Consider the following 72,089-nt stretch of genomic DNA (forward strand, 5'->3'; position numbering starts at 1 on the left):
AAGTCAATTTATCAATGCTAATTGAATTAGGAATGAAAAGAACCTTCTAGAAGAATCTAGAAGACTAAAACCATTCCTAATTGCATTAGGAATGATAAATCATATTAGGCCCTCCCCAAAATCATTGGGCCGTACATAAAGCTCAAACCGGGCCCAATTTGGTAAATTGGTCATAACTTCCTCAATATTCATCGGAATTAGACTTATAATATATCGTTGGAAAGGTCTTTGCAAGCCCCATCCAATTACACTATTATTGGACCCATATCATGGACCAACCAAACTGGATTGGCTGTTTTCTTAAAATAAGTTTTCAAAAACAGGGAGAAGAGAAAAGAAATAAAACTTTCCGCAACACTAGACCTTTCCACACTTTTGTTTCATTCGATTATGATTCGACGTGAAAGGTACTCATCACTGGGTTTGGTTTTGGGGAGACACAAATGGGTGTCTACAGAAGCCCCCACTTTGACTGAGTTTGGAGAAACGCAAGTTTCGAAAACAAAAGTCAAAGTAACGATAGGGACGGAGAATGATTTAGAACGTTCTGCGATCCTAAATCAATCTTGCAACGCCGATACCTGCAAAACTAGCGTTAGTTAAACATATAAAAGAGTTAAGAAACGCGTATCTTGCACCGTCGAGCACACGTCTCTGAAAGTAACCAATTGTCTTGATGACCTCTACAAGCTAGAGAGTGACATCCCGCTTGAAAACTGCTACGCCTGTAACTGCTTCCAAATTTGGAAGATTGCTTCGCCTTAAACGATCCTCCTCCGCTATGATAATATTCCACATCCTAGGGAATACCATCGAAGATTATTTCTCTCGAAACAATCCTCATCCGCATTGATAATATTCCACGTCCAAGGGAATACCATCGAAGATTATTTCTCTTGAAACAATCTCCTTCCGCATTGATAATATTCCACATCCTAGGGAATACCATCGAAGATTATTTCTCTTGAAACAATCTTCATCCGTATTGATCATCTTCCATGCCTAAGGGAATATGATCGGAGACAACTTCGCCCGAAATTACCTCCAGTTGTTTGTGACAACTCTCCGCAAGCTAGGGAACGTTGTCGAAGATATCTTCTCTTGAAGTCACCTTCGTTTGATGCGATAATTTTCCAAAGGAAATTACCGAAGATCCACGCCTGTCGATCTTTAAAAGTTCGCCTGAACTTTGCTTCCGCTATGCCTGTACGTCGGCGCTTCCGTTGCTTTGAACTTGTATGTCGGTTCTCTTTTGCTTTTGAACCTATATGTCGGTGCTTTTTGCTAATGAGCCAATGCTTAGGCGCTTTAAGCTAAGTGAGACGGTCTCTTATCAGGTCGATCACTTTATGTAATCAAGCCGATTATTAAATCATGTCAAATTTCTTAGAGGGGCTAACTGGCGTACCAAGGAACCCAAAAATATGTTGTAGAAGGCTAGCTCAACCTCATCAGGTGGCTGGGTGCTTTGGCGTCACTGAAAAACCATCAGCGCCACACAGCTGGCCTTAGCGTCAGGCGCTGATATTGGCGCCAGGCGCCATGCAAAATTTGTGACGCCAATGCATGGGGCCTGGCACCAACACGGGGATTTCCTTAAATACCCCCTTCCTTCTTCATTTTGCTGGCTGCTCGTCGCGAAACTGCTCGAAAGAAATTCGAAACTTCAATTGCTCATTGCTTGCTCGTTTCTCAACCGAATTCGCTCAAATTTGTTGCGAATCAAAGCTCTTTTTATCTATTTTCCTGATCTATGTAAGTTTTCTTCAAACTCACATTAGTTTTTATGAATTCTTGGCATGTTTATTCGCAAATTTCATGAAAATTCAAAATTTATAATGCTCAATTTGCTTTGTTTGTCAAGTTTTATGCCATGAAATTGCTTGATTATGTTTATATATTGCCTTGGGAGTAATTTGAGACTTGTTTGACTCAATTTGGTGAAGAAATGAGCAATTTGCCATTGTTGGACCTCTTAAGGTCGTGAAGAACAATGTGACTCGTTCTTGACACTTTTGCTAGCAATTCTTGTTCAATTTGTCACAATAATCACTATAGTGTTGCAAGAAATTGTTTGATTGCTTGAAAAATGTTGTCATGCTCAATTTGAATTTGTGCTCTGTTTTAGTACTACGTACTCTATTTATTGCGAACATAGTATCATGTGGCTAGGCGAACCTTAGATGCTATAGAACTTTAATTTATGATAATTCTGCATAATGTAGCATGGCTAGACAACGAGGCTCGGGTTCACGGTCCTGAAACACTAGACGGGAGCATGAGCCCGTAGAGGATGACGTTACGCCTTCCACTTCGCTTGGTCGGCTTCCGGAGTGGGATGAGCGGACCTTGTTCTTCGCCCCTGTCCACCACATTTTTTGAGAGGGTGAGACAGGGCATCGCGCCCGGGTGAACACGGCATCACGGCTCTGGCTGTGAAGGTTTAGGCGATTTGTACAGGATGTACATCGCCAGGGATCTTGAGACGAGACTCCTATGGGAGTCTTGCGGGCTAGTTACTCTGTTCGAGACCTCTGAGGCTATGGTTGCCTCCAGCGGGGGTCATCATGTAGTGCGTGCTTTGGTGGAGTTCTTCTGGGACACCACCAACACCTTCCATTTCCCTTGGGGCGAGATGATGGTCACCCCTACGGACTTCAGTCTCATCACAGGACTGGAGTTCACTTCTGTGCCACTGCCGTTTGACAGTGGAATCGACGTCTTTTCTTCGGAGGTCGAGGAGTTGTTGGGACCGATCGCTATTCGGGCCTGAGCTGAGGTCGAGACGACTCAGTTCAGTGCTAGAGGAATTCGCCGCTCGACGCTGGCAGCGGCTCTTGATGACGATGCGACCACCCGAGAGCAGCGGGTGCGCATCTTTGTGCTGATGTTGTTGTCAGGGACATTCTCCCCTGATAAGGGTAGTAGGGAATTGCTTTACTATCTTCCTGCTGTCTGTGATCTTCACCGGATCGGGACTTATGACTGGGCCAGCTTGGCCTATGCTGACTTCGTTCGTGCACTGAGGGACTCGTGTCGCCATCGGTCCTTTGGGACGAACGTTGCTTTGTCTGCTTTTTGGAAGGTCGTAGAGGTAAACATTTATTCCCTATAAAGTTTAGCTCTGCATATTAGTTAGCATTTGCTCACACTTTTAGCTCTTTGTAGATCTGGTTCTACGAGTACTTTCCTTCCATTGCGCCGGCGAGACCATCGCCGCGGGGATTTCCAGTGAGCACCTCTTGGGGCGGCCACCATGTGGACATGTCCACTACACATGTCCGGCACCGGATCATCTCGGTATGAATTTTATTGTTCATCTTGCTTTTCCACGGTGCTTTAGATATATCCTTGCCTGATTGATGCTTTATAGGGACCTGAGGTGGTATACCGGCCGTGGGGCGGTTGGACAGTCCCTGGATTAGCCGCATAGTACTTTGCTGAGCGTCGCTATTTTCTGGGGACTTATGGAGCGGTCGCGTACTTAGGAGAGAGGGTCGCTAGACAGCATTCTTCTGATGTCTTCGTCGTTCCCGCTGCTCCACCACGTCATATGTTCGACGAGGCGCGATTGTCAAGCATGTCTGAGGGAGCTGATACCTCTTGGCGGTCCCATGTGATCCTCGGGCGGTGTTATGCTGAGGAGATACTACCTTTGTTAGCTCCAGCGCCCGTACCGGCTGAGGATGTGAGGGTAAGATTTTCTTAGCTTTACTTTCCACTAAGTAGCCCCCAAGTAATGCTTTACTGATTTTTTCCATTTTATCAAGATGGTGCTGCTGAGTTCGTGCCACCCCGTATGTCCATCCACTACCAGGGGATGTACGGGCCGATCGAGGAGATGATTTCTCCCGGCTCCCGAGGGCGAGCGCTTCGTAGAGCGGTCTATTCCTCGCCACCAGACTAGAGTAAGCCTAGTTTTTTTCAGAATCTTTGTGTTCATATATCATGCATTTTTACTAACTTATTTTTCAGACAGTTTTCACGCGAGGTGGTTTCGGCGATTGCACGATGCATAGATGCCTTCCGGAGCCAGCTCGTCCGGATGAGGAACGCGACCACTTGTCGTCGGGATGACGTCATCCGAGAGGTAGCCTTTCTTTACTCATTATTTTTGCATTGCTGCTTCAATTTTACTTTGTTTCTGATTTAACTCTTTTTGCAGGGTCAGCCTATCGCTTCTCACACCCGCACGAGACCTGAGGGACGGAGGGACCCAGCGAGGTCTAGCTCGAGACGTCGTCGCACTTCTTCAAGGGGTAGAGGCGGTCGCTCTGAGGCTGCTCGAGCTGATGTTGCAGAGGGCTCGGGACCCTCTTTTGAGGGTGGTCATGCTGCACCGGTAGGAGAGGCTACCTCGACTTTCAGAGGTGGTGGGATGTACCAGGTAGGCTCGTCATCGCAGTAGCCTCCGCGGCCTCAGCCTCAGGTTAATCCTGGCTGGAGTGGTCCTATATTGAGTCTTCCTCCTCCTACGAAGACTGGAGCTGGTGCTGGAGCTGGAGCTGGTGGAGAGGTGACTCCTCGTACGGCGCAATTTTATGACATGATGGGCCTATGTCCTCCGGCGCTGTAGTTTGTTCCTGTGTATATTTTCTTTTGACTTTTTTATAGAACTTTGCCTTAGACTCATTATTTATAGACACATTTTGTATATTTATGCCATTATGAGTTTATTCGATTGTTATTATTATGTGTATGTTAGTGTGTGCAAGAAAGGTGTGACAAACAATTTTGCACAAAAATTCCGTCATTTTTATTATTGATGGAGGATATCCGACTCTCTCCCCCAAAAAGAAAAAATAAAAAAGGAAAAAATCAAATGAAATGTCGGGTGTTTGGAAATTAAAATAAAGTCCAAAAAGAATAATATAAATTAAAAATAATAGCTATATTTAATTAATTAAGAAAAAAGGATAGAAAAGATGTTTAGGAAAATTAAACGGAGCCATAAAGTCATTAACCGACTCGAGTCTAATATTAAAAACACAGGTTGAGCACGCGCGGTTGGTCTGGCAACTTGGCGCTAGCTGGCGCCAGCTGGCGCCACACTATGGCGCATGGCGCCAGACGCTACACTTAGCGTGTGGCGCCAAGCGCTGGCGGTTGGCGCCAATCACGGGGTTTTGACGCCAATTGATGCTAACTCCGTGTTTCATTCTGATTAAAATTCTTCGCAATTTGTGTATAAATAGCCCCCTGCCCAGCCGATTCTTCTCATAATTCCAGCGAATAAAACAATTCTCTTCTTTAGAAAAAATAATAATCATGTCTTTAGTCACCAAAAACTTCACCCAATACACTCATGAATGGTGTCGATCTCTTAACGCTAGAGACAAAAAAGAATTAGATTTATTTCACTTTGGGGGAATTTATGGCATCAAAGGGGTAGATCTAGACCTAGACTTCATACATACCACTTTAGAATTTTGGAATGTTGATACTCATTGTTTCAAAATAGGGTATGATGAGATTAGCCCTTTGCCGGAGGAATTTGGTGCTATCTTAGGCTTCCCTGCGATAGACCTTATAGCAATCCCTAGAATAGATGCATACTATTATAAGGATTTTGAGTGCTTCTTTAATTTAAAGGAAAGGGATTTATCAAAAATAGTAGATGGCAATATAGTTAACTTGAAAGAATTTGCACGCCATTATTTTGATAAACCTCTTTCTGAATCTTTTAATATATATAGAAGAAGGGTGTTCCTATTTTGCATACTTAACCAATTTTTTCTTAGTAGTGGTAAAAATAATGAGGGTCAATCAATTATAACCACTGTACTAGAACAAATTGAATCAGGAAGAAATCTAATGCCATTAATAGTTGGAGAGACTATGATTAGTCTAGATGAATTGAAAAGGGACCCAAAAGCGCCTCTTCGCGGCTCTCCAATTTTATTACAGGTAGAAAAATAATACTTTTAATTACATAAATCAAAAAATATATTTTTGTATTGTAATAATAATTTATTTGCATTGCAATTTTTTACAGATGTGGCTAATGGAGAGGCTTAGATTAATTAGCCCTCCGGACGACATTGAAAAATATACTCCTTATTTCTTCGTGAGAAGGAAGAAGCGCATCCCTAAAATTGGGCGCCATGGGTGGAGAAAAGTCTTTGAATCACGTGATTTTACTATCAAGTGGATCATCCCATGGTGGAAAATAAAAAGGATGGTTGGTGTTAACAAGCAACCTTTCTGCCGTCTTCCAAGCTTGTCTCGTGTAACATATTATTATCCCTGCAGGGTAAAAAGACAATACGGCTTGCTTCAGAATATTCCTTCCGGATATCTTCGTCCTCCCTTTGAGTACCCTATATCTCAAGAAGTAGATATATTCGATGCTTACTGGAGCGCTAGACCTTTATGGGAAGTGATTACCCAAAAGGTTCCTCCTTCTTTGCCCAATGATGTAAAGAAGTGGTTGCTGAAGAAATCTTCGATTGATCAGGGTAGAACCGATGTGAAGAATCGTCTAGGTGACAGAGTGACTCCTGCCAAGGAACTCTTAGGTGCAAGAATTGAATTCAAAACACCTGCAATGCCTAGGAAGAAAAATACTACCAAAGACAAAGGAAAAAGGAAAGCTAACACCACAGACAAAAAAGCTTGGGTGGAGAAGAAGCATGGAGTGTTAGCTGAAGGGGAGACCATCTACTCCAAAATTGAATGTAAGTCCTCTAAAGGATGCCTACTAGCTAAAGTCATGGATGAAGAGGAGGAAGCAAACAAGAATTGGAAAAGAGCTAGAAAGGAAAAGAAAGATTAAGAGCATTGCTTAGCTTTAGATTTATTAGACTTAGATTGTTATTTTTATTTAAAGTTAATTTATTTCAGCTTTTATTTAAAATCCATCAATAATGTAATTTTATTTTATTAATGAAATTTCAGCTTTCAATTAAATTATTTACTTTAAATTTATTTTATTAAAGCAATGAAAATCGAAAAATTAATTTTCCAGATTTTCTTCGAGTACGGAAGTCGAAAATTTTCCGAAAAACACTGAAATTTGCCCAGATTCTATTCCCGAATTGGCGCCAGTCATTGGTATTTGGCGCCAGTTATTGAAGTCTGGCGCCAGGCGCCAATTCAATCGGCTAGCCCTGATGACTTCTGGCTGGCGCCAGGCTCTGTTCTGCGACGCCAACAATTCGCCGATTTTCTGTTGAATTTTTAATTAATTCTGGAACGCGGAGATGTCGAAAAATAAAGTGGCCGCACCCGTAAAGGGTTGCCTACGTATCCTTTCTTAAGGAATCAGGTCAAACGTAGCTCTCTTGAGTATCCTACTCAAGTAATTATGGGTAGTATTTTTTAAGTTGGTCAAGATTGGTCATGTTTGAGAATTCATTGCCATCCATGTCAGTTAGTTTTGCTGCACCTCCTGACAGGATTGTTTTGACAATGTAGGGGCCAGACCAGTTAGGTCTAAATTTTCCCCTTGGGTCTAAAACATTTTTCCTTAGCGCTTTTAATATCAAATCTCCTACTTTGATATTTCTTGTCTTGACCTTCTTATTAAAATGCCTAGCCATACGAGTTTGGTAACACTAAGTATGATGTAGAGCTTCTAGTCGTTTCTCGTCGAGTAGAATCAATTCTTCATATCTTGCCCTAGTCCATTCAACTTCATCGAGTTTACTCTCTAACGCAATGCGTAGAGATGGTATTTCTAATTCGACAGGTTGTACGACATCCATTCCATATACCAAGGAAAATGGTGTATTTCCTGTTGATGTACGGATTGACGTGCGATAACCCCACAATGCGAAGTGAAGCTTGTCAGGCCAATCCTTATAATTTTTAGTCATTTTCTCGATGATAGTCTTTAAATTTTTATTAGCTGCCTCGTCTGCTCCGTTTGCTTGAGGTCTATAAGGGGAAGAATGATGATGTTGAATGCCGTATTTTTGTAGCAATTCTTCACATTCGGCTTGAAAGTGAGTTCCATTGTCACTTATCATCTCATGTGGGACTCCATATCGACAGATAATATTTCTTTCGATAAAGAGTGCTACATGTTTTGCAGTGAGTTTAGCGTACGATTGCGCTTCGACCCACTTTGTAAAGTAATCGATTGCTACTAGAATAAATTCGTGGCCTCCTGTTCCTGGGGGAGTGATTTTGCCAATTATGTCAATTCCCCATGTAGAGAATGGCCATGGCGATGTGTAGGTGTAGAGCAAAGATGGAGGGACATGTTGTAAGTTGGCGTAAATTTGGCACTTAGGGCATCTTTTTACGTATTGATGACAATCTCTATTCATTGTAGTCCAATAATATCCTTCTCGCATTATTTTCTGGACTAACATTTTGCCGTTTACATGAGTGCCACAGATTCCTTCGTGAACTATCACTAGTGGGAAAAATCTCATTCGTAACAGGCTATTTGTAACGGGCAAAGCTATGCCCGTTACATTAAATATATTCGTAACGGGCAAAATAGTGTCCATTACGAATAACTAATTAGTGTCCGTTACATTAAATATATTCGTAACGGGCAAAATTAGTGTCCGTTACGAATACTTAGTTATTCGTAACGGGCAAAATAGTGTCCGTTACGAATACTTAGTTATTCGTAACGGGCAAATTAGTGTCCGTTACGAATACTTAGTTATTCGTAACGGGCAAAATAGTGTCCGTTACGAATACTTAGTTATTCGTAACGGGAAAAATAGTGCCCATTACGAATACTTATTTAGTTGTAACCGTCATCATTTGCCCGTTACGGATATTATATTACATGTAACGGGCATATTGAGCCCGATACAACTGCTTGAGCGTGGCCCAAATGATGAGAGGAGCCCATTACTTGGCTTTGGCTTTTTATTAGGGTTTACCTAGCCGTCATTCACCTCTTTTCTCTCATTTCACACTCAGTCACTCTCTCTCTCTCTCTCTCTCATAGATCTGCTTCTTCAATGGCGAATTTTCTTTTACTTCACTCTCCTTACCTCCATCTTCTCTCTCCTACAACCATTGTTGAAGCTCCCTTCATTTTCACCTCCAATTTCTGCTAACCCCTAAGTTTTTTGAAGTCGAATTGCCGCTCTCTTGTGTACAGTTCTACTCCGAACTCCACGAAATTTTCATTAGAGAGCTTCGCTAATGGTGCGTGGCCGTATTTGGTAATTTCCCCTTTTTCGATTTTTGATTTGATTTAGTTCTTTTTTATTTTTTGAGCTTTTGCGATTTCATTTTAATTTTTTTTTAAATTTTTTTTTTTTTATTGTTTGGAGTTGATTAAATCTTGTTGTGAGTATGAAATTTTTCCAACATCTGGCAAATTGATACCAAAAATTCAAAGAAGTGCTGTAAATTATTTTCTGGGTTTTTGCCAAATGATGTGTTTTTATGGGTTTTAATTAATTTTTCTGGGTTCATAATTTTGAGTACCTTTGAAAATAAAAATTCATTTTTTAGCAAATTTTGAGGTTATTATTTTCTGGATCTGGGTTATTTATTGTTGAAGATTATTAATTAAAGTCGAGTAAAGTAGGTATTGGTAGTTGGGATTTTTGTGAGTAATTTAACTTTTATTTTTTTTTAATTTTTTGAATTAGAAGTCACAGAATTTAATTGTATTTTGATTGGATTAATTTCTTTTGTGTTGTTGATTTTGATAGAATGAAATTTCATTTGTGCCATTTTTTTTTTGTTTTATTGATGGAATTCATTTTTGTAATCTTGGTTGATGGTGATGTTTTTAGTACAAAAAATCTTGTTCGGTATTATTTTATAATATTGATTATTACATTCACAAGTTTAAACTAATTTTAAAATTAAATCAAGAGTTGTTGTAGCTTTAAGGAAAATCTTAGTTTTTGTTTGTTCTATTGAAAACGATTCATCTTTTTCTTTATCTCCATTTTTTTAAAAAAATTAAAAATAAAATGGGGTTATTGATTTGTATGCTTTTCAATTTTACAGATTAGTTTGCACGGGGGACAAGTTATGTCATGGAAAAATGAACATGGGGAATAACTATTATTTACCAGCAGTAAGGTAAATGTATAAAATTTGAATTATTTGATGCTTTGTTCTTCAGTATGATTTCTGTAAGTGTTTATTGCTGAGGGTTTTGGTGCAAACAATTCGATTTAAATCGTATAGTTATATAATCAATGACATTAATTTATGCATCTAATGTGTGTAATGGACATCCTGATGTTTTTTATGATGAAATGTGTCCGAAAGTGAATATCTAAGCGAAGTTTTTGGGTATTATGTACTCCGTAATTCTTATCTTATTTGCTGGTTGGGCCTTTCTTTTATACTTGTATATAAGTGTCTCGTAGTAGTGTGTTTATACTTTTTAGTGGAACCACACTCCTATAGTTAGTCTAAAGTTCCAGTCCGTGGTAAACTATAATTTTTGGAAAACAATTCATGTGTAGGTTAGTCTTGATTTTGTAGTTTGAGTTGTGATTTTTATGTAATAGAAGATTTGGCTAAGTTTCAATTATCGGAACGACGATAATAGTTTTAGTGAATTTTCTTAGTAATTTTCTGTTTTACTTTTACAACCATTATTAGCTTCTGCTAGATTTGTCTTCATTTTCTTTTTGGAAGTCATATGTTCTTAAGGAGATCTCGAATTGCAGGTGTTATATCAGGGGCACTTTTGTACATCAAAGATGATTTCGAAGAAGTCAAAAACAGCAGTTTCTTGCAGGTATGAGCTAATGTACTGTATCCTAAACTCATTGAACAGGCTTGACTTTAGGTGTTCATTTCTCTTTTTTGAGCTCTTCTCAGTCTACAGTAAGCTATAAACCTATTATATGTTGGACTGAGAATCAAAACAGAAGCTCCTTTTTCCTTCCTATCTATTGTGTTGGGCAACTTATTATTCTGTAGTTTTCTTCATGTAATGCAAATGAAGGGAGAGGACAAAAATAAAGGGGGTGGGGGGGAGGGGTTGTTTATCAATCCTTATCATTTCAGTCCCACAAAAGAGGTTGGATTTCTCAGTAGAAAGTGTTGGAACATTTTCCAGTGTCACGCTCAATAGATGAACAGATTTTGGACAGAAACATGTCACAATAGATTAATTTTTGGGGGGATTTATTATAAATTAACTCTTGAAAGTAGTAGCTATATGAATTAGGGCACCTATTTAATTAATTTCAAAGGGGGTTAGGTTGTTTATCACTTTATCTGGACCCTATCTTGCCATAGGTAAGAGCCTCATCAGAGACTGTGGTTAGGAATGGCATGGTTGCAGTAAGAGATTCCTAGAAGACCTTACTGGTTGATTGTGTTACTTGTCTACTGTATGAACTGGTTTTAGTTTTGGTTTCAATCCCAAAGCAATTGATATAGGTGTGGTCCGTGTGGATTAAATTGGTTGGGAAAATTGGTTTGCCATGTGTTGGGCATGCAAAGTAATCCTTGCAATATGTGGGGGTTTGTAATGATGTATTAGATAAGCTTTGACAATTGTAACTGTATTGATGCATCCACGCTAAACCCGGCTCCAAATTCTCCTCCATCACCGGTATTTTCATTGTCACTCTCTCTACTTCTAAATTTTTCCTCAATTTTATCAAAAGTACTAATTTTGTATCGTATCTTGATAATTAAGGGCACCAAAATTACTAATGCAGTATGATTCCACTAGCTTGTTATCTTGTACCCTTATCTCGTAATTAAGTCTGCCAATTTTAACTTTGTATCATGGACTCTATGGAATATTGTTTGGAAGTCAAATTTTATACATCTTATTCTAATTTGGCTTTTTGCTAGCTTGTAAAATCATTTTACCGCTTAATACCTTTGGAGTTGATACTTATTACTTGCTAGAACGTTATGTGCATTTTATGTTGATATTCTTAAACGAGAAGGAATTTATGTGATATTTTGAGCCTAATTTGTTGATTGAGTCAAATCTGGTTTCTAATGTGTCACATTTTTAAGTCGAATTGAGCACATGAGCCGAGGTGAATGCTTGTTGTCTCGCTGAAATGCTCAAATAATTAAGAAATATGGTGTGGCAGGTTAGGAGTGTGGTGTTACTTAGGAATATTGTAGGCTTCTTGAATCATTAAATTTTTGTGCAATTGATAACAAGAGTTAAATTGAAAGAACTTGAACACTTCTTATTGTTTGTCAATTTGCTAAAATGGTTGTTGTTGATTATGGTCCTGTGGCAGCTTTGGGTTCGTATGGTTGCTGTTGGTTCAAAAGCTTTTCCTCTTAGAAGGACGAAGAATCATACTGTTGTTGAGACTTGTCGATTATTTGGAGAAGAAGTAGGCGTTGTTAGGCAGGGAAGAAGTAGAAGTATGCGGAGAAATGCAGATGGGAAACGAGGAAATTCTGATGGGAGTTAGCAGTTTAAAGGTTCCCATGGAACTGAATCTGATGGTGCTTTTAATAAAGATAAGAAATATCAAAAGAATCAAGATTAATAAAAGGAAATGATTAAAAGGAGGCTGCTGAAATTAAGAGGGAGTTAAAAGAACGCCTCTGTGATTAGAAGGGGCTGCTGAAATTATTTGTAATTCTAATCTTTTTTTTTTTTTTAAGTGGTGTCATAATATATTTTTTTTAACTTCTTTTGAAACATATAGTTAGCTTTTGTATGTATAATGTTTTGATATTTTCATCAGGGATGATAACCAATTTATAGTTAAAAATAAAAGGAAATAAGAAAAGAATTGGGGCATTTGTAACTAGTACCAAAGAGTGCCAGTTACAAATACCCCTAATTTTAGCATGTTTTGAACATTATTCGTAACGGGCAACTTAAGTGTCTGTTACGAATAGCCTATTATTCGTAACGGGCAACTTAAAAGTCCGTTACGAATAACAGGTTATTCGTAACGGGCAACTTAAATGTCCGTTACGAATAACCTATTATTCGTAACGGGCAATTTAAATGTCCGTTACGAATAACAAAGGCCATCCGTAACGGCCGCTGCCCGTTACGCATATGCAGTTTTTGCCCGTTACGGATGGCCTTTTTTCCACTAGTGTATTCTCATCACTCTTTGTGCATCCATCTTTCCTACACATAAGAGAGCTCGACCTTTAGGTACCCTTTTATGTAGCTCGTTGTCTATGAGTACATATTGAGAAGCCAAAAGTCTCAACGCTCGCTTTGCTCTTTTGTCAGCATGAGGAGGGTATTCTCTATTGGTGACATAATTGAGTATTTTCGTGTACCACGGTTCTTCTTCTTCTTCTTCTTGGACTAAGTCGTCGTCTTCTATAGCCTGGATGTATGCTGGTTTGTGCCTTTTTTCGATAGTTAGAGGCATTTGCTCGATTTCTGTAGGAATCCTAACCATTGAGGCTAATCTTGCCAAGGTATCAGCAAATTGGTTTTCTTCTCTAGGTAGATATGTATATTCTACCTTCTCTAACTGATTGGTAAGAGTTTCCAGATAGGTTTGGTAAGGGGCTAGGCTTTTGCTCCTTACTTTCCATCTTTTAGATATCTGATTGATGATCAAAGAAGAGTCTCCGAATATCCTTAACTTCTTTACTCCCAATGCCAAAGCTGTTTTAAGGCCTACCACGCATGCTTCATATTCAGCAGCATTGTTGGTAACGTCGAAATCAAGCTTTATTGAGATTGGAACGTGCTCTTCTTTAGGTGATACTAGTAGCACTCCGACGCCACATCCCTTTTGGTTTGAGGCTCCGTCGAAATACAAGGTCCAAATATCATCTTCAGTGACCATTAGGTCTTCATCTGGAAAGTCATTGTCTTGTATTGGCGTCGAGTCTTCTATTGAAAAATCTGCTAGAAAGTCTGACACCACGGATCCTTTAATAACTTTTTGTGGCATAAACCTTACATCGAACTGGGCTAGATTGACTATCCATCTTGATATGCGTCCATTGAGTGTAGATTTCTCGAACAAATACTTGAGTGGATCTAATCGGGAGACTACGAAAACGGTATGCACCAACATGTAATGTCTTAACTTAGTTGTGGCCCACACCAAGGCGAGGCACAATTTTTCGAGCGGTGTATAGCGTGTTTCGTATTCGAGCATCTTTTTACTTAGGTAATAGATTGCGTTCTCTTTGCCTTCTACTTCTTGTGCTAGCATGACTCCCATTGTCTCTTTGGTAACCGTCAAATATAACCTAAGAGGTATTCCGGGAAGTGCTGGTGCTAATACGGGAGGATTTGTGAGATAGGCTTTGATCTTTTCCAAGGCTTTTTGACACTCGTCATCCCATATTATTGGTACATTCTTCTTGAGCTTCTTGAAGATTGTTTCACATATCGTCGTCAGTTTTGATATGAACCTACTTATGTATTGCAACCGGCCAATAAATCCTCGAATCTGTTTCTCAGTCTTGGGCGGTGGCATTGACATGATTGCTTTAATATTGGTTGTGTCTACCTCTATTCCTCTAGAGCTTATGACATATCCCAAGAGCTTGCCTGAGGTGACTCCAAAAGCACATTTTGATGGATTCAACCTCATGTTATACTTTCTTAGCCTTTCGAAAAATTTCCTTAAGGCTACTTGATGGCCTGGACGGTCTTTTGATTTTACAATCATGTCGTCGACATATACCTCAACTTCTCTGTGCATCATGTCATGGAGTAAGGCAGTTGCTGCACGTTGGTAAGTAGCACCCGCGTTTTTCAACCCGAATGGCATTACCGTGTAGCAGTAAGTGCCCCATGGTGTTATAAAGGTTGTTTTCTCCATGTCTTCTTCTGCCATGAGAATCTGATTGTACCCTGCGTACCCATCCATGAATGAGAGAAGCGCGTGATTTGCCGTGTTATCTACCAGAATATCGATGTGTGGCAAAGGGAAGTCGTCCTTTGGACTTGCCTTGTTTAGATCTCGATAGTCGACACACATCCTTACCCTTCCGTCTTTATTTGGAATTGGGACGACGTTGGCGACCCATTCGGGGTATTTGGATACCTTGATGAAACCTGCAGTTATTTGTTTTTGAACTTCTTCTTTTATTTTAAGTGCTACGTCGGGTTTCATTCGACGCAACTTTTGTTTTACAGGTTTCATTCCTGGAATTAGTGGTATAGTGTGTTGAGTTATTTCTCTATTAATGCCTGGCATATCTTCATATGACCAAGCAAATACATCGATAAATTCTTTAAGTAAGTTAATTAAATCGGTTCTTTCTTGTTTATTCAATGTTAATCCGATTTTAACTTCTCTTTTATGGGTTGAATCATTCGAGATATCAACCGTTTCAGTTTCTTCAATTACCGGTGTTTTCTTTTCGAGTGTTTCCATTGCTTTAATAATTTCTTTTTCTTTTTCATCGTTAGCTAAGCAATGCTCGTCATCTTGGGTTAGGGAAGAACACAAGAAGTAAGGAGAATGAGAAATATTATTATACTCTGAGATCATTACATCAAATAGTGATATGTCCTCAGGGACTGGATCACTAACTATCCTAGGAGAAGAAATAGGAGAGGGAGGTGTTACTACTAAAGACTTAGAAGACTCTAAAGGGAAAGACTTTAACTCGGACTCTGACTCAGACGACTCTTCAAACATCGGTCCCTGTCCTGTCGTGATTGATATCTTCCTTCCGCTTGAAGTAGTCACTTTGATAGTCTTGCGCCATCCATGTAGTGATCCTTCAGCTGGAGTAATTAGCTTCGAGGGGTCGAAGCTTTCACTTTGTAGGACCGTTTGAATGAATGAGGAGTTATCTTCTTCATAAGCTGGCTCATTCTTTTCTCGCCCAAACAGTAATCCCATGACGTTAAAGTCAAAGCATGAGGGTGCTTTCTCCTTATGGACGGGAGTTGGGGTTTCATCAGTGAAGTAGTAAACCAAGAAAATCTCGAATCCCGGTTGTCTTATGCCGTTTATAACAAATGGCTCGCAAAATTAATGGCATGGATAGTCCTCTCCTTCTTTTATGAACTGACCATTAAGCGTAAAAGGGTACTGATCCATTGGAATTGCTTTCTTCTGAATGCGAGCGTCCCTACGCACCTTCAACTTTTCCTGGGCTCGCTTGAGATCTTTCCGAGTCGATTCAAAACCAAGTCCGAAAGTATCTAACTTAGGGAGGCCAGGTGACTCTAGCGGTTTTGCTATTCCTTTCTTCTTTCCTAAAGTCATTCCAGGAAAGTGTCCTTGTTTCTTCAGCATGGCGTTGACGGTCATGTTGGAATGGGGGTCATGGAAAAGAGATGTCCTTTCATCCTCCTGGGTTAAGGAGACTTCTTCGTTAAAGTCCCATAGGTCTTCATCATCCTCGTCGTGCTCCACATTAATGATTGGATTCTCTATGGATTTGATTCTCATAGGCGAAGCATCGATGGTGATTGGAATTCCTCCAACTATAACTTTCACTTGTTGGTGGAGAGATGAAGGGACGGCCTTTAGATCATGAAGCCAAGGGCGTCCCAATAATAAGTTGAATGAGGCTTTGATGTCCACTACTTGAAAAGTAGTAGCATGTTCTATTGCTCCTGCCATTACATTTAGGGTGATCTTGCCAAGAGCTTGACGACGAGTATTATCGTAGGCTCTTATTCCTTGTGTGGACGGAGTTAAGTCCTCACCCCTTATGCCGAGCATCCTCGCAGTCCTAAGTGGACAGACATTGATAGCCGATCCATTGTCTACAAGAGTCATGGGAACATTCATCCTTTTGCAGACTACCGTGAGGTTTAATGCCTTGTAATGTTTGTCACCTTCTGGAGGTAAATCTTTGTCAGAAAAGGTGATCAAATTAATAGGACTAGGAAGGTCACTTGTGAGGAATTTGGCTAATCCCTCAGGAGTAGTGTCAAAATCTATCCCGATTTTATCCAAGGCATTCATTACAGCCAACCTATGCTCTCGAGATGTTGCCAGAAGTTTCCACACATTCATCTCAACTTTTGTCTTCTTAAACTGTTTAACAATGTCATTGTCTTCGATGATAGGTATGGGAACTTGATGTATGGTAGGCATAGGTTGTTTTGAAACGGGAGGTTGCATTCTCCCAGATCTTGTGAGGACGTCTATTGATGAATCTTCTTCAGCCCAAATGTCATCTGTGGTGTATGACACAGAGAGTGAAGGTCCTACTATGTCCTTTAGATAGACATCTTCTTCATCATTGTCCCAAACTCCATTAATGGTTGTATCCTCTTCTTGTTGAACTTGGACTAGTTTCTTTTCATCAATCATTTTCTGTACCAAATCCTTGAATTTGAAACAGTTTTCTATAGTGTGACCCCCTGATTGATGATACTGACAGTAATATCTATCTGTCCTTTTCAATGACTCGAATGGTCTCGGTTCGAGAGGTTTGATCTCGCCACTCTCGGAGAGCATTTTGAACATTTCCGCATATGGGATCCCAATTGGAGTGTAAACTCTATTGCTCTTCTTGGGTTTTTCAGGGACTTGTAAGGGAAAGTTCTTTGCCTCATAAGTCGTCCTTACTGGTGTGAATTCTCTTTTAGGTTCTTCTTTTGGAAGTGGAAGCTCATCATATTTCCTGTGGAGTTCGTTCATAACTTTGAGAGCTTCACGTAGTAATTACGATGCCTCCTTCATAGACAGTGTGAGCAATTGTATATCTTCCTTATTTGCCGGTTCTGGAAGACTATCCTTGACATCGAAAAAGATCTCCTCTTCTTTTTCTATGGCACAGATTTCTTTGACAGGTTTAATGAGAGAGGAAGGGTCAACCTCGTTTTCTTCATCGGAGATAGCTAGAGTATGAGCTAGAGGTGCATTGTCGATACTTGGCTTCTTACTGGCAGGGGGCAACGACAGTTTGTTGTTGTCGATTAGGTCTTGGATAGCTTCCTTAAGCTTCCAACAGCTTTCAGTGGAATGGCCCCTACCTTGGTGATACTTGCAGTGTGCATTGGGGTTCCAGTTAACTGACCTCTTCTCGACTGGTGGGTCCCCAAATGGTCCAATAGGAGTTATAAGACCTTTTGCATTTAATCGATCAAATGCGGTGTCATAACTCATGCCAATAGGAGTGAAGTTCCTCCTAAATGGTTTCTTCTGTCCTTGGTTGTTCATGGCAAGAACTTCTCCTAAATTAAAGGTGCTAACATTATTTGAGTGGGCGGTTTTGGAAGAAGAAAGATTGTCGTTCTTCTTCCCTTTCCAGCCACTGTTGGAGTTATTGTTGGCAGCTTTTGACTTAGCCAAGTCATCTTCAATATTGATCCCAATGTCATAAACAGCCTTAAAGGTATGGAGATTATTTTGATATTTAAGATGCTTGGAATATTTTTCTTGGAGATTCTTGATAAACAGTCTCACAGACTTTTTTTCGCTTGGCACCTCAATCATCTTAGCTGAGGTTTCTCTCCACTTATTAAAGAAAGAGGTGAAGCCTTCATTCTCTTTCTGTTTGAGGATTTCAAGTTCTCTATGGTCAGTCTCGACTTGAATGTTTCACTTGTACCTATCAACGAAAGCGTTTGCTATAGACTCCCAAGTAGAGGTCTTTTCTTTCTCGAGAGAAAAGAAACATTGTTGGCAAACGGTCTCGAGAGATAGTGAGAAAAGAGAAGGGAAGACCTTCTTATCAATACCCTTAATACTCATTATTGTTTCAAACGCTCTTAAATGAAAGTAAGGGTTGTCAATTGCTCTGAATTTTGGGATGTCGTTGGCGTTGAACTTCTGCGGAAGAAGATCCTTGTCCACCGAGACCCCTTGTGATGTAAGCTCTTGAAACTTGTAGTCGCTGGACAACTTGCTTAAACTCTCTTGCATGAGGTCCATTTGTTGTTGCTTCACGGGATCATCGATCCTAAGTGCAAGAAGCTTCAGTGTCTCGGTCACAATAGCCAGTTGGTTCTTAAGATCATTGACTTCTTCTTGAGTTGCCATTATAACTCTAGCTTTTCTCTTGCGAGCTATAGGTTTATCGAAAAGTTGGACTTGTACGAAGAGGTTATCTTTGATTAATCATCCTTCCTTTCTTGACCACGCGCTGTAAATTAAACCATTTTGCGTTTTAATTACTTGACTCAAATCATCTCGACTTTATGGTTTATTTTAAGGGAAAAAAGAAAAAGAAAAGGGTGCATATTTTTGGCAAAAATAATGTACATATTTTTAGGGAATTAAGTATTATTATTTTTATTGGAGGATTAATATCCGACTTACCCCCCTTAAAAAATGACGGAAAAACGCGCGCACAAGACTCTCTTAATCATGGTCAAAGTATGTGTATTGGTGTGTGCGTTGAGTGTAAGTGACATGCTTGGACTCTTGTGTAAAACCATGGGACTTAGTGCCTAAACTCGACCATTGATTCAATTAAGCATTATTGACAGCAAAATTAACTGAATTAAACAGAAAACTGATTAATTAGACCCTAGGTGATGACTCGGCCAATAATCCGAACAGTCGGCCAAGCGACAGGTCTGGCGTCACACTGTGGAGCTTGGCGCCAGACAACATAGCTGTCGTCAGGCGCTACACACCATAGTGTGGCGCTACAGCTCAGACCTTGGCGCCAATGGTGGAGCTTCGGTCTGGGACTGTTTTCGGTGTTATTAGTCAACTGGGGTATGCCTAAAGTCGTACTAGGTCAATTCCGATTAAAATATTAGACTTTATTGACTCAAATTAATTAAATAAATAATTAATTAATTAGGCAAAGTTCTTTAAGTCATTAATTTATTTAGTCTCAACACAAGTCAACAAACGGTTAAGAGAAACATATATATGCACAACAAATGATGCACAATTAGTCAAGTAGGCACAATATGATGCAATGCGTTCGCAACCTAACCATGGCTCTAGTTCTCTAAAGTTCGGGATATGGTTTAGTCAAAGAGGGTCCATGGTTAATTGTCCGGATGCACCGCGCGGAAGCCTAACCGTGAAGGGTTGGCGCGAGTGGATGGGACACCGCTTCCATGGTTTGGTGAATTCAACATCTCAAATGTACCCTTTGTTGCACGGAGCGTTCAATCGGGTAGATGGAGCATGAATTCCCAGAGGGTTATGTCCATATGTAGAACACATATGGGTTTCAGAAAAGTGGGAAAAAATTCAATCAGGAAGTAGGATCGAGCAAACAATACGAAAAATCGGTCGATTTAGAACGCATATTTCTGGCTCGGTATTGGGGGAAATTGGCGCCAGTTTTTAACTGTAGTGCCTGGCGCCAAAGCTGGCGTCTGGCGCTACAACTAAAAGTCTGGCGCCAAGCTCTGGCCCCTGATGCTACTTCCCACATGCCTCAGCAGCTTTCTGTGCTAGATAAAATTTTCCAGTTACGCGCGGTGTTATTTCGGTCCTATTTGTGAAAGACGTTCCTCAAATTTCCTACGTGTAAAATCCTATGTTTTTAACTCATTACGGATGGTCTTTCCAATGAGATCTTTTTTATGCATATGACAATAATGTTAATCAAAATTACGCACATGAAATACTTAGAACTTTTCGAGTCTCATCCACTCATTCTAAATTATTGCCGAAACAAATTCAGGAATTAAAATAAAAATCCTCCCCAGTGGAGTCGCCAAAAACTGTAGGGAATAATTTCAAGCCTTTAAATCCCACTAGCTTGAACCCCACTGTGATCATACAATAAAGTACGGTGGCGTCCAAAAGGGAAGAAGATAGAGCAAAAGAGTCGCCAACAAGTTTTTTAGGAACTTGTAAACCATTCACAAGGTGAAGGTTACACCCCTTAACGATCCAAGAGATCGTCAACTCCATAAGGTCATGAACCAAATAAGGGTTCGGGGATGAAGGTACAAATCTAACCTAAAAGAGATTGAACCTGCCCTAATAATAGGCCTCTACTTTATTCTGATCGTATTTATGTGCGCTTTTTAATTAACATGCAATCAATTGGATTAACCCTAAACCTGTTTATCTATGTTGGTTGAATTTAAATGCACAAATAAACTATTATTGGCGATCACTTGAAATATAATCACATTAACCCTAACAAGATTATTAATATCTTATTAAGCGTGATTATAAGTACCAATTCCCTTTAATCATGCATAAAGGTGATCAATCAATAACTATAAAACATATATCAAGCAACATAATAATAATAATGAAAATAATTATAATCATCATAACAATAATCATCATAATAATAATCATAACAACAATTATAATCATAATCATGTTCATGTTAATATTAAAGCATAATAATAGCAAGATCCTAGGCATGATACTAACAAGATTAATAACAAATCCTAGCATGTCACTAAGCAATAAAAATCAAATCTTTAGCCCTAACATGATACTAACAACCATAAATATTAGGAAGAGCATAGGAAGCATCATAACAATCATATTTAATATTAAAATTACCCTAGACATGATACTAGGAATATCATAATAACAATATAAACATGATTTCTACATTATAATATCAATAAATCATTAAAGTACTTACTTTGATGCCTCGTACCTCTTTCTAATAACAAAATACACACGTTAGTAACTTCAAGGAAAATAATAATCACATAATTAAATTAAATAATGGAAAGAGAGATTTGGGACCAAACCCTCAGAAATTAAAACCTTTCACGTCTAGGGCGAAGGCAACTTCGAATATGGCTAGGTGTTTCTAGATCTTGTGAATGCGGAATTTTGTATAAAAAACAAAGTAAGAAAGAATTGAATGTTTAAGAGAGATGAATGCTAAAGAATTAATGATTGTTGATGAAAACTTGCGAATGAGGAGAATTGGTGAAAATTGGTCTAGATGATGAATGAAAACAGAGTTTTAAAACGATATTTATAGAGAAAATCAGCCAAAAAGATAAATTAACAAAACAGAGTCTGACGATCAGAAAACAGGGCTGGCGCCAACCCTGGCTAGCTGACGCCAGGCACCAGCACTAGCGCCAGGCCTGGTTCCAGGCGCCAAGGCCTGGGGTTAGACGCCAAGCTCAAATTTAACGCGTTTTCGAAAATCCGATAAGTTTACCGTACTGGAGGATAAAATAATATAATTTCTTCGAAAATGCTATTTGATTTTGATTAAAACTCTAAAAAGTCAACAAAAGTCAATTTATCAATGCTAATTGAATTAGGAATGAAAAGAACCTTCTAGAAGAATCTAGAAGACTAAAACCATTCCTAATTTCATTAGGAATGATAAATCATATTAGGCCCTCCCCAAGATCATTGGGCCGTACATAAAGCTCAAACCGGGCCCAGTTTGGTAAATTGGCCATAACTTCCTCAATATTCATCGGAATTGGACTTATAATATATCGTTGGAAAGGTTTTTGCAAGCCCCATCCAATTACACTATTATTGGACCCATATCATGGATCAACCAAGCTGGATTAGCTGTTTTCTTAAAATAAGTTTTCAAAAACAAGGAGAAGAGAAAAGAAATAAAACTTTCCGCAACACTAGACCTTTCCACATTTTTGTTTTATTCGATTATGATTCGACGTGAAAGGTACTCATCACTGGGTTTGGTTTTGGGGAGACACAAATGGGTGTCTACAGTTGTGCATATATATTCTATGTTTCTCTTAACCGTTTGTTGACTTGTGTTGAGACTAAATAAATTAATGACTTAAAGAACTTTGTCTAATTAATTAATATGAGTCAATAAAGTCTAATATTTTAATCGGAATTGACCTAGTACGACTTTAGGCATACCCCAATTGACTAATAACACCGAAAACAGTCCCAGACCAAAGCTCCAATATTGACGCCAAGGTCTGAGCTGTAGCGCCACACTATGAAGTGTAGCGCCTGACGACAGCTGGCGCCAAGCTCCACAGTGTAACGCCAGTCCTATCGCTTGGCCGACAGTTCGGATTATTGGTCGAGTCATCACCTAGGGTCTAATTAATCAGTTTTCTGTTTAATTCGGTTAACTTCGCTGTCAATAACACCTTGTCAAGTCATTAATCGAGTCTTAGTCACATAGTCTAGCCACATGGTCATGACACGAGTCTTAACATACCATCTACACTCACTAGTCTTATCACACACTTTGAGTACATCACCATGGCCATGTCTTAGGTCCATGCATGAGTCGGTCTTTCCTTCATTTGAGTTGGGGGTACATTCTACTCCTAATTCTTCACATCCCTCCATCTAAATCTTCTTCACATTCTATTCCAATCTTTCTTCACTTCCTTTATCCATTGCATGTTGAATAAAGTTTGAGTCAAATAATTAACAATAAGTATCCCCAAATTCCTTTTCCACAGTACTTGGTCGAGGAGAGAAGGGCGATTAATCAAGGACAACCTCTTTATTCAAGTCTCACTTTTTGATAAACCGATTCGTCAAAAGAGGAAGGATAAGAAGATAATGGCAACTTAAGAAGAAGTCTATGATCTTAAGAACCAACTGGCTACTGGGACTGAGACACTGAAACTTCTCGCACTCAAGATCGATGACCCCGTGAAGCAACAACAGATGGACCTCATGCAAGAGAGCCTAAGCAAGTTGTCTAGCGACTACAAGTTTCAAGAGCTTACATCACAAGGGGTCTCGATGGACAAAGATCTTCTTCCGCAGAAGTTCAACGCCAACGACATCCCAAAATTCAGACCAATTGACAACCCTTACTTCCATTTAAGAGCATTTGAAACAATAATGAGTATCAAGGGTATCGATAAGAAGGTCTTCCCCTCTCTGTTCCCACTATCTCTTGAAACCGTTTGCCAACAATGGTACTTCTCCCTTGACAAGGAGAAAACCACTACCTGGGAATCGATAGTAAACGCTTTCGTTGATAGGTACAAGTGCAATATCCAAGTTGAAACCGACCATAGACAACTTGAGATGCTAAGACAAAAGGAGAATGAAGGTTTTACTTCTTTCTTTAATAAATGGAGGGAAACTTCCGCCAAGATGATTGAGGTCCCCACCGAAAAGGAGTCTATGAGGATGTTTATCAAGAATCTTCAAGAGAAGTATTCGAAGCATTTGAAATATCAACACAATTTGAATACTTTCAAGGCCGTTTATGACATCGGAATTGAAATCGAAGACGACCTCGCAAAGCAAAAAGCTACTAACAATAGTAACCACGATGGCTGGAAAGGAAAGAAGAGCGACAATCCTTCTTCTTCCGAAAACGCCCACTCTAGTAATAATGTTAGTACCTTTGACCATAATGGTGTCTTAGCCATGGACAATCAAGGATCTAAAAGGAAACCCAGGCGAGAGTTCACACCCATTGGAATGACCTACGATGCTGCTTTCGATCGTCTTTACGATCAAGGATTAATCAAACCTATTGGCCCTACCGAGGATCCAACACCAGAAAATCGATCTTCGAGATGGAATCCAAACTCCTATTGCAAGTACCATCGAGGAAACGGTCATACTACTGATGAATGCTACAGGTTTCAAAATCTCATTCAAGATCTCATAGAGGCAAATAAGATCCCATTGCCTCTAGCTAGCGAGAGGACTGGGTGATGATGAAGCGAATGACACAAGACAAGAGGCGAGCTTCAACGACAAGATTTCGTGACCTCTTCTTTCTATTTCTTTTTTATTTTACCCTTTCCCCAATAAGTCTAGCATAGGCACCCTTTTAATCTCCTTAGATTTATTTTGTAGGATCACTATATATTTTCTTTTAATAAAATGAGCATTTATTTCCTTGAATATGATCATTTCATTATATTGCATTTAAAAAAAAAAAAAAAAAAAAAAAAATCCATGTCGAATTAAGCACAAGGTATACTAATGATTTAAGGCACCCCTTGCAGCCACATCATATCTCCTTTCACCTTTCAAATTTACATCCTTTCTTCATAAACCACTTTGAGCCTCGTCTAACGATAAACCTTTCTTTTTTCAACCTACATCTACCTAACCTTGGGATGGGATGGTGTGTAACTTATGAAATTCTAAAAAAAGAGCTTGAGTAATTCAGAGGATTAAAATAGAAAAAAAATAAGCAAAAATAGCAAAAAATAAATAAAAGTGTACAAAAGGGTAAGTGTTCCAACGTCTTTGATATGAAAATATCTTCGATAAGAACACGTCTCAGATTGCGTCTCTTATCGAGTGCTCGGTACCGTGCCTGAGAAACATGAATGCTAAGTGAGTGATAGACCGCATGATCGGGATTGCCCACACTTATAAAAATAAAATAGAAAAAGAGCTAAAAAAGAGTAGGAACTCAAGCATAAAATACGAAGATTCAAAAGCAAGGTTGCACACCTTGGGGGCTTATCTTGGGTCTTGAGCCTTTATCCCCTTCTTCTATAACCTTTAGCCTAACCACGTTACAACCCTTAAAAAGACCTTTTTGAGGTATACACACTTGTGCGAGGTTCGGCTAGAGCTACGTTCGGCCTGATTCCTAACGGATACGTAGGCAACCTCACATCAAGGTGCAGCCGTAATAAACATGCATTCATATTCACATTCACACACTTACACCATGATCATATCAAGGGATCTCCTATGCTCATCCCTATTCACTTAGAGCTAGACTTGGGGGGCTTGATCCCTATATCATTAGCTTACCTAGCCTAAGAGTCACCATTATTTGACTCTTCTAATAATAATATTCTTTCCACACACTTAGCTCTTGCGGCCTAACTTTAGTGTCACTTTCACACACTACACATGACCAAATATATTTCCCTTAGGAACCCTTTGTCATGAAATCTTAACACAACGCCGAAGCATGCCTTGTCATATCAACATCACTCATCAATCATAATCATCATTGCATCACGAGGTATGAAGTGCTTAGCCTCCGTGCCTAAGTTACCCAAATACTTTCATCATTGAGTCAACCATTGAAATAGCCTAGGATGAATTAATCCTTGCACCTTGAGAGATAGTATTAAACAACATTTGACTAAGCTCATTCAACATGCATCTTCAAACTTTCGATTCTTTTTCGCGTCTTTCTTTTTCGGGAGAAAGTCGGTACCCTCCACAAAAATGGCGGAAATTTTTGTTTTTTTGCATTTCGAGTCATATACATATCGAGTTTCATGAGTCAACACTATGCACACATAGGTCACGAGTCACACGTGTTATTTCACTTCGAGTCGAGTCAACCTCGAGTCAATCACAGCGAGTCAAGTTTATACCTTGAGTCATGTCAAGTCAATGAGTCAAGCAACGCTAAACCTTAGGTCAACCCTAAGATAATTAAAGGGATTGGCAAAGTTCTATAGTCAAAATAAATACAGGTATAGCAGAACAGGGAAGACTCTATCACAGCGTTCGGCGACAGAGTCAATTCTTGGCGCCAGAGATATTTCAGCAGCGACAGAGCTCGAAGCCTCTCAGAAAGGTGATTTCGACTTCATACAGCAATTTCGGGTTCCTTGGTACGCCAGTTAGCCCCTATAAGCAATTTGACATGATTGAGTAGTCGATTTGATTACAGTCTAAGCGATCGGCCAGACAAAAGATCGTCTCACTTAGCTTAAGAGCCTAAGTATTGGCTCATCACAAGCGCCAAAGCATCAGTTCAAAAGCAAGCACTTAAACGACAATGTTTCCAGATATGGATTGTCGCGCATTCTTGTTAAACGACAAAGTTTTTCCAAAAATTGGATTGTCATCCCTCACTGACAATATTTCCAAAAATGGATTGTCGTGCATCTTCTTCAACGACAATTTTTCCAAGATTGGATTGTCATCTCTGGAAAAGTTTCCAAGTATGGATTGTCGTGCTCCTTCTTTATTGGCAAGTTTTTCCAAGTTCGGATTGTCATACATTCATAGATCGCTGGCAAGTTTTCCGAGATTGGATTGTCACACACCTAGTTCCCTATGGCAAAATTTCCCAAAGGATTGTCGTAGGTCTCTACTCATCATAAATTTCGGCAAAAGTTCCTCAACGTGGATTGTCTTCAGCAAATGGCAAATTTTCCTGAAGTGGATTGTCGGTTGACTCTGTTTTGCAAATGTTCCAAGACGCGGATTGTCAATTGTGGCAATATTTTCCCAAAAGGATTGTCGCATAGCGTTGGTAAGTTTCCAAGGTGGATTGCTTTCAAGAGTTATATTCCAAGATGAGGATTGTCGATCGTAGCAAAATTCTTATGACAGATTGTTACGAAGCATTGGCAACTTTTCCAAAGATTGGATTTTGACAAATTTTCCGAGATACGGATTGTCGCTTCATCGTGGCAACATTTCCAAGGATGAATTGTTACGTGGCATTGACAACTTTCCCTAAATCGGATTGTCATACATCATACAGGAGTTGTGTTGGCAACTATTCCCAAAGAAAAGAGGATTGTCATCACAGCAAAAGCACCGACATACTGGTTCACAAGCAGTAAAGCGCCGACGTACTGGCATAGCAACATTAAGAAGCAGTGATCTTTTCGAAGACTATCACAGCGAAAATTGGAGTCATATAAAAAAGAAGCTCTTTGTTCAGAACATCGAAACAGCAAGGTGGCGTTCCCTAGATTGTGGAGAGTTGTCACAAACAACTGAGGATTGTTTCAAGAGAAGCAATCTTCGATAGTATTCCCTTGGACGTGGAATATTATCAATGCGGAGGAGGATCGTTTCAGGCGAAACAATCTTCTAATTTGGAAGCAGTTACAGGCGTAGTGGTTTTCAAGCGGGATGGCATTCTCTAGCTTGCAGGAGGTCATCAAACAGTTGGTTACTTGCAGAGACGTGTGCTCGACGGTGCAAGATACACGTTTCTTAACTCTTTTATCTGTTTAACTAATGCTAGTTTTGCAGGTATCGGCGTTGCAAGATTGATTTAGGATCGCAGAACGTTCTGAATCATTCTCCGTCCCTATCGATACTTTGACTTTTGTTTTTGAAACTTGCGTTTCTCCAAACTCAGTCAAAGTGGGGGCTTCTGAATGCACCCATTTGTGTCTCCCCAAAACCAAACCCAGTGATGAGTACCTTTCACGTCGAATCATAATCGAATGAAGCGAAAGTGTGGAAAGTCTAGTGTTGCGGAAAGTTTTAATTTCTTTTCTCTTCTTTCTGTTTTTGAAAACTTTATTTTAAGAAAACAGCCAATCCAGTTTGGTTGGTCCATGATATGGGTCCAATAGTAGTGTAGTTGGATGGGGCTTGCAAAGACCTTTCCAACGATATATTATAAGCCCAATTCCGATGAATATTGAGGAAGTTATGGCCAATTTACTAAACTGGGCCCGGTTTGAGCTTTATGTACGGCCCAATGATCTAGGGGAGGGCCTAATATGATTTATCATTCCTAATGCAATTAGGAATGGTTTTAGTCTTCTAGATTCTTCTAGAAGGTTCTTTTCATTCCTAATTCAATTAGCATTGATAAATTGACTTTTGTTGACTTTTCAGAGTTTTAATCAAAATCAAATAGCATTTTTGAGGAAATTGTATTATTTTATCCTCCAGTACGGCAAACTTATTGGATTTTTGAAAAACGCGTTGGAATCAGGCTTGGCGCCTAACCCCAGGCCTTGGCGCCTGGAAACAGGCCTGACGCCTGGCACTAGCCATTGGTGCCTGGCGCTGGTGTTGGTGCCTGGCGCCAGCTAGCCAGGGTTGGCGCCAGCTCTGTTTTCTGAGCGTCAGACTCTGTTTTGTCTAACTTATCTTTTTGGCTGATTTTCTCTATAAATATCGTATTAAAAACTCCGTTTTGAGGAATCATCTACATTCATTCATTCACCGATTATCTTCATTCATCTATTCTCTCTAATCATTCACCAACTCTCATCATTCACAAGTTCTCATCTACAATCATTAATTCCTTAGCATTCTCTAAATCATTCATCTCTTTCTTCTTTCTTACTTTGCTTTTCATATAAAATTCCGCATTCACAAGATCTAGATACACCTAGCCATATTCGAAGTTGCCTTCGCCCTAGACGTGAAAGGTTTAATTTCTGAGGGTTTGGTCCCAAATCTCTATTTCAATTATTTAATTTAATTGTTTGATTATTATTTTCCTTGAAGTTACTAACGTGTGTATTTTGTAATTAGAAAGAGGTACGAGGCATCAAAGTAAGTACTTTATTGGTTTTGATTGATATTATGATGTAGAAATCATGTTTACATTGTTATTATGATATTCCTAGTATCATGTCTAGGGTATTTTTAATATTAAGTATGATTCTTGCGATGCTTCCTATGTTCTTCCTAATATTTATGATTGTTAGTATCATGTTAGGGCTAAAGATTTGACTTTTAATGCTTAGTGACATGCTAGGGTTTGTTATTAATCTTGTTAGTATCATGCCTAGGATCTTGCTTTTATTATGCTTTAATATTAACATGAACATGATTATGATTATAATTGTTATAATTTATGATGATTATGAATATTATTATTATTATTTTGATGATGATTATTTTATTTATGATGATATTATTATTATTGTGATTATTATAATTATTATCATCGTTATTATTTATGTTTCTTATATTATTTATTGCTTGATCACGCCTTTTATTGCATGTTTAAAGGGAATTTTGTACTTGTAATCACGCTTAATAAGATATTTAATAATCTTGTTAGGTTTAATTTGATTATAATTCAATTGATCGCCAATAATAGTTTATTTGTGCATTAAATTCAACCAACATAGATAAACAGGTTTAGGGTTAAACCTATTGATTGCATGTTAGTCAGAAAGCGCACATGAATACGATTAGAATAAAGTAGAGGCCTATTATTAGGGCAGGTTCAATCTCTTTTAGGTTGGATTTGTACCATCATCCCCGAACCCTTATTTGGTTCATGACCTTATGGAGTTGAAGATCTCTTGGATCGTTAAGGGGTGTAACCTTCACCTCGTGAATGGTTTACAAGTTCCTTAAAAAAACTTGTTGGCGACTCTTTTGCTCTATCTTCTTCCCTTTTGGACGCCACCGTACTTTAGTGTATGATCACAGTGGGGTTCAAGCTAGTGGGATTTTAAAGGCTTGAAATTATTCCCTACAAGGAGCATAGAAGCATGCAACAGCAGCCCCCTTGTGAGGCAGTGGCTGCAGCAGCAGCAGCCTTGCATAAGCCTTGCGAGGCAGCGGAGCCAGCAGCAGCCTTGCATAATGTTAAAGCCTTGCGAGGCAGCAGTTGCAGCAGTAGGTTTAAACCTCTAGGCCTTGGGATTTAAAGGTCACATGATCAGCAGGTTTACATATCACCATAAGCTATTTTACAAATCCAAAGCAAACTTCAAAAAGAAAAAAAAAAGAAAAAAAAAAAAAACAAACTAGCAAATGATTGTAGACAACATACACCATGAGCTCTTAGCTGTGTATAAGCAGCAGGCTTTGCAACAACAGCAACTGGAAGAGTTACAAGAGCAGGCGCAACAGCTCTATTTGGAGGAGTGCACGTATGATCAGTGAACAACGTCTTGATATCAGGGTTTAGTCTGGGATTCTTACAAAGCTGATGCTGCCAATTCAAGCTGCACAAATCAGAGAGTTAAAAAATCTGTAAACATATATACCCAATCTTACTTGATACAACAAATGCAGTCATACATAACAATCAGATACCAAATAGATCAAGTCTTTTTAAGAATATGCATGACAATCAATTAGGTGCGCATCAGGTGCGCCTATTAAATACTTCTAGCCTAGAGAAAAAAAACACGCTTTGCCCTAATTCCTTAGTGCCTAGACGCGCCTTAGGTGTGCTTTTCAAAACACTGATCCTTCTTATTTTAAATTTTCTTCTACGATTATGTGGTTCAAGATGATTGACGTGTCAAGTAAGGAAGACTAAATTAAAAATCAAAGTAACATTGTTTATTACTATAATATGCTTTTCCAGTTCACGGTTCATGGGGGGTGACTGGGTAAGTGAGAGCAACTTAGATAACACTATTCCGCACCCTAATCTTTTCCATTTATTTTACGTGCTTTTCATAGTTTTCAGCAAATCAAACAAACACACTACCTCACTCATTTATTAGACATTGGCCTTAACTGAAGTTTGAAGAAACTGAGACATAATAAGTCACTCTTGTCCTGTATGACAGAATTTATGAACATAAATATCACCATGAACATAAAACCATTCAACCAACAAACAAACTGACAGCATGGCCTTTTACCTTTGATTAATTAGTGTACGCAGTCTTGACGATCTCCGAGTCGGGAACACCAACTTGTCACGGAAAAGCGGGTTTGCTTCTATCAGCTTTTTAAGCTCTACCAACATTATGTTACGAGTAGTTTTGGTGTCACCATACTTTGAAAGCAGCTTGTTTTCCCTGAGGTATCCAAAAAAGTTCTAAGTACTGTAACAATTTTATAAAAGGCAATCAAAGGAAGACTGCATATCACATCGCACACTAGAAATGTTTTTCAGGGAAATCTCCCCATTAGATAAAACATTTGAAATCGAGAGCAAACAAGATTTCCTGTCCCCAACTGACATGCCAAGAACTAAATTATTACCACATCAGCTAGAAACACTAATTTTCCAAATTATTACTATAGCTCTTATGACCACTCCACTTTGGGAGTTGAGGTCTTGCACGATAGATCTCCCCGGGTGCATGCAATATTTTCTATTCCCAACTGGCATGGTACAACTGTACAAATTAAAAGGATACAAGGATCCATCCTTAAATTATTACCATCACCAGGGAGCAATAGCTCGATAAACTACCGGAGAATACCCCAGTGTTCACTAACTAATTTTCCAAAATCCAAAAGACACAAGTCAAGGGCACAAAACAGTCTATCAGTTGTCCACATGTGCTATATCCTATAAAGCATTAAATGAACCATTGTGGGGTTTGTAAAGTATACCTGAAGTTAGTTAGAGCTAAAAGCTGTGTGATTTCCTTGTAGAGCTCTTCGTTGAATGTCGAAAATACTTTCAAATCACCAACAAGTATCTCAACCGCCTTGGACTTGTCTTGCCTAACAAATTCAAACAAACACCAAAATTTTAATACCAATTTCACTCCCCCCATATAATGACAGCAAATCAATCAAACTCGATGAAAACAAAACCGAAATCAAACATACCGGTCAAGAGCTTCGAGATACTTTTGCTTCCTAATCTCAAAGAATATCTTCATTGAATATCTGTTGTCATCCACTTTGGTAAACCCAGACAAATATTTTTCAACCTCATCCCACTCCTCTGCTTGCACTTTCTCCTCAAAGTATTTCATATTGAAGAAAAACCCTGACTCTTGCTCAAGCCTACCCCCAATCACCAAATTAAATTAAATTAACTTAATTAATTCATAAATTAAATAATACAATATACAATCAGCAAATAAAATTAACAACCGAAATGACTCACCTTCTTCACTCTTCAGTGTAACTTTCATCTGATTGCTCAGCTACAATCTCTTCCTTATTCTCAGCCAACTAACAATATCAAACAAAACTCAAATTTCACAATCACAAACTAATCCAAAAATTGAAGAACACCTAAACTTAAACTAATACTTCGTACTAATTAGGTAAATACCTCAGGAGAAACATGCAATGAAGTTAAATACACAACATTTCCATCCAAATCAACTTCATCACAATTGCAATGAAATCCGAATACCTAAAAAATTCAACCAAATTAAAGCAAAATCAACACATTTTTAACTAGATAACATTAGAATTAACTCATTAAGTGATGATTTTTTGACGATGATACCTTTGTTTGAGTATGCCGCGAAAACTCAAAATCAAAAAGAGGGACAAAATCAAACACCATATACAAATTCAAACTAAAAAACAACAACCAAATCACAAAATCCAAAATCAAAATCCAAAAACTCAACGAAATTGAAACCCTAACCCAAATTTTACAAAATTAACAAAAAAAAAGGAGGGACAAACCTTGTGAGGAGCAGCGTCGCCAGTAGAGATCTAGGCATCGTTCTCCTAGTTTTTTAAGGGCTTGCTTTAACATCTCCATTAGTGACGACTGTGGTGGTGGTGGCTGGTGGTGGGAAGCTAGGATGGAGAGAGAGGAGGGTTGCGCTGGTGGTGGCTGCGGTGGGAAGCTATGATGGAGAAAGAGGAGAGAGAGGATGGTTGCGCTGGTGGTGGCTGCGTTGGCGCGAGAAGAGAGAGGAGACAGAGAGTTTGAGAGGAGAGAGGAGAGAGAAAACAGGAGAGTGAAGAGTGAGGAGAGAGAGCGAGAGAGTTCGAGAGTAGAGAGGTGAGGAGAGAGAGCGTGAGTGCTCTAATTTTAGGGGTTATTTATTTATTTGGGAAAAGGGCACCGGTTATTAAACTTGTTTTATTTTTTTTGTCTAGTCTTGCATTTTTACCACCGGTTTTCAATAACCCGTGGGTATTTGTCGGTGCCTATTTATCTTTTTCTACTAGTGACATGACCTTTATTATTCTAAGAATAAAAAGAACCTTTACTCTTGATTTCAACCAGCTCTAAGTCATGGATAAAATCTTGAAAATCTCTGATCTCAAAATCAATAACCGGATTCCCATTAAAAATGTCTTGAGCAGATAAAACAGAATTATCACCAATACAAAGCCATGGAAGCTGAATGTTGCGTAAAGCCTTTATACCAGTCCACATAGACAATCTATGTTGAAATGAACGAAGGCCATAAACAAAAGTATAAGCAATATGATGCTGCAAGTCTTTAGGAGTGATGATGGCATGAATGAATTGTTCAGTAACAACAATGACCTCAGAAGAAATAGCATCATGTTTCCACCCTACCCAAATTCTACCCTTAAGAGAGAAAGAGTAATTACAAACCCATTCCCAAGCTCTACCAAATTTCTTTTGGACAGAAGCTTGATTATGCACCTTAACCTTGGTTTCAAGGATAGCTAAAACATCAACTGATTGATCTCTAAGTACCTGCTTTACATTAGTTACTTTATTAGGGTCATTGAGACCCCTAATGTTCCAAGATGTAATAATCATGGAACCAGAGGGGGATTACCTTCACCCTTGATAGGAATAGCAGCCACCTCATCAGCCATTAGAGAATTGTAAGCATTCACACTTGTAAGTACCTGTTGAGTCTGTCTAGTGTTATGAGTTTTAGTCTTCTTCCCAACCATTCTACAGCCATTATCAGAGTTCACATTACTATGATCTGGGGCAGGAGTAGAGATAGGTGGATCAGCAGGTCTACTAGCCTCTTGAGAAACAGTAGGCTAGGTCCGGTTTGGGCTTGGCTTAGTGATTTGGCCATAACTTCTTCGTTATAAGTCGGATTTGGGCTTATAATATATCATTAGAAAGCTCTTTTTAAGCCTCATCCAACTGAACAATAATTGGACCGAGATTATGGACCAAAATAATCAGGTTTGGACATTTTTATGATTTGACATGAAATGAATGATTTCAAGGGACACGAAATGAATGATTTTGGGTTTAAAGACACGAAATGAATGATTTTAGGATAAAACATTTTAAGAAATGTTATAAATAGTTAAGGCTAAAGGGAAACTCACGAGACTCTTTAACTCTTCACCTGACTCGATAATCAAAGACGTGAAAGGTACTCGTCACCGAGTTTTGTTTTTGGGAAGACATAATCAGGTGTCTACAATTTCCTATTCCTATCTCTTTTTTTAACTCACCTCTGATCTCATGAATAAATTATCAATGTTTCAATATGGAATAAAATTGTATCATTAAAGTTTAATACTTCCAGGGTTGAATATCTCATATTGCCTAATCTGATCATGATCATAAATGCCTCAACTCAGCTTCATTCATTTTCACTAGCACTCAAAAGGATAAATTTTTTTTTTTATAGAAAATCAAATTTTTTGAAATCTTTGATACTCTTACTACTATTTAAGAATCATATACATTTTAGATAGTAGTAAAATTATTTCACTAGTTCTTAGAAGAGCAATATCTTAAGATTTTTTTTACTCTAAACACTATTTTAAAATCTCCTCTTTCATAAGGTGGTACAATTATTTGACCATTTCTCATCTTTTTAGACAATGATACAATTATTTCACTAGTTCCCAGAAGAGAAAAAATACAAGTTAAAGCTTGAAATCTTTTAGGTCAATTGACCAAATAGGTAAATAAAAAAGACCCCTGGCGACAATTTGGTAAAAAAACTTAATCCGACGACAATTTGGTAAAAAAACCTAACCATATGCGACAATTTGGTAAAAACAATAAACTCCGGCGACATTTAGACCAAAAATTCTATTTTTTCCGACAAACTCTTTAAAAACCATAATTTAATTTGTTTTTGTGATTTTAAATTTATTTTTCCTTTTATAAATTTTGAATACCTATGCCATTTCTTTTTCATTTTGCAAAATCTTGATACCAAATTTATTTCCTACCCCTTTTTAAAAACATTTCGTTAATAGGAAGTATGAAACTTAAGTGAAAATTGATACTAAACATGTAATTTCTTGAAATTGTTATTTCTATAAAAAAAAAAAGGATTGATAAATAACCACGAAAAAGAACTAAATTAAGTGTTCACGAGTAATTTGTTGGAAATTTTTGTATTTTTTGGGTAAAATGTCGCCTGAGATAATTTTATTTACCAAATTGTCGCTTAGGGTTAATTTTTTTACCAAATTGTCGCCGGAATTATTTTTTTTACCAAATTGTCGCTAAGGGTCTTTTTTATTTACCAATTTGGTCAATTGGCCAAATCTTTTATACACTTTACTTTAAAATTTCCTTTTCAGACAGCGATTTAACTATTTCACTGGTTATCTTAGCAGTAATTATACATTTTATTTTCAAACAGATGTACAACTACATTAGTGGTTTCTGAAAGAGAGATAATCTAAAGCTTGAATATTTGGTACTCTTTATACCGCTTTAGAATTTCATTTTTCAGACAACAGTGTAACTATTTCACTGGTTCACGAAACAGTAGGGAAAAAAATCAAAATCAAAAGCATAAAATAGTTGCTGTATCTAATTTTCAGACAATAGTAATCCATTTCAATGGTCTACAAAAGAAACACTGCCAAAAGGTTAAACTCTTCTGAACTGTTAACACCATTTTAGAATCTTACTCACACAACGATACAGCTATTTCACATATTCTCAAAAAGCAAAAGCAATAATGATAATATCAAAAGCTTGAAATCTTTTAAACTCCTCCCTTATATCACTACTTTAGAATCTTTAGTACAACTCTTAAAATCTTTTAGTTAGTGTTACCAACTTACTATGACTATGAGTAGGTGATCTTCAAACTCAATAGAAAATCTTGCGTGGACCTGGTCCACAATAATATTATTGTGGACCTAAGATTTATACACACGTAACTGACATTATATTCGACATAGTGACTTAATTTTAATATAGTAATCTTATTTTTAAGATAATAACCTTTTTAAAAACTTGTGTGACCTTTAATGTTATTATGAACTTAAAGAACGATATTATGCTAGATAGTGACCTAATTTTAACATAGTAATCTTTATTATTCATATTGACCATTATATTAAAATTTTATTAAAAAAATTAACCTCTTATAGCTTTTAATGTCACACTAACTTTTATTTCAACATAATAACCTTTATTTTAATATAGTGACCTTTTTTTTTATTAACAAATAAATCATATTGTCTCTAATGTTAGTGGTGCACAATAAATTAGTGTGAACCAGGTCCATTTAAGAATTTAAAACCTTAATCAACAACAACACAAGAAATCCTTGTCGGCGCGTGGGAGAAAAAAAACTACAATAAGAGGGAGAAAATTATAAATACACACTTGAAAATTTCTAAGACAAAGAAATTAATTCAATTTCTGTGTTTTCGAAGGGCCTTCTTTGCAAATATTCTCGCAATTTCGCAAACCCTAATTTTTTTCTTTCTCTCTCCTCGACGGCCTCCTTCGGCCCCTTTTCTCTCTCTCTCCAAAAAAAAAAAAAAAAAAAAAAAAAAAAAAAAAAATCCCCAAATTCACAAACACCCCTTTGTTCAATTGCTTGGGTGAATCTTCATCAATCAAAGATTAAGGTTTGTAAATTAATTTCATTTTGATGTACTTTTTATTATAAAGTTTTGATTTTTATTTATTATTTTTATTTGGGAGATAAAAAAAATCAGAAAGATCCGTTTTTTATTCTGTTTTATGCTTTTTTAAATTTAATTCTGCATCTGGGTATTATTGAATTTAGGGTTTATGGTGAGATCTGGTGTAAAGTTCTTATCTTTTGTATGAATGTTTTAGGGTTAAGGGTTTTCATGAAATCCTATCCAATTTCAAATCCAAAACCCTAATTTTTTTTTTCAGACCCTTAAAGTTGGAATCTTGTTCGAAGGGATTGAAGAATTTAGGGTTTTTAAGAAGTGTCCAAAGTTTTTAGGGGTTTTGGAAAAATTAAGGAAGCAAACCGTACATGTATGGCTTCGGAGACTTTAGGAGCTGATGAGCTTCCTAGGGAAAGACATCGTTGGAGTGAGAATTATAAGGTTTATACTCGAAAGTATAAAAATAACATCAAGAAAAACAATGATGTTGTCAAAAATCTTGATGATTCCACCACCACCACCACAACTTCTGCCGCTGCTGCCGCTGTCGAAAGCCGTGAAACGGAACATACCGTCACTGCCACCAACAACATCGATAATGATGCGTTGAATGATAATAACGTCGAAAATGATCGTGTTGACAACGGTAATGGTAATGGTGTTGCGGCTAATAACAACAGTAGCTGCAGCAACAGCAGTCAGAATGTAGACAACAATGGTAAGGAGGGTGAAAATGAGAAGAATGGTGAGGATGGTCAGGAAAATGTGTCCTTGCCGCTTGAATTGCCGGCTGAGGGAGCAAATTCCTCGCAACCCCAGCAGAATTCACCGCGATTGGGGACTTTGTCGGGGGATTCATCGAGTCTTAATCGAGGCGAGGCAGCTCCTGTTCCGAATGGGCATGATGGGAATTTGGAAAATGGGGTGGTGCTGAGACCGTTGGTTACTCAAGTAGATGATAGGTTGAGTATTAGTGTTTCGGCTGCTAGGTCGAAAGAGGAGGTTAAAGGGTTGAAAAGGAAGTTAGTGGATGAGCTTGATCAAGTTAGGAAAATGGCGAAGAAACTTGAGGACAAAGAGAATCAGCTTAGTACGTATTCAAGTATGGTAGTTGAAACAACACCTCCTGTTGTTGGGCGCTTGCATTTTCCGGTTAATGGCGGAGTTGAAAAGGGGGTGGGTGGTAGTATTAGAATGCATTCAGAAGCGGGTTCTGCTGGTTATAGTAATTCGAGGTCATTCAGGCAACTGTCAGTTTCTGTGATGGATAACAATCACCATGGAGTCGGAGGTGAAATTGTCGAGAAAGAAAAGAGGACTCCCAAGGCGAATCAATACTATCGAAATTCAGAGTTCCTTTTGGGTAAAGATCGGCTCCCACCTGCTGAGAGTAATAGGAAAACAAAGTCAAGTGGTGGTAAGAAGCATGGGGGAGGAGAAATGGATTTTGCTTACAGAATTGATAAGAAATTTTTTAGCAAATGTAGCAGCTTGCTGAAGCAGATAATGAACCATAAGCATGGGTGGGTGTTTAATCAACCTGTGGATGTGAAGAGGCTTGGTCTTCGTGATTATTTCGATATTATAAAGCATCCAATGGATTTGGGTACAGTGAAGGGTAGGTTGACCAAGAATTGGTACAAAACTCCGAGGGAGTTTGCCGAGGATGTAAGACTTACTTTTCATAATGCTCTTACCTATAATCCTCCTGGCCAGGATGTTCACATCATGGCTACAGAGTTGCTAAATATTTTTGAAGATAAGTGGCCTGCTATTGAGAGTGAATATGATCGTAGGTTGAGGTACGAAATGATTCGTGATTTGCCAACCCCAACATCAAGGAAGACATATGCTCCTGCTCATGTTTCAGTGCCTATGTCCTTCTCTCCACCTCCGCTTCTTCACCCCCCTCCAACCATTCAAGAGATAAGAAATCTGGAGAGGTCTCAATCTATGCCTGTTAGACAGGAATCTAGGCCAAGGCCTGCATATTCGGCAGGAAGGAAGCCTGCTCCAAAGAAGCCTAAAGCCAAGGATCCCCACAAAAGGGACATGACCTTTGAGGAAAAGCAAAAGCTTAGCACTCATCTTCAGAGCTTGCCTTCAGAGAAGCTTGATGCTATAGTGCAGATCATTAAGAAGAGGAATTCAGCTCTATCACAACATGATGATGAGATTGAAGTGGATATTGACAGTGTTGATGCAGAGACACTTTGGGAGCTGGATAGATTTGTGACTAATTACAAGAAGAGCCTAAGCAAGCATAAGAGGAGAGCTGAACTTGCTCAGGCTAGAGCAGCAGCAGCGCAGGCTGTTCAAGAAACAGTGAGTTTTTTTTTTTTAATCCTCAGCTTGCAGTCTTAGATCGATAATTATCATGTGGATCTTTGTATGCTAAATGAATTGTATGTTCGCTTGTTACAGATTCAAGTTCCTGCCACTGTTGAAGTGCCTAGAGAAACCACAGCAGGTAACTAGCTAAAAGATTTGGATCAGGATGTTTCACTAGTTTGATTATTATTTTTTCTTATGAATAATTGGTTTAAATGAATGTCTCCTAGATAAAGGAAATGTTGCCGCTTCTCCTCCTGCTCAGCAAGAGAGGCGCAGTGATAATGAAAGTGATTCAAGTAGCTCAAGCAGTTCTAGTAGTGATTCGGGATCTTCAAGTGGTAAACTTCTAGTGCCAAACCACCCTCCTTTCTTTAGAAAAAAAATAAAAAACATTCAATCTTACCCTGATTATTTTCTTGCAGATTCAGATAGTGATAGCTCTTCTGGCTCTGATTCAGATGGAGGCCATTAACATAGGATCTAATGTTTGTTAAGGTGGGTAGCAACTACTTTTGAGTAATTTCCTCTTCCTTTCTTCATATAATTCGAGTTTTTAGCATTTGAGAAGCTAATTTTGGTTTGCTAGCTTGTACTTTGTATATTTTACTTGCTTATTGTGATAGTTTGATAACCTGCATGCCAAATATGTGTAAGACCTACCCCAAGTAAAATTCTATTGGGCTCGCCATTCTTGTAAAGGGAATGATTTGTAGGGGGCTCACCCTACTTTGCATTCATCTATTTACTGACACAATTACCTTTGGGGGGTCTCTGTTGTAACTAGTATATTTTGTACAAACTATGTTTTAGCATCTGGCTTAAATCCACGTAATTAAGTTGTGATCCTGGCACACAGTTCAATCTGGACCCTGTTTATATGAAAGCATGCCTCGGCCTAGCTTAAGGCACTGAATTAATTGGAGATGATTGCCTGTAAGGTGCCTTAAGGCACTTCAACCTAATTGGTTATCTTTAGAGTATTTATTAATTAATGTTTTCCATAATGATGAAAACCACAAATCCTTTTTACTTTACATGATATTGTAATGCATAATTTGGTGCCTCTTTTTGAAAGTTTAGTGAGTTTTATTTAGCTTATATTGTACTCCATGCTATAAGCTTTTTAATTATTAAAAAGGTGTCACTGTACTTTTACTTTTGCTTAGTTACAGGGGCCTTAATGATCTTTGTATTTCTTGTGCTTTTTTACAGCACTGCCTATGCATTCAATTTCTTGAATTAAGCCTCTACTAAATAGACTGATGTCAATATTGGAATTGTTGTGCATATGTAATTTTGAATTTTTTGACATCTAGAGTGATGAAGTAAAACATAATGCATGTAGAACTTTTTTGGCATCTTGTTAAGTTGCTTGGCTTTGTCTTTTGAATTTCTGAGGGTCATTTTATCTGTTTTGATGTGATATTTCCCTTTGTGGAAGTGAGAGTAGTTCATGGCAATCATCTGAGATTGATATTCTTAAAGGAATACTTCCAGTATAGGTGTTAGTTTGAAATTTTTTTGTGACAACTGACAAGTTGTCTAGCATGTTTCGCTTAGGTTTTATATAAATTATTAATAGTGATACATGTATGTGATTCTTATATGAACTTTCTTTTGTTACTTGACAGTGTTAGGTAGTTAGATGCAAATGGTGCATGCTGCAGTTGATGGATTCCCGAATTGCCTTTGCATTATGAAGCCTTCCTTTTGAAGTTGCTGCCCATCCTGGGGGATTTCAGCTTGCCCCTCATAAATAGAACTTTTTTTATTTGATGGCTCTATAATACCTGTATCATAATCTATACATTGGCAGTTTCAAGATGCTGGTGTAGCAATTGTATATTTTTCCCTAGATTTTGCTAATCACATTTCTGCCTAAGTATGTGATAGGCAAGCAAATGACTATACTTGATTGTCACTGGCGTACATATAGGGTGGTAAGTTCAGGATTTCGCTGTAGGCGTGTAGGTGGTTAGGCTTGGAGTTGAATTTCTATCTTTGAATTAGCTTTAGCTGTTGTACAGTTTAATTTTGTTGTATGAGGATAGATGGAATTCTTTCAGTGACTAGATTGTTCGCAGATATGTTCATTCGCAGTTTAAAGATCCATTCATCCATCTTGTTTAGCTATATTAGGGGTGTTATCTGTAGTTCAATTCGCCTTTTCAATTCGTGAAAGAGTGGAACACTTTCTGTTTTGGGTTTGTGGCCTCCTGTTCTTTCTGAACTTGCTGTCAAACTGTACGGTAGTTGATATAAAATTTCAACTATACAAAATAATAATGATCTTCGTTCTGTTTTAGTCTGGAAATTTTACCCTGTCTTACCCATACTTACTATGTTTTTTTTTTAGCTTTTTATAAATTAGAAACAGTCTAGCTGAATTTGATAAATTCAACCGGCCATGTACAATTGTATTTAAAATATGCATTGGTAAGCATGAAAGATTTTCACAGGTCTAGAAATAAAGTTTGTTGATCAAAATGATTTTGTTAGAAGGTTATTGATAGTAGAACTAAACCCAACAAATGGCAAGGTTCACGATTCTTTATTGACATTTGAATCCAGCCGAAACAAAAAAAACGGCGAGCATTTGGGAGATTTTCAAATAGTGCCACACTCCATACAACATGGCAGCGAGCAAAATTATATAGTTTAAAGGGCCGGAACCAACTAAAAATCTTAAATGGTTCAATTCCTAAAACAAGGACTTATATTCACCTCTACACAAAAGAGGGATGTTCTCGCAACTCTCATTCGTTGCTGGCGAACTCAATTCCCTTATCAATGGATGATTTAAGTTCAGCCTTGAGTTTTTCTAGACTTTCTTGCTCATACTGGGATAGAGTGCCCAATCCATATATTTCTTCCACTCCATTCTTCCCCAATCTTACCTGCAAGTAGAGCAATGTTAGGAAAAATTGTATATAAACATATACATAACCTAGATCTATGTGACTATGTATATAGCAAAAGAAAAGCCACTAGAATGATGTATCAGCACTTCATGATTCCATGTATTTTTCAACCAAAATTAACTAACAGAGGAGTTACATGTACTCAACATCACAACTCACAATGATACCTTTTACCACCCCACTAAAAAAATTATAGACTAAAGAAAAAAAACAAAATGGGAATGCTAATCATTCAGAGGAAGACGACTTTGAAGGAATCATCCAATCACAAGACTGAAAACGAGACCAAAATAACCACAGCAAAGAAATGCGAAAAATACAGGATCATCTAACCACCGAAACCAATACAACCACACATTATCCATTTTTGAGCCTTAAACTTAACATTTGTAATTGACTGGAAAAAATAGTGCGAGAATAGTTTGCAATGGCATTTTCTTGTTACCAATTAAACAAAAAATAATCAAATCTTATTATAAAGCAAACAGACAAGTTCCAAATGTATCAGCTATTTAGTCAAGTGTACAGTAATCCAATCCCGACACAGGTAAGGAAACACAAATGTAACAGAACACCATCCAATCCCTACATGGCAAAGGTTTCTGATTTTCTGCCAGTAACAAGTCTACATATTATTTTTTATCAATGACAATCAGCAGCCACTTAATCACTTAAACATACATAATATGTATCACACAAGAATTTTATTTGCCAATTTCATCAGCCAAAGCCAAGGGTTTCTTATTAACTTGGAACTATGCAGTAGAGAACATAAATTACAAAGACGATATGTAAACAGCTAGGCATATCTTGCTCATTACAACAGTCAGTACATTCTAAAATAGAAATAAAGGGATTTGAGTAGTTTAGTGGAACCAAATAGAGGGTGACACACGCTACTACTAGAACTCTACAAGTAGATTTGTTGAGTGACCAGACCAGACCAGACCAGACCAGACCAGTAACAAGAAAGAGCAAAGACAGCTACGAAAAATTACAAGTACGCAAAGAGGGAAAACAGAATTGAAGCTACGACTGCTGGATATTCAACCAGTAACATTTAATACCTTAGAAGCAAAGAAGGGCAAATCAGTGACAGTTGATGCTACGTAAGAACACTCCACAACATCTGGCACACCATTAAGTCCCTTCAAGCAGGCATCGGCAAATATGGCTCCAGCATAACTACAGAGGATAAGAATTTAAGCCAGGAGCATCAGCAATCATATAGACGAAAAGAACAGCTGTCATTGTAATATTTTGAGAAAAGAAGAATATTAAATCAGAATTATTATTAACAAAGTGGCCACATATTGGCCTCCAAATATTCTGTGTATCTAATATGAAGGGTCAGAAATGTTCTGCGACTTCTGCCCGACCTCAACTGATTTCACATGAAATCATACTTGTTTCAAGTTGCCATAACTTTCACTCCATTTGCAATAAAAAGGGACAACTAGATTTGACATTGATATTTCAAGTAAAACCTATCTCTAGAATGAAAACTAGCGATATATTGTTCCTAAATCCTCAGTAATTAAGCATAAGAGGTTTCTTAGAAGATCAGACTTACGCCATAGACAATGTTGCTGAACCCTTTCCAGCCTTAGCCTCAACCACCTCTGTTCCTCCATCTTGTGTTCGCTTTGTAAGATACTGAATGTCAGCGTTGGAAAGATTGGCTTGTGGGTGAGCCTAACAGGGCAACAAGAAAACTTAGAACCAATGAAGTTTAAAGACATATTAAATGAGCCAATTACTGCCCCGTAAACAACATTGTTAAAAAAGTGAGGTTAAGCGGAAAGGATGAACACAGTCCATGTACATACTTGAGAAAACAATGGAAGAATGGTTATGCCAGCATGACCTCCAACAACAGGCACATTGACCTCTGCAAGTAAGCAGACAATATAAATTAGCAAAATCATACCACTTAAACAAAAGGCCACTTGACAAACAATCAATATATTGCCAACTACCCCTACATGGATATGAGACAATTGAAAAGGCCAGCATAACATGTTACAATGTAAATCAGCACACATGGACATGGACCCTCAAGCAATGTTACAATGTGACTTTAATGGCATACCTTCAACTGGAAGGCCAGCCTTTGTAGCATAGAAAGTCTTAGCCCTAACGACATCCAGGGTTGTCACACCAAACAACCTTTTGGGGTCATAAGTTCCAGCATTCTTGAAAACCTCAGATGCAATAGGAACTGTTGAGTTCACGGGATTGCTAACCATGTTGACAAGAGCCTAATTCAGACAGTCACCAGAAAGATCACTACGTAAGATATAGGATGCATAATTCGTTCAGCAGATTACAGAATACACTAAACATGAAAAAAAAAATGAAAAGCAAGTTTGAACTCACATTAGGACAGTACTTGGCAACAGATTTGCAGAGGTTTTTCACGATACCAGCATTGATTTTAAAGAGGTCATCGCGAGTCATACCAGGCTTCCTAGGCACACCGGCAGGAATTATAACAACATCTGATCCTTCAAGTGCCTTGCCCAATTCTTTGTCCTCTGCATAACCAAAAACCTGTGCAAAATATAAATCACATCTACAAATTAAATTTCCATTACCCATCCTAAACTGCAGAACCATTAATTAGGAACAAATATGGTATTAACAGATAATATGTAAAGCTACCATGTCAAAACTACCTATCACATTACATTCCACCGTATCAGTGATGTGAGAAGCTTTAGCAAAGATTCAAGCTAATCAAAGTATCATTCATTCCATGTAATAGATATAAAAAGTATCAAACTTTCAATAAAATAATTCATGCACACATTGTACCATTACATTCCGCTGTATCAGTGAAGTGAGAAGCTAAGATTCAAGCTAATCAAAGTATCATTCTTTCCATGTAATAGAAATAAAAAGTATCAAACTTTCAATAAAACAATTCATGCACACATTGTACCGGTATTAATGGTACCCAATGATAATACACAACCTCACCACCTAGCTACCAGAATCATTTCTAACTACAACTAAAATTAAAAAATACAAGCACCAAAATCCCTATTCATCCAAAATTGAACAAACAAAATGAACTGGGTTTTGTGTTTTTGACAAAACCCCAATTTTCAAAACAACAACCGTTATAAAAAATATGACACCAATAATCCAAAACATTAGCAATTAAGTAAGCAACTAAACCAAAACCCTAGAAATGAATCACATAAACCCAGAAAATATTTTTTACAAAAACCCTAGAAATATAACAATGACCCTTAAAACCCCATTAAATTCGTATAATGCAATAAACCACAACACTAAAAAAAATTCCATAAATATCAAGCAAATAAGTAATTAAACCAAAACCCTAAAACTGAATCACATAAACCCTGAAAATGCATCAATCCACAATCAAAACCAATGAATCATCAAAATGTACAAGATCAGATACAAACAAGAACAAAAACACCATAACAAACACAACCCAGAATCCAAAATCAAAAAATGACGGAGAAAGAGAGGTAAACCTGAGCACGAGTATTGATATGGCTGACATCGGCGGCAACACCAGGAGTACCAGCAAGATCGTAAAGAGAAAGGGTGGAAACAAGAGGGTTGAGCTTCATAAGCATAGAGAGAGACTGGCCGATACCACCGGCGGCGCCGAGGATGGTGACCTTGCGCTCGGGACTAGCGGCGGAGGCATAATTGCGGGTGTAGTTGGATTTGCGAGCAGCTGATTGGACGGATCTCAGGATTTGGGACCTCATTGTTGAAGGTTAAAAATGGAGGAGAGAGAAAATGGAAGGAAGGAAGAAAGAGTCGGAAAAGAAATGGGGGAGGCGAGGGGAGAAAGGTGGGGCTATTTATGTTGATATTTGTCACTCTTGTTAGATGTAGATGTAGATTGCATCAAAACAAAAAAAGATTTTTTAATGTGTGTGTTTTTTTATTATTATTATTATTATTATTATTATTATTATTATTATTTTGGCCTTTTTATTAAAAATCCCTTTAAGAAATTACCAATTTGAAACGGTAGTGCGGAGTGCCCATATGATCAAACCAATACTCTTGTGGCCTTGATCACTAAATTATTTTATACTTTTTTCGTCTCATCACGTGATGTTCTTTAGGTTTTTATGCAAAAATTAAGAAAGTTGAAAATTCCTTTGAAAACAATTGAACAGAGATAAAAAGGGTTGAAAATTAATGTTAAAAGTACAAAAAAAAAAACAACTCATCAAAAATAAGAGTAATAATGTTAAAAAGTACAAACTTTAAATAAAAAGAGACATGCTATTCATAAATAAATAAAAAGTGACGTTGTATTTTGGTTTACCCAAAAAGAAATAGTGACATTGTATTATGAGACGGAGAGAGTAATATTTTTTTTATTATTCTTTTTTCGAAAAAAAAAATGAAAATAAACCATTTCTTCAATCATTGCCACAGCCATAAGTATCATCACAACCATATCAAGCCAAAATCCTCTCTTTGTCTTCCCATCGATCTATTTGTTTTCTCGTCGTCCTCTTCTTCTAACCCTTGTCATCCTCTTTATCTTCCTTCTCCGACATTAATGGCCTCAAAGCTGATTCGTGACGAAACAAAACCCTAGTAAAAAGAGTGTCAAGTAGGACCATATCATTCCCTATGGAGAAGCATCTTCTCCGCAACAGAATTTTTAACACTAGTAGAAAAATTGCATTTGGCACCCCCCATATGGCACCAGTTCAGCCCAAACCGGTGCCAAAAACCGGCCCAAAATTGGGCGGGATTTTAAACAAAGGGAAAAGGCACCGATTCAACTCAAACCGGTGCCAAAATTGTAAAAGGCACCGGTTTGAACCGGTGCCAAATGAACCGGTGCCTCATTTAAAAAAAAAAAAAGCGCGTCTTCTTTCTTCCTTATTCTTCCTTCTCTTTCTCTTTCTTTCATTTTCGCTGTTCAATTCTCTTCTTCACTGTTCCATTCTCTAAACCCCTCACCTCACCTACGAAACCCCTCACCTCACCGCCGCAACAGTCGCCAGCCACCATCACCGCCGCCACCCCTGGCCTTCTCTTTCTCCCCTGCCATTCTCTTCTCCCCTGCCGTGGTGTTTCTCCCCTTAGCTCAACCCCCTCCACGCCGACCTCATCTGTTCGACGCCGCACCACCGCCCTGCTGAAGGTTGCCGCCGCACCACCTCCCTGCTGTAGGTTTCCGCCGCACCACCTCCCTGCTGAAGGTTGCCGCTGCACCACCGCACCACTGACCACCGCACCACTGACCACTAGCTACAATCTCAATTTGAGTGTTTTAGGTATAATTTTTTTTTTAATTCTCAATAATTTCCCATTTATGAAATTATATTAATTTGTTTTGCATATTGAAGAATTGTTAGGCAAATTAAAATTTAGGTTAGAATATAATTTAACTTCAATCTGTTTCAATGGCTACTCACTTGCCTATTTTCTTCATTTCTCAACTTATAAACTACTTGCATCTCAAAACAACTCATAATCACATATTTATAAGTGTTTGTCATTTGAAATTACATAAAAATCGCCTAGTTCAAATTTTTTTTTTTTAAAAAATGAGCAACTTCCGCCGCACCGGGACACCCGAGGGAGCCGCCCCCGCTGCCGGAACAGCGAAGGCAGCCCCAACGAGGCCACAGCAGCCCCGACAGGTGGCTGCCAAGGCTGTAGCAGCCACGGCAGGTGGCTGCCAGACTGCTGCAGCCTCGGCAGCAGCCTGCCTGGGCTGCTGCAGCCTCGACAGGCGGCTGCCATGGCTGCTGCAGCCTCGGCAGGTGCTGCCTGTGCTGCTACAGCCATGGAAGCCGCCTGTCGAGGCAGCAGCAGCCCAGGCAGGCTGCTGCCAAGGCTGCAGCAGACTGGCAGCCACCTGCCGTGGCTGCTACAGCCTTGGCAGCCACCTGTCGGGGCTGCTGTGGCCTCGGCACGGGCTGCCTTCGCTGTTCCGGCAGCGGGGGCGGCTCCCTCGGGTGTCCCGGTGCGGCTTCCGTTGCATTTTTTAAAAAAATAAATAAAATTTAAGCAATTTTCATCATTTCATCAAAAAGTAGCCATTTTGAGCCGAAATGGCTACTTACTTGCCCATTTTCATCATTTCTCAACTTATAAACTCGTTGCATCTCAAAGCAACTCATAATCACATATTTATAAGTGTTTGTCATTTGAAATTACATAAAAATCGCCAAGTTCTAAGTTTTTGGGTCCAATTCATCAAAAAAAGCCATTTTGACCCGAAATGGCTACTCACTTGCCTATTTTCTTCATTTCTCAACTTATAAACTCCTTGCATCTCAAAACAACTCATAATCACATATTTATAAGTGTTTGTCATTTGAAATTACATAAAAATCGCCAAGTTCTAAGTTTTTGGGTCCAATTCATCAAAAAAAGTCATTTTGACCCGAAATGGCTACTCACTTGCCTATTTTCTTCATTTCTCAACTTATAAACTACTTGCATCTCAAAACAACTCATAATCACATATTTATAAGTGTTTTTCATTTGAAATTACATAAAAATCGCCTAGTTCTAAGTTTTTGGGTCCAATTCATCAAAAAAAGCCATTTTGACCCGAAATGGCTACTCACTTGGCTATTTTCTTCATTTCTCAACTTATAAACTCCTTGCATCTCAAAACAACTCATAATCACATATTAATAAGTGTTTGTCATTTGAAATTACATAAAAATCGCCAAGTTCTAAGTTTTTGGGTTAAATTCATCAAAAAAAGCCATTTTGACCCGAAATGGCTACTCACTTGGCTATTTTCTTCATTTCTCAACTTATAAACTCCTTGCATCTCAAAACAACTCATAATCACATATTTATAAGTGTTTGTCATTTGAAATTACATAAAAATCGCCAAGTTCTAAGTTTTTGGGTCAAATTCATCAAAAAAAGCCATTTTGACCCGAAATGGCTACTCACATGACTATTTTCTTCATTTCTCAACTTATAAACTCCTCACATCTCAAAATAACTCATAATCACATATTTATAAGTGTTTGTCATTTGAAATTACATAAAAATCGCCAAGTTCTAAGTTTTTGGGCCCAATTCATCAAAAAAAGCCATTTTGACCCGAAATGGCTACTCACTTGGCTATTATAAGTGATTGTGAGTTGAAACTTATTATTTCTCAAACTATTTCAGATTTCCAATGGAAGCAAAACTTCAAAGAGAAAGAGGGTGGAGAAGCATAAAAGAATTGATCAACCTAAGAAGAAGCTAAGTGAACAACAGTCCAAGAGTGAACAAGCGTCGAAGTTGCACTCTTCGAAAGGTTCACCCATGCCACCTACTCCACTTGTTGAAGACATTGTTCTTCAATCGCTCTCTACTGACATGACCTTTCTTCACAACCGTGCTTGTCATTTGGTCGATCCCATGGAAGTTGCACTTCCTAAGGCAATGTTCCACTATGATGAGGATGCAATTGCATGGATCAGCAAAGAAGATGTGAAGGAATTTCTACGTGGTGCAAAGCTTAACATTTCCCTCATTCAAACATTCATGAGGTACTTCAATGCCCACATAATCTATACTTTTTTCAAGTTATTCAAATTAATGGTGATTATCCTACATCTGATAAATTATTCAATGTTCATGCACGCAGAGTACTATAGGAGCACTTAACTGACACTGATTCTCCTTGTAAAGTTGGGTGGTTATGCCCCGAGCAGTTATCCACTACTAAAATCATAGACAACCCCCATGACGTGTTGTACTATGTTGAACAGAGTATAAGGGAATCAGCGCGTGCGGGAGACAAGTTCATATTCGCCCCATGTTATAGAGAGTAAGTCTAACCATGTCAAATTCAATCGATTTGGCCTCATTATATGTTGACTCCTAAATATTAATTACCTTGTCTATTGTGAACTTATGTAGGGAGCATTAGAGCCTCATGGTGATTTGTAATTCCACCAACACAATTTATCACCTTGATTCAGCTCGATCATCGGAGAAGTGGCTCGTGAAGTCTATATTGCAAAAGTAAATATATATAGCAACCTATAGTGATGATTATTGCTAATAATAACTAATTTAGTAATCATACGACTAATCAATTTTGAATGTACTTTTTTATACTACAGTGTTATGAAGAAGCTACATTGTCGTGCTCCAAAGGGTCCAACATGGAAGACACCGTTGGTAATTTACATGATATTGTGATTATCTTGAAAATCTATGGTAGTAAATATTTGCTCATTTCCTTTGCATGTTTCACTGATGTGATTTGTTTGTCATATGCTAGTGCGCACAACAAGAGAATGGACTTGATTGTGCTTTGTATGTGATGAGATTCATGCTTGACATTGTGACTCATTGTACGGACACTCAACAGCTTGATGAGGTAAGTCCTAAAACTTCTTGAAATGCTATATTGATGTGATTTCACGCCTTAGACACCTAATATTACCCAACAATGGCATGTTATGAGAAACAAAAAAGCTATTTCACAAGAAAGGTAGAAAATGGGCTGAATAGAAGTCATATGGGCCATGTTAGGGCCATTTTGTGTTAATATGCTCTTTTGATGTGATTTCTTTCCTTATAAACATATAACTAGATAATATTGACATGTTATGAGATAAATAAAGTTCATTTAATAAGAAATGTAGGAAATGGGCAAAGTAAGGTCATATAGGCCATATTCGGACCATTTTGAGTAAAAAGCGTCATAAACCTTAATAAAATGCTCTCCTATACAATTTTAAGGCTTACACACATACAACTACCCAACATTGACATGTTATGAGAAAGAAATAGTTCATTTGATAAGTAATGTAGAAAATGGGCCACATAGAAGTCATATAAGCCCTATTTGGGCCATGTTGAGTAAAATGCGTTGTTAAACTTCTTGAAATGCTATATTGATGTGATTTCTAGCCTTAGACACCTAATATTATCCAACAATGACATGTTATGAGAAACAAAAAGGCTATTTCACAAGAAAGGTAGAAAATGGGCTGAATAGAAGTCATATGGGGCCATATTAGGGCCATTTTGTGTTAATATGCTCTTTTGATGTGATTTCTTTCCTTATACACCTATAACTAGATAATATTGACATGTTATGAGATAAATAAAGTTCATTTAATAAGAAATGTAGGAAATGGGCAAAGTAAGGTCATATAGGCCATATTCGGGCCATTTTGGGTAAAAACCGTCATAAACCTTAACAAAATGCTCTCCTATACAATTTTAGGGCTTACACACATACAACTATCCAATATTGACATGTTATGAGAAAGAAATAGTTCATTTGATAAGTAATGTAGTAAATGGGCTATATAGAAGTCGTATAGGTAATATTTGATAAAATACATATTTTTTGCCTAATTAATTATTTTTAAAATAATGTTTTTGTATTTCAAGTTTTGCAAGGTCCAAAAGGATGGTCCGTTGACAATCAAGGAGCTTAATGAAGTTCGTGACATGTTGGCGTCTTTCATCACCTTCAACATGTAAATGGCATGCATTGTAATTGTAAATTATTTATGTTAACTTTTGAACTATATATAACTTATTATTCATTATATATGTGTACTTACTATTATTTGTATATGTAAGCAAATTTTTTTTTTTTTTTTGTATTGCGTTTGGGAATATTTATATCTATATATATATTGAAGGAGTTATGTCTTCGATAAGTGCAATTACTAGATATATCATAGGATCACAGTTATGGAGATAATAAGTTCATACTATAAGGTTGCCAATGTCTGTTGCTAGATATGACAATTGGACTTTGGGCTTGTCAAATGGTCCAAAGCCTTATAGGATGGATCCTACAAGGTCACACACTAGAGTATTGGGTTAAACAAGTTAAAGGCCCATTATTGGGCCTCATGAGTATATGACACACCTTATGTTTGGGCTTGGATTGTAAGTAGAGTTCAATTAGGATTTGGACATGGTTTTATTTCTAGATATGATCTATAAATATAAACCATGCCTAGGGTTGCATGACATAACAATTTACACACTGTGGATTGTCAGACAAGCAACCAAGAGATCCCAAACCCTAATTCTCTCTCACTTTCGGCCCTCCCTTTTCTCCTCCCCTATTCCGTGCGTCTCCCCTTCATTGGTGGTGCGTGTGGTGGTGCGTGGGTGGTGTTGTGGTGTGCTCGTGACTCTAATCTCCGTTGAAGGTTGATTGAAGCGTTCGGTCACAACTAACTAGCATTAGTGGAGGTTTAATCCGTGCTCGTGGACTAAGTAGAGGAATCACACGTGGGGTTCTTTGTCTCCCTTGTTGTTGCTCGATCACTAGTGGAATCACGCTTCAAAGGTATAATTCTTACTTCTTTATGTGTTATGCATGAGATCCTTGGTTTGGTGCTATATGAATATGATTCATGTTAATTCCGCATTTAGTGCCTATAATCTCCTACAGTGGTATCAGTTAGCCTCTTGCATTTACATATATTGAGTAATAATTCTTTGATAATCCACAATTTTAATTCAATTAGGAGGGAGAATAATTTAATTATGGGTCAATTGTTATTTTAAATGTGATTTAACAATATAGAATCATTAAAGGTGTTTAATTTGTTCCATATTAGCCATAGTTTGATCCGTTTTTGCCCCATAAAAATCAAAAAATTCGAACCCCATAAACCCTAATTTCGAAAATTTCGAAATTTTAAACCCTAATTTGTGAAATTTTGTGTTTAATTTTGATTTATTTCGATGGTAATATGTTAAGGAATTTAATCTATTTGATTACATGTTAAAATTATGAATTTGCATGATCAAATTATTTAATTTAAGTGTTAAATTAAATTGAGGATTAATTTCATCAAGAACCCTAATTTCAAAATTGAATATGATTTAGTTTTGGAATTAATTGGACCACATAAAGTTTAATTTATTTTTACAAAAATCTGTTTTGTTTTAATTAATTAAAATCAACAAAAAAAAAGGGGGAAATTACAGCAGCAGCCACCGCGGCTGGGTGGCGCTGCCACGGCGGTGCTGCTGCTGGTGGTCCAGCAGGGAGGGGCGGGGCTGGGGTCAGGCAGCAAGGGGCAGCGCAGCAGTGCACCACCCCGTTGCGTGCGCTGCTGCTGCTGTTCCTGCGTCACTGCAGGGGCAGCGCACACCGCAAGGTGTGCGGCCACCGTGGCTGGCTTCGGCTGGCCACACCACGGTGGCTGACGCGGCTTTTTCAAAAAAAAAAAAAATTATTTTATTTTATTTATTTTTGGATAAAATCAGTTTTTCAAAAAAAAAAAAAAAGGATAAGTTTAAATTTTGAAAAGATAATTAACAAATTTAAAGTTGTTATTTTTGTTAAGTTTGGATAATTATGGAGCAAAAGATTCTATTTGGATAATAATTGATTAAATAATATGATTATCTCATAATTATTTATGGATAATAATTGATTTAAAATATGTGATTGGTTAGTAATTAGGATAGAATTTCCTAAATTATTTAGGATAATCATGGAAAATAAATATGATTTATCTTCCATAATTCAAATAAGATTTGATTCTATCTCATACCTAAATTAAAATATATGATATTTTATGGTTGGTCATGAATAATATATGATATTATCTAATTACAGTAATTAATTAATTAAAATATGAGATATTTATAGCCATGTTTCCTTTATTGTGAACATTCGATGTTGTAGTTTAGGAAAGCATGATGAGTGATTTATTATATGGCACTTTATAATATATGATATTGTTTATTGCTATATATTTATATACTAGTATGGCCCATAGATTCTAAATACGATCTGCGCATCGTGATGTATTTTTGTAATCTAAATACGGTCTGCGTATCGTTAAGTATTTTTGTAATTTATTTTATTTTATTTAAGTAGTAGATAGAGTAGAATAAAATTACAGGTTGCAATTGATCCAAAAGCCAATGAAGTGAAGGCCCAATGGAGCAAGATGGATGAGATCCATGAAGGTTCAAGTGGGAGCATTTTGCTTTATTAGTTTTCTTAGGATTAAGGGGCCATACTATGTCATGTTCTATTGCATTAGTAGATTATGCATGTTTAGGTTTATTTATGTTGCTTGATGATGCGCTAGAGTTCACTATATAATCACAACATAATAAATCTAGATCCCAGTAATATTGATGCAGCTTTTCCAATTAAAAACCCGACGAAAACCTTGATCGTTTGTGATGGGTCGGCCCTCAGCAGAGCATCATAATATATCTTGGGGAAGTGGGGGTAGGACCGCATATCTACACTTTTAATTGGTTATATTCAACAAGGTTACCTAAAGCGTTTAGAACCTTGAAGCTAAGAGTATTAATTAAACATGCGATGGTTAATTATTCAACCAAGAATTACAAGAGTTGTAATCAGTAAAGAGTTTACTCACCTTGAAAATGTAATGGTTGATTGCAGGGCCTCACTCTGGTTAATTATTGCACAAATAAAGGATCTTGGAATCATTTTATTCGATTGGGGTCAACTTAAAATTGAATAAAATGCTTTAAAGTTACCAATAAATTCTAAAATTACTTATGGTACTTTAAATTTATTAAACATAATTATTGAATTTTGCCTCGTTTTGTTTTTGTTTGTAGATGAATAACTTATATGACAACACAGATTTACCAATGAAACTCAATTTAAGGCTAAATCTCATAAACTACAGGCAATGGGAGGGCGAATTGAGAAATGTTCTCACAAGCCACAAGCTTGAAGCTCGTCTGTATGTACCCATTGAGAACAAGTGTGCTCTTGGTCAGGACCCTGAAATGCATGCAAAATTAGTTTTGGATGCACAAAAGGTCAAGTTCCTAATACTGGAATCTATTCCAAACTGTTGGTATAATAGGTTCAGACGGTATGAGGTGACCAACTTGTATCAGTGTCTTCGTGCTATCTGTAGAGGTGGCATGGGGGCATTGGGTAGTGGAGGTGTCAACGATCCAAATGTAAGAGAGATCGTTAACTCGATCCCTCAGATTTACTATTCCTGGGCTGACAGTTTAAGGTATGAGACTTACAGAATTCATGGTAAGATAATGGCAAAGAAACTCTTACCTGGTCAGTCAGTGAGGAACCATGTCAATGAATTGGTTGATATGATCAACCAAATGGATGTCCTTGGGAAACCGATCGATGATGATTCTGCGCGTGACATAATCTTGTTCTCACTCCATGCTGGTTTTGACATTGTAAGACTCTCTCATAATGATGAGGGATCATCAGCAAATTTGATCAACATCTTACTTAACCATGCTGAGGAGTACCTGATAAGGAGAGATTGCCAGTGCTTCTTTTGTGGTGGATGGCAAGCCCATACACCAGGGTGTCCCCATTACACACCAGTGAAAACAGAAGGTAAGGAGTTACTTGATGTTTTTGTTGTAGAGATTAATCTTACTTCATCTTCCACTTGGGTATTCGATACCGGTTGTGGTGCTCATATCGTTAATGACGTGCAGGGCTTGAAAGGAAGTAGGAAGCTAGATCCAGGGGAAGTAACACTTCGAGTAGGAAATGGAGCAAAAGTTGCTGCACTTGCTATTGGGAGTTATCATTTAAGACTTCCTTCTGGACTTATTTTAGTACTTAATAACTGTTATTTCGTACCTAGCATTACTAAAAACATTATTTCAGTTCCAGTTTTAGATACTGAAGGTTTTTCATTTGAAATAAGAGACAAACGTTGTTTTATTTCGAAAGAAAGTATGTTATATGCTAATGCTAAGTTAATTAATGGCTTGTATGTTTTAGAATATGCAACTCATGTCTACAACATAGATCATAAAAAGCAGAAAACAGATGGTTCAAACCCAACTTACCTATGGCATTGTAGGCTTGGACATATTAACCAAAAGCGCGTCCAGAAATTACATAAGGATGGACTCCTTTCTTCCTTTGATTATGAATCATTTGAAAACTGTGAGTCATGCTTGCTTGGGAAAATGACTAAGTCACCCTTTACGGGTATAGGTGAAAGAGCTAGTGACATTTTGGGACTCATACATACAGATGTGTGTGGACCAATGAGTTCAAAAGCTAGGGGAGGGTTTAGTTACTTCATTACTTTTACTGATGATTTAAGTAGATTTGGTTACATTTACTTAATGAAGAACAAGTCTGAAGCCTTTGAAAAGTTCAAAGAATTCCAGAATGAAGTACAAAACCAGCTTGGGAAAACAATTAAGGCATTACGATCTGATCGTGGTGGCGAATATTTAACCCAAGAATTTGATGAACATCTGATTAATTGTGGAATACTTTCACAATTAACCCCTCCAGGGACACCTCAATTAAATGGAGTGTCAGAAATGAGGAATAGGACTCTACTAGACATGGTTCGGTCCATGATGAGCTTTACTGATCTTCACATATCATTTTGGGGATATGCATTAGAAGCAGCTTCCAGAGTACTAAACAGAAGCCCATCCAAAGCAGTTGACAAGACACCATATGAGTTATGGCATGGAAGAATTCCAAATTTGTCTTATCTCGGGGATGTGAAGCCTATGTAAAACGTTTACAAAGCGATAAACTACACCCTAAATCAGACAAGTGTTTCTTTGTGGGCTATCCTAAAGAAACAAGAGGGTATTACTTCTACAATCGCGAAGATAACAAAGTGTTTGTTGCTCGCGATGGTGTCTTTCTAGAAAAGGAATTTCTATCTAGAAAGCCAAGTGGGAGTAAAGTGGCTCTCGAAGAAATTCGAGACGAGCAACAAATGGATGTGGATAACACCACGTCAGAGGCGAGGGCACATGAGACGATTAATCGTGCGTCGGAGCAAGCTAATTCCACTAGCGAGACTCCTATCGTCCCACTTGAATCTAATTCATGCGAAAATCTTCAAGGAGTTGGAGAGAAAATTTCTACTGTTGCTCCTACCCCACGTAGGTCTATCAGAATCAGAAACAAACAGTTTGTTGAGGTTCTGTTAACTGAGGATTCTGAAATCTTCTTATTGGAAAATGAGGAACCCACAACCTACAAGCAAGCTTTGGTGAGCCCCAACTCAGATAAATGGCTTGAGGCCATGAAATCCAAAATGGAATCGATGTCTGAAAATAAAGTGTGGACCCTAGTAGACTTGCCTAATGGGGTAAAACCCATTGGTTGCAAATGGGTCTACAAGATTAAAACAGACAAGGATGGAAATGCCTACATCCATAAAGCAAGACTAGTTGCAAAAGGGTACAGACAGATTCATGGTATTGACTATGATGAAACCTTCTCCCCAGTAGCAATGCTTAAGTCCATTCGGATTCTTCTAGCGATTGCCGCATTTTTCGACTACGAAATTTGGCAGATGGATGTCAAAACCGCCTTCTTGAATGGGTTCTTGACAGAGGAAGTGTACATGACACAACCTGAGGGTTTTGAAGATCCAGAAAATCCTAGAAAGGTATGCAAGCTTGAGAAATCCATTTATGGATTGAAGCAGGCATCCAGGAGTTGGAATCTTCGTTTTGATGAAGCAATCAAAAGGTTTGATTTTGTCAAAAGTGAAGAGGAACCTTGTGTATACAAGAAGTCTAGTGGGAGCAGCATAGTTTTCTTAGTCTTGTATGTGGATGACATACTTCTTATGGGAAGAGACTTATATTGATAAGGTTCTTGATAGGTTCTCCATGAAAGACTCTAAGAGAGGATTTCTCCCCATGTCTCATGGCATCACTCTCAGTAAATCTCAGTGCCCTAAAACGGCAGAGGAGATGAGAAGAATGAGTGATAAACCTTATGCTTCGGCAATAGGATCAATCATGTATGCCATGATATGTACAAGGCCGGATGTTGCATATGCTCTAAGCATGTGTAGCAGGTTTCAGGCAAATCCAGGAGAAGCACACTGGATAGCTGCCAAGGACATCCTTAAGTACTTGAGAAGGACTAAAGAGATGTTTCTAGTGTATGGTGGGGAAAAGGAATTGGTTGTCACAGGTTATACGGATGCGAGTTTCCAAACAGACAGAGATGACTTTAGATCTCAATCTGGGTACATTTTCTGTCTGAATGGAGGAGCAGTGAGCTGGAAAAGTTCGAAGCAAAGCATTGTCGCAGACTCTACGACAGAATCAGAGTATATGGCTGCTGTTGAAGCAGCTAAATAATCAGTTTGGATAAAGAAGTTCCTAATTGAGCTGGACATTGTACCAAGTGCTCAAAAGGGAATCGAGTTTTTTTGTGACAATAATGGTGCTATTGCTCAATCAAAAGAAGTTAGGTCACATTTCAAATCTAAGCATGTAGAGAGGAAGTATTACCTCATTCGAGAGATCGTTGACAGAGGAAATGTCAAGATGTGCAAAATTCATACGGATGAGAATATAACTGATCCACTTACTAAACCCCTTCCAACTCCAAAGCATGAGAAACATGCTAATGAAGCTGGATTGAGGCGAATGATGTAATTAAAAGTTGTTTTTTGTTTTGAGAAAAATAAATTACATATGTAATACATTCATTTGCAGAATTATGTTTAATCATAAATTCTATTATTTATCTTATTTAATTGTGGTTTTAATATTAAATAAAATGTCCAAAATAATTATGAATTGATGGGCTCACTAGGTTGATGACCTTTTGAATGAAACCCCACAGGTGAACAAAATTCATATATTATTTAAGTTCCTAGTTCGAAATCATTAAATTGGACATAAATGATTTCACAAATTAGAACTAGCATGTAAGATTGATTGGATAGTGCAGTTTCATGGGCTATGGGAGCATAGTGATAATGCTCGGTCAATCACATGGGTATGCATGAATGATGCAGGATCGAACTATAGACCTACTTTGAAGTTCAAGTATAGAACTTCCGGATATATTAGTGGATTCCTTTGACATGAGTGGAACACTGATTCTATTCAATGATTGTTTTGACTGTGGTACATTCAAACGTCTTGCCGTAACTGGAGATTATAAAGGATGTTTCCCGGTCACTTCATGAATTGAGTGGGAGCTTTAGTTGCCACAAGATTGGATTGAGTCTACCTATTGACTAGGAATGTGTCTTGGCCCCTTGAAGGGGGAGAATTCAGAAAAATGCATGGCCGTGCTCAAATGTGTTACATAGTAACCATTTGTTTTGTAATTCTAACTCAGATTTCAAGATAAGATTTGTAGACTAATATGATCATGACATGAGATGCAATCATATTATCAAATCGACACACATTGACTTAAGGAATTTGAATATTGTGCACTTGTCTCAGACAAGTGGGAGATTGAAGGAGTTATGTCTTCGATAAGTGCAATCACTAGATATATCATAGGATCACAGCTATGGAGATAATAAGTTCATACTATAAGGTTGCCAATGTCTGTTGCTAGATATGACAATTGGACTTTGGGCTTGTCAAATGGTCCAAAGCCTTATAGGATGGATCCTACAAGGTCACACACTAGAGTATTGGGTTAAACAAGTTAGAGGCCCATTATTGGGCCTCATGAGTATATGACACACCTTATGTTTGGGCTTGGATTGTAAGTAGAGTTCAATTAGGATTTGTACATGGTTTTATTTCTAGATATGATCTATAAATATAAACCATGCCTAGGGTTGCATGACATAACAATTTACACACTGTGAATTGTCAGACAAGCAACCAAGAGATCCCAAACCCTAATTCTCTCTCACTTTCGGCCCTCCCTTTTCTCCTCCCCTATTCCGTGCGTCTCCCCTCCATTGGTGATGCGTGTGGTGGTGCGTGGGTGGTGTTGTGGTGTGCTCGTGACTCTAATCTCCGTTGAAGATTGATTGAAGCGTTCGGTCACAACTAACTAGCATTAGTGGAGGTTTAATCCGTGCTCGTGGACTAAGTAGAGGAATCACACGTGGGGTTCTTTGTCTCCCTTGTTCTTGCTCGATCACTAGTGGAATCACGCTTCAAAGGTATAATTCTTACTTTTTTATGTGTTATGCATGAGATCCTTGGTTTGGTGCTATATGAATATGATTCATGTTAATTCCGCATTTAGTGCCTATAATCTCCTACATATATATAATTGAATTCTTGTATCTAATATTATTTTTGTATATAATAACTAATAATATTATTATTAGTTATTATAATAATAAAATTATTAATTATTATATTTAACATAATTGTTGGAATTACAGGTTATTATTATTGCAGGTTTTTTTTTTAAAATATTATTGCACGATGGAAAAAAAAACGAAAAAAAAAAAATTATACAAAAGGCACCGGTTAGGCAGGAACCGGTGCCTAAACTATCCACCACCCAAAAAAAATGGCGGGAGAGCAGTATTAGGCACCGGTTAACCGGTGTCTATTCTACCCTATGGCACCGGTTAACCGGTGCCTATTAAACCCTATGGAACCGGTTTTGAACCGGTGCCAAAAAGTAGGTTTTTGGCACCCCTCAAATAGGCAGCGGTTCAAACCGGTGCCTTAGACCGGGTTTGAACCGCTGCCTAATGCGTTTTTTCTACTAGTGTAATCACCATAGGTGGTGATGGCGTTGCTGTGATGGAGGAGGAAGAAATTGGGATGGACTGTGATGGAGGAGGGATAAGGGAGTAAGAAAAGGAAGAAAGTACTAGTTTGCCTCAAGATAAATAAGTGAAATATCTTATATACCCCTGTTAGTATATCAGGCTTGCGAACATGTATTTTCTCATTTGAAAAAAGAGCTTATTAGACCAAAAAAGTATTTTCAAATACTTTGTAACTCTTTACCAAGTATCTTAGAGTTTTTTTAGAAAGGACAAATGACTCCTTTTAATCTAAAAAGCCCTTTTTGCTCCAAACTCTTAATCAAACAATCTCTTTGTAAGATTGCGTCAAAAAGGTTTTATTATTAAAATATTGTTTGGTTTCGGTAATAAAAAAAAATGTACTCCCTCCGTGTTTTTTTAAGTGTCATAGTTTGACCGACACATAGTTTTAGACAATTTAATTGACTTAAATAAATTAAGAGGTAAGTGGGGTGGTTGGAGTATTAAAAATTGTACAAGAAAGATAATGGGGTTAATAGTTTATTGAAAAGCAATGAATGTGAGAGGAAAGATATAATAAAAAAGTAGTAGTCGGTTTAGGTGGGGACCATAAGAGGAGAGATATATAATTTTTTAATATAGCTTTTTGCCAAAAAAAAAGGAAGTGTAACACTTATTAGAATACGGCCGGATTTGATAAGTGTAACACTTATTAAAACACGGAGGGAGTAATACAGATGGTTTTTGGTTAAGAGCTTTTAGGAGTAAAAAAATGTTGTTCGAACATATCAAAAAGCTTGAAGTATTTGCTATTGGTTGCTTATATACTGAAATAATTAATATGGAGTAGTTGACAACTATTTACCAAACACTTTTTCACAAACAACTAATTACAATCATCTTGTCAAAACAGTTAATGCAAACATTTACCGATTAGCAATTAGTCAAAACAACTAACAAATATAAGCTAATTGCTAGACAGTGTCTTTTACTTTTTTGGTTGTTTATACACTAAAACAATAGTAGCAAATATTTACATAACACTTTAACACAACACAACTAATTACGATCATCAAGTCAAAATAGCTAACACTAAGCTAATTTATAGCAAGTCTCTGCAACCATTAGAGATGCTATAAAGCTGTAAAAAACTAACCTAACTTTAGAGATGCTTCAAGGAGAAAATTGTCTTAAATTATATGCCGATAAAAAATGTAACACTTAAAAAAAATATGAAGTGAGTGACTTAAATTTGAAAATGATTAGAGGTGATTAATATCGGTCCGTCCCGTTAGCCCGGCTCGAAAATAGGTCAGGTTTGGGCAAGCATTAAACGCATTTTTAGTTAAAAATCTGAACTCAATAAAAATAAAATTAAATTTTTGCGTAACAAGCCCGATACTTTTTTACGAATTTAGACACGAGATATGATGTCAAGGTCCGACACGGATTGTTTTTTTTTTTTTTTTATCACCCTTAGAATAGACCAGATCCAATTACCCGAAGGTAGTAACTCTAACGACATCAATAAAATTCAACGAGTGTGCAATCGTGTGATTTCATCCAAATAATACTTAAAAAAAACAGCCTCGCATCGCACCATTTCCATCTTCTTCATATTTCTTCTTCCTAAAATCCAGAAAAATCCAACTTGTTCACTTCTATCAACTTTACACAATTTGAAAAAATGGTAAATTTATCTTAACCCCTTTTAATTTATCATTATATTTGGTTGAATTTTGTATCTTCTTTGATTTTTTTCTAATTTAATTTGTGATTTTTTGAATATAATTTCTAGGTTTGTTTGGCATGTTTGTTGCCTCTTTTTCTGATCCCAGTTGTTAATGCTCTTCCTCTTCTGTATCATATTCTCATGGTAAGCCTTTCTCCTGTTTTTGATTTTTCTGGGTTTTTGTAAAAATTGTTTTTTATGAATTTAATCTGAATTTAGGTTAATTTGATTGTGTTAATTGATTGATTTTGGGGATTTCAGGCAAGAGTGTATCGATTATTAGGCTGGGAATATAGGAAACCTGAGAGGGTTCCTCCAGCATGCCCTTTCAAGCCAGGAATGTCCAACAACACTAATAAATCTGGGGTAAGTTACATTTTTAAAGTAATTTATATGATTTTTTTGCTGTATGAATAAATAATCTTGTTGTTTTTGGATCTTAAAATCAAAGTTATGAGTAATGATTGTTTGTAAACCAATATACTAATGATGATGGTTGTCTATAAATTTGTGATCTTTTGGTGTGAATTCTTTATTTGTAGAATTGTATGATGAATTTGATGATGATATGATGGTATTATTGGTATATGCTTATATTTAGGAAAGAACTGTGGAAGGTGTTTTGAGGATTACTTAACTTCTGGGCTGTTCCAATGTCGAATTGTTTGCAAAATCTTAGCCTCTTGATTGCGGTGGGGTGGTTTGGGAGTTAGCTTCTTCAATACATGTATTATGTATACAGTTTATTTGGCGTTAGAAAGCCAATTGACCAAATGGCTGTGTAAAGTTTATACCCTTTTGGTAATATAAGTGAATCATATTAATCCATTTTGAAGTTTTAGATTGAATGATAGGAATCATAGGATTAAGAGATCGCTCACTTAATATTATAAGCTAGATGTGGAGTATATCGCAGTTTGTTGAGAAGTTCAATTGTTGACTTATCTAGACTCAATCTTTTTGTTGAACTCTACTTATTTTTGCTAAACTAAACTAATTTGTTTGAACATATTAGTTTATTAATTTTAGGAGATTAGAGTCTAAGAGTCATTGTGCAAAGCGGAGGGTGTGCCAGTGTGGTACGTGTCTCACAGATTTGAGGCACAATTATTTTAATTAAAACAATTGGTGTAATTAATGCTGTTGTGTGCCTCCCTCGCACCTCTCTAGAAGTGCCTTAGTGCCTGACCCCTATCTTCTTGGGCTTAAAACACTTTTTTATGTACATGTAAATATGTAATTACTGATACTTCATTCTTTGGCTATGTACTCCATTGACTGCATTTCTTCAACAAAATCGAGTAATTCCTCCATAGAGGCTTTAATTGATTAGTCTTTGCTATCAATACTTTTTTTTTTTTTTAATTTTTTTTAGAAAAAAATGTTGAGATTTTGGCATTAGGGAGGATAGATGCCCTGCTTTTTGGAATGATTAAAAAGTTGAGATGATGTATATGCATTCAAAAGGTGGGATCATTTATGGCAAATGGTGTACTTATTCCAAAAGAGAAATTACAATTACATGAATCCTTTCTTTCTTACCCTTGTTCTGCTGTAGTTTTAAGGCTAATTAATCAAGAAAATATTTGCACCAATTTATCCATTAATTATGTCTGCGTTTATTCAGTTATTTGGATGTTGGAGAGATATCTGGTTTTGAAGCCTTTTATGCATGCAAGTTACAAAATTTTGTTTAAACTATTACAAAAGGTTGGTGACTTGGTGGAATAGCTTTAATGAGATGTAATGAGCTGACATAAGAACCAATTGGATTTAAAATTTGGTATTTTAAATGTGAATTAGAGTTGACTGGTTTCTCAAACTGTACCAACTTACGTGACTGCCAAGTTTTTAATTTTTTACCTCGTACTTTGTATATGGCCTATGAGTAACTTGTTTGCTGCCTTTAATCTCTGTTTTGATGCATATAATCTGCATATGACACCATTTTATTGGATTATAGTGTAGCATCATGCCAGAAACATAGGCTGTCAATACTTCTGATGTGATGCTATCATCATTTTATTTGTTGTGGTAATGCCAGTAGTTAGAGCATAAAGCTAATCAGTAATAAAAAAATATGTTTGTTTGCTTGGGAGATGGTGAAATTGATAAGGGCGCTATGAATGACATTGTGATGTCAAGAAAATAGTCTATTGTGACTAGGGGTTTTTTGAAGTATGCTTTTGAAAGAGGTAGGCAGTAGCTTTAAAAAAAGATGGCATCCTATCTTATCAATCCCTGTGCCACTTGATGCCCAGAGTGTGAAATTATCCAAGGTTTCATGCTTGATAACCCACATATTTCCACATAATCAGATGTATGCAAAAGTGAAGCTTCTCCACTTTAGTTTGTAAGGTGTGGCTTAGATTTTAAACCTGAATTTCTCTTAGTGTTGTATCTAATGTATCTTACTTTGCAATGCTGGCCATATCTGTTACTATGAATAAGTTGAACTTATCGTTATATACTTTCTTTACCTATGGAAGAAAATCTCCTACTATAACTTTCCCCATAGATAAGTAAACTGATCTACTGTAGTTTGTAGCTTTCCTTTGAATTTCTATTATAGAGGTCATATGAGCTAGTGTCCTTGAATGAGTTGATGTTTCCCTCCTTGGAGGCAATAGCAACACAAAATGAATTATTCATGAAAATTGTGATGACGAAGCTTTCAGGCTCATGCAGGAAGAAGCTTTGATATTCTTGATAATGTGCCTTGAGGTACTGGAGTAGCAATTTTACATTCTGGCCGGTGAGATTTAGTCTTCAACATGATACACAGGCTATAAATATAGATTACAAAAGTTTACTTTAGGAGGCAAATTAAATTTCGAAGTATAAAGTTTTTTCGAAGTTGGATATGTTTTACAAAGTTAATGGTGATGCTTACTTTAAATGGCTGCTAAGTTTTCGTTTTGTGTTTGGTTGGTTGGGCTTATGCTGTTATGGTCTTACCTATATGAGATCATGTGCACTGTAGGAAAGACTAAATTTAGTTGCAATCTTAAATAAAGTTTTGTTTTATATGTGAACCTTCTTTTATCATCTAGTGCTGTTTGGAGCATGCTGCTTTTGAGTTTATCGACTTTATTCAGTTGGACTATAGGTTATCTCATTACTTTGAACTTAACAGGTGAATGTAGAATCCGAATCTTCAACGACAGATCCGAATCGAAAGCCAGTTGAGTTGCACAGCCAGAAGACTGATTAAACTTCAGTTTCTTTAGTGGCAGACATCCATCTGCAAGTTCTATTTTCACTGTGATTGTATGTAAGCTTACTTGATTGTTGGTTCAAAAGGAAACTAAAACTATAAAGGAATGTAGTAGCATTGTGGTTACCATACGTCTTGTGTCAGTCAATTTCAGCATGAACTTTATGCTTCCTTACACCTCCTTCCCTTTATGTCGTACATAGTAGTTATTTGATTTCCGAAAGTTGTGTTCCTTAACCCTTCTCAGAAGGGAAAATAAGAAAAAGGAAGAGCCTGGTTCTTGATAATGCCTTTCACTAATTCAATACTACTAAAGAATAGAGATAGTAACAATGGTTAAGTAGTAATTTAAGATAGTTTTTAGAGGTGGAGCCTGGTTTGAATGCATCAGTATGGTGGAATTGTGTGGTCCGTGGTTGTTTCATGTGTTTGCTGGTGTCAACTGTCAACATTGCTATAATATATCCGGGGCTACATACCACCTAACTCCTTGATCTGATTTTAAGGTGTATAACTCTTAAAGAGTCACAAAGTGAATCAATTTAGTTGGAAATTAAGATACCAGCCATGTTTCCAAAAAAAAAAAAAAAAAAAAAGGAAAAAAAAAAAGAAAAGAAAAAGATAAAGAAAAGAACAACATGAGTATAATGTCATGTACCATATAGCTGGTTGTATTTAATAAGGTATAATCAATTTAATAAGAAATAAACTTGAGAAAAATAAATAATAATTCGTTGAGCATTTATTAGGATTTCTATTAATCCAAGCTTCAGGGGAACATGGATGATTCCAATTTCAACTGAATTTAAGTTTAATTTTGAATAGGAAAAATTTACAGGAAAGGGTAGGGGTACACTTGGTGTACAAGAGGGAAAGGAATAGAAGAATTATCCACTTCAAAATAAAATTCTCTTTTAACTAATAGGGAGCTTGTTGTAAATGTTTTTTTTTTTTTTTTTTTTTTTTTTTTTTTTTTAACCTCTTGTATACTTTCTACTAGTATTATTCATGAGTAATTTTAGATTTATTTATTTATTTTAAAATAGTTTGATTACTTGTGTTAGTTAGGTTTTATTAAGGATTTAATAAACTTTATTTAAAAAAGTTAGGTAAAATTGTGTATTAATTAATAAGTAAACTAATTAGGATGATTATTTATTACAATACACATACCCTATACGGGAAAAAACTTGCGTGAACCTGATCCACAATAATATTATTATGAACTTAAGGTTTATACGCATGCAATAACTGATGTTATATTTGAACATTGTGACCCTAATATTAACATATTAACCTTATTTTTAACATAGTAACCTTTATAAAAGCTTGTGTGACATTTAATATTATTGTGAACCTAAAGTGTGACGTTATGTTGAACATAATGATGCTAATTTTAACATGGTGACCTTTATTATTCAAATTGATCAGAATATAAAATATTTCATTAAAAATAAGAAAACCTCTTAGAGCCTTTATAATTCCACAATAACTTGTCCAAAAAAAAAAAAAAAAAGTCAGTGTGCCTTGTATTTCAACCTAATAACTTTTATTTTAATATAGTGACTTTTTTTTTTATTAATTAAACAACCATAGTGTCTCTAATACTTGTGGTCCACAATAAGCTAGCGTGAACTAGGTCCATTTAAGAGTTTGTAACCTAGGTGTAACATGTTGTAGCAAGCCCGGTACAAGTTGTGTCTTATTTAAAGAAAATAAAGAGGAGTTGTTTCTCGAGTTTTTACAGAGCCACATAGGGTTAAAAATTTTCAACACACCATATAGGATTATAAATATTAGTTATAACCAATTAAATAAGAAATTTATAATTTCTTTTAAAATTAAATAATTCAAATGTCTCATAAGCATAATTGGCGAACGAGATTTTCAAGTGTAATTAAATACGGAGTATTAAAATTTATCTTTTGAGATTAGGAATATTATCAAAATACGGAGTTTATAACAAATGAGAGGAAGATCACATTTATTTTAAAAAAACTATACATTGCCAAATACTCCTAATTTATTTTTACTCTAGTAGAAAAAAAAATAAAAATTACTCCGTATAGTTATCCAAACTCTTGATTGCTGATAATTTTGAATCAACGGTGTATGGCCCATCAAACTCTATTCTAAGCGGTATGTTTTGGGCTGCCTGATTTAGAAACTACAATAATCCAAATTGAATTCAGCAAGAACACTACCGGTGGAGCCGTGGATAGTTTAGGGCCATCTTATCTAAGAACAATAGTAAATTGCGACTTGGATTCATATTAGAAGTCCGTAAATTTTATTAACCCTTTACGTCGTAAAAAAAAATAATAGTACTATAATATAATTGATTTACAAGTAGTTTTCTTAATGATATTTTCATATAGAATCTTTATTAATTTTAATGCAATTGAAAATTACACTCTCAATATATAATCTACTCGAGTATTTTTAAAAAAAAAAAAAGAAAATTGAACAATAATTAAACAATCAAGATCAAAGCTTAAAAATTCATGCGTAAAACCGTATCTAACCCACATAAACATCCCTTGTTACCATTCTTTTTAAAGAATGGTTTACCATTAATTATTTGTAGATACTTATTCCATTTATTCTTCACATTATCAATCTTTAACCACCTCTTGTTCATGCTTTTGCTCTTTGTATTCCTGTTTTCTTTGGTGAAAGTGTAGCTTCTTAGATACCTTTGTCTAGAAGCATATTGCAATTTCAACAACAACAATTGTGACGGCAATGGTAGTGATGGTATGGAAAATTTAGAGTAATGTTCTTCGTTGTCGTGACTTCTCTCTTCTCTTTGAGTTATTTCCTTTAAAAATTCAACATCCGAAATAGGCCATTCATAGAGTTTCGAGAAATTTATATTCATCTTTGTTCGTTGATTTAATTTAATTACTTTCTCTCGCTTCACCTTACACTTTATAATGTATGTATATAATAATTATTCATGTAACTATTTATATATTTATTATATACAAGACCGAAGCAAATTTGATTTGGAGTAGAGTTTGTTTTCAAGTAGGTATCTAATTATATGTTTCCTAAATTGAAACTGCAGTGTATCATCTCATCTTAATTTTTTTTTTTGTAAAAAAAATTTGTATATTAATAATCTGTAATATGACTAATACTTCCTCCGTTCTATTAATATTGCAACAAGGAGGAAATTACGCATCCCAAAGCACATTTTATATGCTAAATATCTATAATTGTGTAAGAGTAAATATTATAAAAAGTTGATATTGTGAAAGTTATTTATGAGACGAATCCAATAAGATCCCACATGACTATATTTTGCTTAACGTATAAATCTATATTATATGGTCAAACAAAAGTGATGAATAGTGCAAAAAGTCTATTGTTGCAATATTAATAGAACGGAGGAAGTATATTACTAGAACTCAAAGGAATTTTCTAGATTTTTTACAAAAAAAATTATTATTACAAGTTTAAGCATGTCATAAATCTCACTAGTCCTCGCGTGACACCGTCTTTATTGACAATAAATCAACAATGCAAACATCGCAAATCAACTTAATTAATTATTAGAAAAATAAATTTAAAAAATTTAAAGTAAAATAATATCATTACTTCCCCTCCAAAAAAAAAAAAAAAAAAACATCGCAAACCAACTTAATTAATTATTAGAAAAAAAAAATTAAAAAAATTTAAAGTAAAATAATATCATTACTTCCCCTAAAAATAAAAAATAAAAAAAAACATCGCAAACCAACTTAATGATAAGTTCCGTTGCCGGAAATTGGTGCAAGTTCTATTTTCACTGTGATTGTATGTAAGCATACTTGATTGTTGGTTCAAAAGGAAACCAAAAAGTAAAAACGACAGTAGTAGTATTGTGGTTACCATACCACCTAACTCCTTGATCTAATTTTAAGCTTAAAGAGTCACAGAGTTAGGGCATGTTTACTTTATCTTAATTTTAGTTTAGTTTGGTTTAACTCTAATCAGTTCAGTTGGCTCCAATTAATTTATTTCAGTTCAGTTCAGCTCCTAATTTTCTTCTCTCATAAAATATTCATTTCAGCTCTATTCAGTTCAGTTCAATTCAATTCAGCTCCAATCAGTTCAGTAAATGTGAACAGGCCTTTAATCGATTCAGTTGGATACTATGAAAAAAATTTGATATCGGGTCATTTACCATATAGCTAGTTGTATTTAATAATTAACAAGATATAACCGTATAATTGATGACAATTTGTAAATGTATTTTTGAATCTTAACTTAGGTATAAATGTATAATGATTTTGTCAAGGTTTATTCTAGGAGAGTGAGAGATAACTTTAATAAGAAACAAACTTGAGAAAAATAAATAAAACAATTCGTCAAGAATTTTTTAGGATTACTATTTATCCAAGCTTCATGGAAACATCAAGATTCCAATTTCAATTGGTTTTAATTTCAATTTGAACCCTTTTTTTTCATCCATTTTCTACCACGTGTACAAAATATGACCTATAAATGAGGGTTAGTCTAATTGGTTGGAGGCTCTCCTTCCATCCCTATGAGAGGAGTTTGATTCTCACCCCAAGCAAGTAGGATCCCCAATTTCCCCCCTTACTACTTGTAAGAGAATTCTTCTTACCTACAAAAAAAAAAAAAATGTAAAGTGGATGAATAATATTTTTTTTTTGCCCATTTAAAAATGCATCTATCTCAAATCAAATTTATCTCTATTTTCATAAACGTAAAAATTATGAAAACACGATATTAATAAAATATATAATTAGATAAATATCCCACATGATTATACTATCTCTTATAGAGTTATAGATTAATGACAATTAAGGGTAAAAAAAATGTGACCCCAATATTATTAATGGTAGGGGTGAAAGTTCAGTTTGCGGTTTGGATTATAGCCAAAACCGAATCCAATCCGAACTAATTCGGTTTCGGAAATCTCAATCCGAATCCAAACCGAATTAAGATTCAATCCAATCCAATCCAAACCGAATTAATTCGGTTTTTCAAATTAGAATCCAATCCAAACCGAAATTTGTTCCCTTCTTTTGCAACATTCAAATCCAAAACTCAAACTTCACCCTGAAAATTCCTACAATCATTTCTTGTTAACTACATTCTTTGTGAGAGAGTAAAATATTGAGAAAGGAGAATTGAGGATTAGGTTCTTTTTTTTAAGTTTATATATGAAAGGGGAAAGTGGTTGGATACTTTGAAAAATAAAATGGGCTTAAAGTATTGGGTCGAAATTCGGTTTGTAACGGTTTTCGGTTTTTTTTTAAACCTCAAATCGAATCTAATCCGTAATCCATATTTTTTAATTTTTCCAATCCGATCCAATCCAAATTCTTAAAAAATCCAAACCGAATTACTAATTTGATTTGGTTTTCGTTTTGGTTTGGTTTTAATCCGAATTCTTTCACCCCAAAACTATATTATGAAACTGAAAATGAATTATAAAGTTAATTAAGAAGCGAAATTTTAAAACTAGAAAGATTATACGAAGACTTCGTATAATCTATTCAAAAAAAAAAAAAACTTATATAATCATTAACATACCTCGTAAATAATTTTATATTGATTGACTCTATGAAATTGCTACCCGAGTTATGATGAACTTTCTCTTTGTCAAGTTATGGTTTTAAAAGAAGACATTTAGCCAATGATTGTTTTCTATTACGTATACTTAGGCCTTGTTTAGTTGAACAAAAAAAATGGAGGAATTGAAAAATTATGGAAATTTAAAAATTGGGGGGGGGGGGGGGGGGTTGGGTGGGGGTTGTTTGGTTGGCTATAAAAAGTGATATATGTAGAAATTGTAAATTCATGGAAATTTTCAATTCCTACAAAATGTGGGAAATAAATTACCCAGTCCCCCTTGGTAACTCAAAATTCCCATGAATTACAATTTCCTTTATAGGAACCAAACAAATTTATGCAATTCCTAAGAAATTGAATGTGAAAATTTAATTCCAATGAAATGCAATTGCCTTTAGGAAATAAAATCCCATATCAACCAAACAATACCTTATAACATAAACTTCACTTATGATATTATATAAGTACTTTACTTTGTATACAACAATTATTATTATTGTAATTCATAACAATGATAATAATTGTTAATTATAAAATTTATATGATTAAACGCTTGTAATAATAAAGTTTGAGATTGAATCAAATACTAACTCTTAAGAATTTATCTCGTAATATCATTGCCTAATAATATCTAGTCCTAGAGAGTCCAAGTTTATGTAACAAATCCTCAAAATACTCTATATAAACCCTCTTATTGGCCTTATACCTTAGCTTCGAATTTAAAAATTACACAAATCAACTTTCACAACCTTTATTAAGAAGTAAAAAAAACAAACCAAAACAAAACCCTGCAAAAACAATGAAGACAATTATATTCATTAGTTTACTAGCTCTTTTTCATAGGAGGCTCCTTTGCCCAAGAAGTGCAACCGAAGGGGTTCCTACACCCGCGCCTACAGCCTCTCCTTAAGCCACCTCATCACCGCCACATGTTCCCGGGATAGAAATGGTCATTGCCACCATTGTCCGATTTGCCGCCGTTGCCTCCTTTGCCTGCTGGCATTGATTGCAAGAATG

General features: G+C 36.8%; 3 protein-coding genes and 2 long non-coding RNA genes across 7 annotated transcripts; 3 read left to right on the plus strand and 2 right to left on the minus strand.

The window, feature by feature from the left end:
- Positions 1-8,913: 8,913 nt before the first annotated feature.
- Positions 8,914-12,576, plus strand: LOC145576710 (uncharacterized). Its single transcript, XR_014098534.1, has 3 exons — positions 8,914-9,117; positions 9,937-10,011; positions 12,162-12,576. It is a non-coding gene; the product is annotated as an uncharacterized LOC145576710 (long non-coding RNA).
- Positions 12,577-29,987: 17,411 nt separating this feature from the next.
- On the minus strand, positions 29,988-32,390 carry LOC145575579 (topless-related protein 3-like). Its single transcript, XM_081633427.1, has 6 exons — positions 32,173-32,390; positions 31,890-32,069; positions 31,668-31,781; positions 30,965-31,123; positions 30,139-30,313; positions 29,988-30,050 (listed from the first exon to the last, which is right to left on the minus strand). Exons 2-6 carry the CDS (start codon positions 32,036-32,038, stop codon positions 29,988-29,990), a joined length of 660 nt encoding a protein of 219 aa, XP_081489553.1. The 5' UTR covers positions 32,039-32,069; positions 32,173-32,390.
- Positions 32,391-36,560: 4,170 nt separating this feature from the next.
- LOC145574809 (transcription factor GTE4-like) lies at positions 36,561-41,365 on the plus strand. 3 transcript variants are annotated; one of them, XM_081632671.1, is made up of 6 exons: positions 36,561-36,815; positions 37,030-39,155; positions 39,255-39,300; positions 39,392-39,502; positions 39,587-39,659; positions 40,796-41,365. In XM_081632671.1, the coding sequence occupies exons 2-5, from the start codon at positions 37,203-37,205 to the stop codon at positions 39,634-39,636; spliced, it is 2,160 nt and encodes a 719-aa protein (XP_081488797.1). In that variant the 5' UTR covers positions 36,561-36,815; positions 37,030-37,202; the 3' UTR covers positions 39,637-39,659; positions 40,796-41,365. The 3 variants fall into 3 exon arrangements, with proteins under 3 accessions (XP_081488797.1, XP_081488795.1, XP_081488794.1); XM_081632669.1 differs by having other exon boundaries at positions 37,093-39,155; XM_081632668.1 differs by having other exon boundaries at positions 36,561-39,155.
- Positions 41,366-41,667: 302 nt separating this feature from the next.
- On the minus strand, positions 41,668-45,919 carry LOC145574810 (malate dehydrogenase, mitochondrial-like). Its single transcript, XM_081632672.1, has 7 exons — positions 45,595-45,919; positions 44,465-44,638; positions 44,178-44,346; positions 43,915-43,976; positions 43,659-43,780; positions 43,153-43,270; positions 41,668-42,061 (listed from the first exon to the last, which is right to left on the minus strand). The coding sequence occupies exons 1-7, from the start codon at positions 45,835-45,837 to the stop codon at positions 41,921-41,923; spliced, it is 1,029 nt and encodes a 342-aa protein (XP_081488798.1). The 5' UTR covers positions 45,838-45,919; the 3' UTR covers positions 41,668-41,920.
- A 16,155-nt stretch (positions 45,920-62,074) lies between these two features.
- On the plus strand, positions 62,075-65,594 carry LOC145576711 (uncharacterized). The gene is made up of 4 exons (XR_014098535.1): positions 62,075-62,224; positions 62,333-62,410; positions 62,528-62,632; positions 65,403-65,594. It is a non-coding gene; the product is annotated as an uncharacterized LOC145576711 (long non-coding RNA).
- The last annotated feature ends 6,495 nt before the right edge of the window (positions 65,595-72,089 follow it).

Source organism: Chenopodium album, chromosome 13 (assembly GCF_948465745.1).
Source record: "Chenopodium album chromosome 13, dcCheAlbu1.1, whole genome shotgun sequence".
NCBI lineage: Eukaryota > Viridiplantae > Streptophyta > Magnoliopsida > Caryophyllales > Amaranthaceae > Chenopodium > Chenopodium album.

What these genes read in the sequence shown, in the direction of transcription:
- LOC145575579 (XM_081633427.1), bottom strand. Translation starts at nt 32,038, where the DNA reads ATGAAATACTTTGAGGAGAAAGTGCAAGCAGAGGAGTGGGATGAGGTT. An exon ending in TATCTCGAAGCTCTTGACCG is followed by an intron (nt 31,782 to 31,889) that starts GTATGTTTGATT and finishes TGAATTTGTTAG; the next exon opens with GCAAGACAAGTCCAAGGCGG. An exon ending in CGTACACTAATTAATCAAAG is followed by an intron (nt 30,314 to 30,964) that starts GTAAAAGGCCAT and finishes TGATTTGTGCAG; the next exon opens with CTTGAATTGGCAGCATCAGC.
- LOC145574809 (XM_081632668.1), top strand. Translation starts at nt 37,203, where the DNA reads ATGGCTTCGGAGACTTTAGGAGCTGATGAGCTTCCTAGGGAAAGACAT. An exon ending in GCCTAGAGAAACCACAGCAG is followed by an intron (nt 39,301 to 39,391) that starts GTAACTAGCTAA and finishes AATGTCTCCTAG; the next exon opens with ATAAAGGAAATGTTGCCGCT. An exon ending in TGATTCGGGATCTTCAAGTG is followed by an intron (nt 39,503 to 39,586) that starts GTAAACTTCTAG and finishes ATTTTCTTGCAG; the next exon opens with ATTCAGATAGTGATAGCTCT.
- LOC145574810 (XM_081632672.1), bottom strand. Translation starts at nt 45,837, where the DNA reads ATGAGGTCCCAAATCCTGAGATCCGTCCAATCAGCTGCTCGCAAATCC. An exon ending in ATATCAATACTCGTGCTCAG is followed by an intron (nt 44,639 to 45,594) that starts GTTTACCTCTCT and finishes TATTTTGCACAG; the next exon opens with GTTTTTGGTTATGCAGAGGA. An exon ending in TCAGCAACATTGTCTATGGC is followed by an intron (nt 43,271 to 43,658) that starts GTAAGTCTGATC and finishes TATCCTCTGTAG; the next exon opens with TTATGCTGGAGCCATATTTG.